Source organism: Podarcis bocagei, assembly GCF_964188305.1.
Source record: "Podarcis bocagei genome assembly, chromosome: 7".
NCBI classification, from domain to species: domain Eukaryota; kingdom Metazoa; phylum Chordata; class Lepidosauria; order Squamata; family Lacertidae; genus Podarcis; species Podarcis bocagei.
This window is the reverse complement of record NC_138132.1, coordinates 45,066,471-45,138,559: the sequence shown is the minus strand read 5'-3', so window position 1 is coordinate 45,138,559 and position 72,089 is coordinate 45,066,471. Positions and strand designations below refer to the sequence as shown.

At 41.1% G+C, this 72,089-nt stretch overlaps 1 long non-coding RNA gene across 1 annotated transcript; it reads left to right on the top strand.

The window, feature by feature from the left end:
- The first annotated feature begins 18,420 nt into the window (after positions 1-18,420).
- Positions 18,421-36,083, top strand: LOC308591461. Its single transcript, XR_014010180.1, has 3 exons — positions 18,421-18,726; positions 32,133-32,614; positions 35,228-36,083. It is a non-coding gene; the product is annotated as an uncharacterized lncRNA (long non-coding RNA).
- Positions 36,084-72,089: the final 36,006 nt, after the last annotated feature.

The following is a 72,089-nucleotide window of genomic DNA, read 5'->3' as shown; positions in this document are numbered from 1 at the left end:
CAGCCCTTGTGAGCATATAAGAGTTGACGCAGGAGTTCTGGAATCTCAAACCCTCTTAAGATTCCCATAGTACAAAGAATAATTATAAGAGAGTTAAATAACAGGAGTCTGAGGAAGAAGGGAAAGAATGCTTGATAACATTTGAAGCATAAAGACTATTTTCTGAACCTCTTAACAGCATAGCAGACACATAGATTTTATTGATTTTTTTTAAAGCCTGCTAACTAGTTGCAGTTGAGATGAAGCTGAAACTTTTGAAATACATAACGCTAAAAGAAATCAGATGTTGCTACAAAGTTCTTCACTTCATATCTCTTTGCATTCTCACCAGCACATGTTCACCTCTGCTGTCTATGCATTAGACAGAACCTCCTGCAAACTTCATTAGGATTTTCTCCTCTGTTGGTCTCACAATAAGGAGTCCTGAGTTCTCACACAGATATGATCAGAAAAAAATGTTAGCAAGGTAAGAATCTCTCTCTCTTATTTCTCTCATTGTGCATCTACAAATCCTTATACAACTCAGTGGCCCTGAAGTCAGGCAGAATTATTGCTCAGTTGGCCGCTAGCTGGCTGCCTTTGATAGGATTATGTATGTAAAATAATGATGTGCTTTACTGCCTGGGATTAAAAAAAAGTGATAATGGCTTTTCCATAAGCATAGCTAGATGGAAATATGCATGATTGCACTGGAAGTACTGTGTAGGTTTTGAATTAGAAGATGCTGAATGCACACCTGCTTACTCTTGCCTTCGACACTTGAGGTGTGTGTTTTCAGGAAACCTTCCCCTTGCACATTCATGTGACTGCAATTTGTTTTAACTGTTTTTAATGCTAATTTTTAATTCGTTGTAACCCACTGGTGACAGACAGGTAAATGATGATGAAGATCCGCATTTCCCCCATCCCTGTCACAAAGGATCAATTCACACAATGCCTTTTTAGGCATGCTGATAAAAAGGTAAGATAAGACTGCAGTTTCTTCCCTCCTCCCCTCAAAATGTCAGATACCTATCTAACATGTGTTTGCGAACTTATTGAAGAAGGACCATATATCCGCAGTGCAGCTTCTGTTTACATGCGGAAGGCTCCAGGCAGGGCTGGGAAAAACTTCAGTCTGAAACTGCAGTGAATCCCTGCCAATCAGTATAGGAAATATTGGCTAGATGGACCAATAGCCTGACTCAGTATGAGGCAGCTTCTTATGTTCAACACACCAGTAAATTGTATGGGAGCTGTGATGGGTTGTAACTCCCTGTTGCGTCTAGTAATTGGCAACTACTTCCCCTGATGTTTGGTAGGCAACTAAATGTGGCAAATCTATTTGCCTGTTGTTGTTGTTGTTTTAAGTCAGAAATAGTTCAGTTTATTCTAAGCCACTTACAAACCCAAATCAGATCCAAAACATCACCAAGAGTGCAACTGATTCTTCCAAACACCATCACCTGGCACATTCCCTTCCCTTCTGCTCTACTCTCTCCAGACAAATAACATGTATAAGGCAAGCATTATGAATCACTTAGGTTCAAATTATAAACCAAACAAGTTATCATGAACTTTGGTGGCTATTGCCAGCGGAGGGCTTACCTACACTTCACTCTTTCCAGGCATTGCCTGTGCACCCCCCCCCCCCCCGTTCTGGTGCTTTCCCTGTGAAAATCTGTTCTTTAAAGCTCAACCAGAGCAAACAGCAACCCACTTAAAACCTTTTTTGCCATTTGCTCTGATTGAGTGCTGAAGAGCAGGTTTTCACAGGGAAAGCTCCAGGGCAAAACAAAAACAAAAAAACCCTCTTGGACACTGAGCTCTTAAGCACAGACTTGTGCCTGGAAAAAGCTGGGGAAAAGTTAAATGTGCCCTGAGTTTACAACTAGTGGCAAACTTGTTTGCTTTCCTGTAGCATGAAATGGCATTTGCTTAGAAATTAATCCATACGTTCACAGGAAAGCCCCATCTGCATGATATATTTAAAGCAATATCATGCCACTTAAGACAGTCATATTTTCTCCCAAAGAATCCCGAGAACTGTAGTCCAAAGGTACTGAGAGTTCATAGCAGAACCTATTGCCCACAGAGCTACAGGAAAGAGGGATTGATCACTCTGGGAATAGTATGGGTTATAGTCTATGCTCGTCTACTCAGAGGAGAGTTAACAGACATGATTAACCTAGGTTCATTAATTTCAGTGGGTCTACTCTGAGTAGGATTTAGTTGAATCCAGCCCTATGTTTCCACTGGGCATCTATTGGAAAATGAAGGCGCCTGAGTAGGCTCCCACTACCCAAGCTGGTGACAAAGGTGTGGGTGGGTCAAAGAACCAGAGAAGAAATTGACCCTTTCCTACTTCATCTGTAAGGTAAGCCCTTTGACAAATTCTCTACATTTGGCACCCTCAAAAAATGTAAAAAGTGCTTCCCTATGGTCACAGCCAGGGTGCAATCCTAGAAGGCACTTTGAGCTTTATCTGATTCTGGTATTGAATTTTCATGTTCAGATACAAAAAATGTTATACTACAGAGAAGAAACGGGGGTGAGGAGAAAACCCTAAAAAGAACTCTCCTGTGACAATCCTAAAACACTTTAATTGCCTCTGGGCTTAGTCAGAAAGGTCTGTTATTGCAAAAAATCTGTGTAAATTTTTCCCCAAAGGAGTATGATTATCCTTAGCAACTGAAGGGTCCAAATGGTTGCCAACCCATCCATGACGGCAGCAGCTACAAAGGCTAGATTTATTAATGACTTCAAACCCAAATTACTGCATTTTGTTACACTTGATTTCAAATAGTGTGGATCATTATTTTGCAAATTATTATTAATAGAGTTCACCCTGAGTTTTGAAAGGCTGGAGCGCTACAGCAAAGTACTAATTGAAATTCGACTTGCAATTTTGCAGAAAAGAGCTGTTCAGTCTGGAGTGGCTTGTGGTCACAGAAATTCAGATGGAAGCCATCACAGCTTGTGTCTCAGTTCTACTTCATATGCTGAATGGAGATAAGTGAAGTAGTTCAGGCGCCTTTTTAATTCTTTGTTCTGGGCTCCTGGAGGACGTAACTGCAAGACATTTTTATTATTATTATTATTTTGTAGAACAGTGGTGAGCAAACGTTTGAGTGCCAAGGTTATCATTCCTTTAGGGCAGCAGTTCTCAACCTGTGGGTCCCCAGATGTTGTTGGACTACAACTTCCATCATCCCTGAGCTCTGGCCTTCCTAGCTAGGGATGATGGGAGTTGTAGTCCAACAACATCTGGGGACCCACAGGTTGAGTACTGCTGTTTTAGGGCAGGAATTGAGAATACCCTGCCTGTGGGCCTAATCAGGTCTGGCAAGAATCCCAATTTGAGCCCTTGAGGCAATTTTTCCTAAACCACATCCACTTGGACAGCCAGAAATGATGTCAGGTAGAAGGCAGGTAAAGGTAAAGGCATGGCTTCCACTCTGGAGTGCCTTTCCAGGATGATTCAATAAATGCAGACATTTGTTAAATTTGCCTTAGAGGGCTTGTAGATACAAGCTTCTGGCCTGTCAAGCTTCAAAGGTTCCCCAACCCTGTCATGGGCTACATATTAGTGACCACCAGAGACTGAAAAAAGGGGATAGGAAGATCCCTCTCTCTTCTCCTGCCTCTGCATTTATTATTCATTCATATTTCCGCTGTGCCCCCCTCCCTTTTCACACAGATGGGGAGAGGAATTTGATTCAGTTTGCATTTAGAGGTGCTACCTAATTAACACTTTCTACATGAACCAAAGGATGGGGCGTGGGTGGCGCTGTGGTCTAAACCACTGAGCCTCTTGGGCTTGCCAATCAGAAGACCGGTGATTCGAATCCCCGCAATGGGGTGAGCTCCTGTTGCTCCTGTCCTCCTCCCCTCTCTCACACACACAGTTCATCCATAATATCTGGGAAGAAGAGAAACACAGGCTAAAAAGGGACATCTCTTCCTGCTCTCATTCTGTCATGCCATTTTCTTTCACTTCCTTCTGTCTCCCTTGCCTCTTCTCTATCTTTCACAGCCACCCACATCCCCATATTCACACAGTCCTCATTCCCACAAATCCCTTCCATCAGCAGCCTCCCATTCACATACTTCCTTTCTGTAAAGTTTTACACCCACATTCTCTTTTAAGGAAAGAAGGAAGGAAGGAAGAATAGTTCTAGGGCAGGAACAGAATGATCTCCTTTTTCACTGACAGTTCACTTTTCCTTCCATGTTGGGTGGCACTTGACCCAAATTGAGGTTTAGAAGAGGTTGTGGGGTTGTCCAAAGCAATGCAGCTTGTGGGCAATAAATTACACAGATCTGTTCTAGGATAGAGAGACTTAAATGCAACAACCAATCCACATAAAATGTTGCTAGTCAAAAGAAGGTAGTTGTTAATAGATGTCAACAATAGATCTTTGGGAACCGATACTGTCTCATTCAGTATACATCAGGTCCTATATCCCTAGTGGTATTTTCAACTCTCTTAAGGCTGCAAATCCAACTCAGCCCAGTTGGGCTTATTTCTGAGTAGATAAGCACAGGATTGCTCTGTCGGACTTCCAAAAAACCCAGTCAGGAACATGGGTGTTAGTTGCTAGTTAGCAACCAAATTGAGAAGGCAAATTTGGGATTAAGGACTGGGATTAAGGAATGGACTAAAAGGGAAAGCATTAGAGGGAAAATTGTTGTGATTCTTCTGTTCAGAGCATCTATTTAACTGCCACCAAGTTTTAGAATTGCTGTGGCTAATTTCTTTGAGACACCCTGCTGATGAGACTAATCACCTTTTAAGGCAAGCTTTATGCTACTTAAAGCTGATTGCCAGCAGTTTTATTATTCATCTTCAAACTGCTTCAAAGGAGGATATAAAAATGTTGCTTGATGAAATTGATAGAGCTATTGAGTGTTGCAATTTGCTTTGCTAAACACCTTTCCGATACACGCATTCCACAATCTGCATATACAACAGCTTGGGAATGCTTTCCCACAAGTTAACAATTGGGTCAATGAGCAGAAGTACTACTATGGAAGGGGTATATTAGGCAAAATGCCCACCCTTAAAACAAATGACTGCTTCACCTGTCTCTGGCTGCTTCTTCTCCAGCTCTCACTTAAAAGGAAAGTGAATAAAACAACCAATAAATGAGAAACTGGGAACTCCTCTGTACCATGTTGCAGCATTTGCACTAGCTTTAGCTGACCTATCAGGAGCTGCAAGTGCTAGAATTTGGACCCTATTCCTCTGTGTACTCCACGAGTACCATCTTTGTGAGGGAGCACCCTATTTCAACAGAACCCAAATCACACCAGATGCCCTATGAACCATCACCAGTGGACCTCTAATCTTGGTTCCACTGACCCATGAAATGACAACTCATAAGAGTGTAAGAAGAGCCTGCTTGATCAATGGCCCATCCAGTCTAGCATCCTGTACTCACAGTAGCCAACCAGATGCCTATGTGAAGCCCGCAAGGAGTACCTGAGTACAGCATCACACTCCTCATTTGTGATTCCCATTGCCTGGCAATCAGAGGTACAGTGCCTCAAAAAGTAGACTCCAGAAACTGAGGAAAAGCCCCAAACACTCGCCTTTTTAACAATCCTGTTTTGTTTTTTCTAATTCTAGTCTGCTGACAATGTACCATTTTATGATATCCTGGAGATCCAGCACCATGTTTGTTGGTTTGTTGCTGTTTATATCCAGTCTTTTTCCTGGACTGGGACTTAGGGTGGCTTCCACAGATTAAAACATGACAGATGCAATACAAAAAGCTAAAAACATGTAAAAGATTATCATAAAAAACTGTAATATAATTAAGACAATATAAAAATTCATTCTTTCCTTTTTAAAAAAAAGTTCCTAAAGGCCTGTCAGCAGAAGGACAACAGAGAGTGAGCCAGTCTAGCTTCTCTAGAAAGAGAATTCCAGTGCAGCCACTGAGAAGGCCCTCTTCCATGTCCACACCAAGTGTGAGGGTGGTGGGACTGAGAGAAGGGTGTCTCTTGAAGATCTCAGAGCCTGGGCAGGTTCATGTGAGAGAATACAGTCTTTCAGGTAACCTAGGCCTAATCTGTATATGGTTTTTTTAAGGTCATAACATAACCAAAACTTCGAATTTTTCCTGGAAACAAACTGGTGGCCAGTGGAGCAGTTTGTAACAAGGAACCCCTGCCAGTAATATAACTTCTGCATTTTGGGCCTGTTGAATTTTCTAATTCTATCATATCCTTCACGTATGGACAGAATCTCCCCCATTCACCTCCTCCTATTTAACCTCCAACGTTGCTTTTAGGTGAGATTCTTTGACAGATCTGCTTCAGTGATTTGCACAGGAGAGCAGTCCTCTTGCTCAGAAAAAAATAATAATGCAGAGACAATTCCTTCTATGAAATAAAGAGTTGCTGATAACACCTTGCAGGACCTCATCAGTTGTTTTGCCTAATTATCATAGAATTATTAAATCGGTTGTCAGCAGCTAAAACATTGCTTTTCTTCTAGTATGGATTTTCCCCTGAAGTGCACTGAATTAGCTTTCTTGTTCTCTAATACAAAAGAACACAAAATCTATACTCTAATTTATGAGCAATGGATAACAATAATAAGACTTACTTGTTATTTATAAAGAGGCATTGTGTCTCTAGGCCAAAAAGTTCTTTTGCAGCTGTAGTCATTTTATCCCCAGAGATGTCAATTCAAGATTGCACTTAAGCATAGTTTATTAGTCCAATTCCCTACCTAAACGTCAGAGAATTTTCATGTGAAAGAGCACACCCAAGGCATGGCAATATTACCATGTGTTTCCTAACTCTTTGTTGACGCTCACAATGACAGATATTCAGCCCTCCAACCAACGCTTCCGATTCATTCATTCCTGGACATAATGGGAGTCTTCAGCAACATCAAAGACTTAATGGTATTATCCTTGTGATGCCTTTTATCACACTGCTGAGAATGACCTAATTAATTGTACTGCCTAAGAGAGTTTGAATTTGGCTAGTTTTACTAGAATCTCAGCATGCAGAACAGCAAGACAGAGAATTGTGGCTTAGCCCCACTGAATGTGGGCCAATTTACATTGGTGTGGCAGATCTCCTACCTTTCTAATATAGTACATAAATATTCCCATACAAATGCTTCTTTATGCCTTTGATTTTCTTGGTGACCTTAATATGTCTTGCTGCCATAATGTAAAGAAGCACCCAGCATAAATGCACCTATTACTTCTGTATTAACATTCGCAGAGGTATATACATTTAAATATGTTTTAATAGTGTAAACATTTATCGCGCTTATCTACGCAGACCATCAAGCTCCTGAATAGTTTGGATCCAACTCAATATAAAGTTAGGTACATTTATTTCTCTCTGAAATTCAGTTTTTCGCACCAATGGGGCTGACATCTATGGGGACTAACGATATGTTTGGTTGGATCTTGGATTGTCAGGAAGTAGCTCATACGTCTCAAGGTGGGGCTAGAGATTATTCTATATCCTAAAGAATCATCTGAAAACTGATTTCAGAAAACCACAGAAGACAGAGATCACTATGTAAACTCAAGCCCAGGTCTTGAAGCAAGGCTGGGTTCAAATTAGAAGGGATTGCCTCTCACTGGGAAATGTACAGCATAAGGGGGGGGTATCTGTTTTAAATTGATTTATACATGCAGTTTGGTTGTTCCAGTCCAAAGGCATTTGCCTACAACCAACTGCCTCTTGCATCAAGCTACAAGAGGTACACTACAGTAGTACCTCTAGATACGAACGGGATCTGTTCCGGAACCCCGTTCGCATCTAGAGGCAAATGTATCTAGCGATGGAACGTCTGCGCACACACGCGTCGCTTTTCGCCGCTTCTGCGCATACGCATGGCATCATTTTGAGCGTCTGCACATGCACAAGCGGCAAAACCCAGAAGTGACGTGCTCCGTTACTTCCGGGTTGCCGTGGAGCGCAACTCAAACGCGCTCAACTCGAAGTGTATTTAACCCGAGGTATGACTGTATCAGTTAAAAAAAGAACCACCAACTAATTATATGCATTTTTTTATTCAAAAATACACATTGCACATTATACCTATAACATGCATAAAAGCCTCAAGTTCTGTGCCGTATATTTCTGCAACATAATTTTGTAAGTATTAATCATATTTGTATTCATGAATATGTAATATTATAATATCTGTTTATGTGCTGGCTACTTTAGGAAATCTGGAGTGCATCAATGTATAACCTGGTTGGCCACGGTGAGAACAAGATGCTGGACTAGATGGGTCTTACACTCATAGAGACATAAAGGTGTAGAGTTGGAAGGGGCCCAAGAACCATCTAGTCCAGGATCCTGTTCTCATACTGGTCAACCAGATTGGGGTTGTTCCTGTGAGATTTGCAGTTTGAGTTCACTGTGAAAAGAAAAATTGCAGTTGAATATGAATATGAATATGTGACTGAAGAAGACAGATGCTCCATCTTAAATCTATGTGACACATTGCAGCCAGGTACGCAGGCCTTCAGAAGGGAAGAAGGTTCTTGATTTTCAGTAAAAGAAATAAGTACTTAGGAGCAGGAAACTAAACACTGTCCTCTCCTATCGAGTCCTGACATAGGGCAGATTTTTAGTATTGCGTACAACAGATGAGTTAACCTTTCTGTGATAAGAGTGTCAATAAGAGAAAGAGTATCAATAAGAGTATCAATAAGGCCTTCTAGTTGATCCAGGTGTTGGACTACGGTGTCCATCACCCCTGACAACTGGCCAAAGAGCGAGGATAGGTAATATAACTGTGAAGGAGGTTGCGTGCTGTGCATCTCAATCCAAAAATTAATGAAAGGGACCATCTTTCTATAATTTTATCTTAATGTTAGTTCTTAGCCAGTATATCAGGGTGGGTGATTTGTTTGTTTTCCATCCTTGTGCCCATCAGAAGAATTAATTACTGTAGATCTGTGTTCCTCACTTCAGACTAAGATACAGTGTCTGTGCATTTAGAGTTTAAATGCAATTTAATAGCTCCATCCAGTGTTTGCTAATGGCATATTCTTATCAACAAATGTAACATGAGGAAGGGTAGCGATGGGAAAATGAACTTGACCATGAAAAGAAGCAGCGTCATATATTTAGTTGCTGGGAGGTGCAGGGGACTCAAATGAAATGAGGTATCTATTGATCTGACTGCATACAAAGTCACACAGCAGAGATAGAAAATTTAATCATGGCACCATTCTTTGGAATGCGATTAAGCTCCAAATGCTTAGAAGTATCGATCTCCCTACAATATCCATATTTAAGCTGTACCAGCAAACATATAATTCCCTCTGATTTACAATCCCCTATCACATTTGCTTGAATGCACCCTCTATTCTCTAGTCATCGTGTTCAGTGCTATAAACCCTTTGCAAGGGTGTTTTGGGGTTTCTTGCATACTGAATTTTGTGCTTTCCAAGTCAAAACACAGCTGACATCTTTAAAATCATTTTATTTGGCAAATCATCAACTTCTGATCATTGAAAAGTAAATAAAACGAGCATTAACCTAATAAGACCAATAAAACAACCAAGTAATCAAATTCATATTAAGAGATGGGAATGATTCAGAATTCTGTTTACAGAGTTACCATGGCTGAAAAGACATAATTTTCACATACTATGGGACTGGTCTCTTCCCAAGGCAGGGTAGGGGAATGGGAACCCTTTTGAGCCAGAAGGCCATACTGACTTTATTGCCAATCTTCTGAGGCTGGATGCCAGGGGTAGGAGAGGTGAAATTTAAGTGGAGCAGACAAATGTTATGAGGCTTCTAAGTGCAAATTCATATAAATCTCTTGAGGAGGGTGCCAAGCAGATGGCCCCTCATTGACAAATGGAGTGTTCTGAGAGCAAAACGGAGGCTACATCAACATTCCCCCACCCCTAGGCTTCTACCATGGGCTGTGTCCCAAGCTTAACCATGCCAGATATGATTATGCACAGCTTTGTACCAGCCTAGACATGAGAACATAAGAAGAGCTCTCCTGTGTCAGGCCAAAGGCTCATCTAGTCCAATATCCTACTTTCAAAGTGGTCCTCCAGATGCTTATTGGAAGCCCATAAGCAGGATGTGAGTGTAATGGCACTCTCCTCACTTAGGATTTCCAACAACTGGTTTTCAGACAAGGGGTGGTTGGATCCATCAATTTCAGTTCTCTCAGTTTCTCATTTTTGCAATCATATATTCTGGTCTCCACAATTTTGCTGCAATTTGCAGTTTTTTTAAAAAAATAAAAAATAAAAGTGCTCATGAAAGTATGTCAGCATTTTATTGCAAATTCATACTAATAAACCCATTTTTGTATGCATTTTTGCCTAATATACATTTTTTAAAAGCGACTTTCCATACTGTAACAAGTTCTTGCATGTCATTTCCCCTTATGCAATTTTTAGGCACACTTTAGCGAGCACTTTTGTATTCATTACTTGGCTGGGGAATTGCACTACAAAATTCAGAGATGTATGAATTTTGAAGGATGACTGTGTTTTGGTTTCGTATATTGCCTTATAATGTGTAAATATGGTAGGTTCATTGTTACATGTGAACATAATCAAATTTCCCCCTCATCCCGAGTTCAGCATCATTTCCCCTCTGACAGTGGAGGTAGAATACAGCCATTGTAGCTCATATCCACTGGTAGCCTTTTCCTCCATGAATTTGTCTAAACTCCTTTTGAAGCAATCCAAGTTAGTAGCCATCACTTACTACATATTGGTGAAGTGAATTCCGTAGATTAACCGCAGCAGAGGTACTTTATTTTGTCTGTCCTGAATCTTCCAACAACTGATTCTTTACAATTCAGCCTATGATCACTGAAGTAGTCCATCTTCCTGCCACTCGAGGGCTCTAACTATTCACTTTGGAGTCAGCTTTACTATTTTCATTTTTAGGGGAGGGGTATTTGAATTCCCATGAATGGAAACAAAAATCTCAACACAAAATAAATTGCACCCATCCGCTTTAGTCTGTCTCCAGAAGTTGCCATTCTGTTAAAGATGAGTAAGAGCAAATGAAGTCATGATGAACTTTCTCAAATAGTGGAATTCTGTATAGTTGAGACTATGCTTGGGCGTGTGTGTGGAATATGAGCTTTAATTATCCAAGTATCAAATTTTAAATATCTGATTTGACCAACTATGAATATGCATTACAAGCTGTGATACTGCAAAGTTCCAATTAGTTTGTGTTTGAAATTCAAATTCTTTCAAAATAGTTTTTAACATTCTGTACTAAATAATCATAACAGAATTATCAAAGCCATCAATAGCAAATGTTAAAGGTGTTGCCAATGAATGGGAACATCAAATTATCAATGTGACATGCTTGTCACCTGAAACCAACTAGCTTTACATGGGCCTCTGAGTTATCAAAGTTATTTAAAAAATCAAATGTTATATTAAACAACAGATTAACATATCAAACAAATTTTAATACAAGAAAATAACCAGCTCTCCTCCACAAGCATGATTTAAATCATTTCTTTAAAGAAAATGAAATTATACTCAAGAAACGAAGCATACAAACTGATCTTATGCATGCATTCAGGAGTAAATCCCACAGGCTTCAATTTGGCTTCTACCCTATAGAATCATAGAACAACAGAACAATAGAGTTGGAAGAGACCCTTAGGGTTAACTAGTCCAACTCCCTGCAATGCAACACCTCAAGTTAATCATGCATAGAATTGAACGCTTTGTGCATAAGGTGTCTTGAACCATACCTGGATACAATAGTAGAGACAGGCCCAGGGCCAAATGTGCCCTCCAAGACTTTTTTGTCGGGCTCTCAGGACTCTCCCTAAGCCACATGCCCTTGCTGCTGCAGCTTCCCAGCATTTTAGACACAGAGTCTCTCCCACTTATAACTGGAGGTGCTAGGAATTCAACATGGGACCTTCCACATGCAAAGTAGATGCTATTCAACTGAACCAAAGCCCTTCCCCATAAGGATGTTGAATTTCTCAATGGATCTGAACCTGGAATTTTCTGCTTGCAAAGCAGATTCTCTTTAAGATGGGTCCATCCCTACACAGTCACCTGAACCAGTGCACAGTTTCAACATGGGACTTTCGGCATCCAATATACAGTGTACCATTAGCCTGTAAATATTCTCTATATTTCTTCAAACTAATAAAGATAGACCACATTATTCTCATCGGTGCTTTTTTTCTAGAAAAAGAGGTGCTGGAACTCACCATGAACACCTCCCTCTTTCTCTCAGAATGGCAATGGCGCCCACCTGAGAGGTGCCAGAACTGAATTCCAGTGAGTTCCAGCTGAAAAGGCTGCTGGAAAATGTACACCTTCTACATAGACCAAGTGCAGTATGTCTTGCTGAATCTGAGACTTGGTTACTGGATGTGTCTGTCATCTGTTATGACAGATGGCAATTGGATGTGACACCTTGCACAATAGGCCATCACTCAGCACAATTTAAGAAGGGAATTTCACACAAAATGTAGGCGTTCTAAGAAGCCATTTGTTCAAATGGGAACTGCCATGAGTTCTTGATCTAGTGAATTGTACTGCCCAGGCCACCGTGCGCTTGCCACACACAGCAGCTCTTTTCTGGACTTCAGAGTGGAGGTTATTTTCTGCCTTTGGGGCTGTGGATGAAACGTATGCCTTGATATAATAACCTAGGCAGCTCTCCTAAAATCCATGGTGATTGATCCTCTGAGAGATCAATACTAGTTCAACAGAACTGATGAAACTTCCAGACAGCACCTGAGCTGAGATGACTCCATTGAAATATTATTTAGAGCTGAGCTACACTCAATATTCTCTACTTTTGCTCTTTGGATAGAAACTGAAGGTGCATGCTCAATCATTTGCCCCCCCCCCAAAGCATTTAGATTGTGTAGACATTCACTTAAAAAGAAAAAATCTTCTTCAGTTTCATTCTTCTCCTGGTCCTGGATGCCTTTTCCTCCTTCCTGGATTGAATACACAGCTGATCCCACCCAGATAGGGATCACAGAAAATGTGGTGATGCTCTAACACTGGGTAGCACTGTTTAGCAGGAATGGATGCATCAGGGATGGGGAGCCCTTGAACATCAAGATGCTGCTATACTCCAGCTCCCATCATCACTGACCATTGGCTCTGGTGGATAGGGCTGATGAGAGTTGGAGTCCAGCAATATTTGGAGGGCCACAGGTTAGCCATCCCTGTCCTACCTGATAGCTCACCATAGCTGTCAACTTTCAGATTTGAAAATAAGGGATCGGCAGCATCAAAAATAAGGGATCAGCAGCCTCACCTGTCCCGGGGACAGTCTATGGGATATCTAAGAATCCGGGATAGCAATGGGAAGCAGCGGGAAGCAGCGCTGGAAAAAGGGAATTTCCCACAAAAAAAGGGAAGTTTGACAGCTATGTAGCTCACCATCTTAAAGGGAGAATTACATGAGTTAAATTTGCAGCCTCCCTAACTGGAAATACAAACAAAAGTTTGCATGGGACTGCAAGAATATCAGACCTTCTAGTATAAGGAAAAGTTTAAAAATTCCCTCCCCCATTTTGCTCCCTTTCTTCTGAAAACATTGATTCAGGACACCCTACAGGTAGAAATAATTATTTTGTTTCCTGATGACTCTTCAGGTATTCCACAACAAAAGAGATATTTTAGAAACAGCAAGACTAATGCTTTCAGATGGGAACAAGTCTATCAATAAAGGTCAGTGTGACAATGTGATTTATTGAAAGACTCTGCTGCTCCAAGCTGTTAGTATTTCAACATTCCATAATACATGGCAGGAATTTGTTTATTTGTATTTAAGTTCCCTGCTGAACCCTTGTTCAAATTCAAAAAAACATTTCATTATTTATTGCTGCCTTTTAGAGATGTGGGAGCTTTCATAACTATTCCTAACCGGTATAGAGCAGTGAGGACCTGTAAGGGGGCAGGGGGAATAAATTAGCTAATAAAATAGCTACTTGACTAAATGCTTCGTCCAACAGCCTAAGAGCAAAAGAACAGCATTTTAATCAGAAAAGCTAATCCCTCCATGAAATATTTCAATGCACAAAGGGTTGAATTGCACAAAAGGGTATGAACTGAGAGTTAAGGAGTGATGGCACATAGATCAGGGACTGGAGGCTAGTCAGGCAAGCAGGGCTGGATTTAGGTTTGATGAGGCCCTCAGCTACTGTAGGTAATGGGGCCGTTTATATGTCCAGCTGTCCTTTGTCAACAACAAATTGTCACTTTTTTGTGTTGAATATATGCTATATGGTAATTTATGGACCTAATAGGTATCTAAAGCCATTTACCACTGTTGCTGTATGTAGGTATTATTTTATTTGTTTTTTATCTTATATTTTGTAAATGTACATCCAGGTGTGGTACATCCAGGTACATCCAGAGTGGGGCCCTAAGCCATAGCTTGTTTAGTTTATATGTAAATCCAGTACTGGAGGCAAGGGATGACATCTTCTCAGTGACAAGGTGGAACATGGGTGGGCCTCTTATCCATGATGTGGTATGGCCTGTAGATAGTCTCAAGGACCACACAGAGAGGTCTAGAGGGCTACATTTTCCCCTCGGACCCAAGGTTCCCTACCTCTGATTTAATATATTAATATTTATACAATTTCAAGCATATATTTATAGGAGAGCCTCTCTGAGCAGAGATCTATATTTTGCTTCCCTTTCTAAAGTTATACGCACATTGGCACAATATATTATTTTACTATGATTTCATTGATTTTATTACATCGGTAAGAAATGTTGCTAGCAATTTAATGAATCAACTTAATAAAGGTAGCAATAAATGAATATTGTAAATTTATGATGCCAATGCACTTGAACACGTCACAGATAAAACGTCCCTGTCCAGAAGAGCTTACATTTTAAATCTATTAATATCAGGCCATCTGTGGCTTGTGCTGCCTGATGAAGAAGAAACTGCTAATTTCAACTTGTTGTGTTTGCTCTACAGAAGAAAGCAGCTTTTGAGTCCTTGGTTAGTGATTTACTCAGTCCTTCAGCAAGTGCAGCAGCATCATGATAGAGGGCAATGTGTGAAGTCCTTACATCCCTGAGTAACTCATATTGGCTTTTCTTTGACACTGAAGCAGAGGGTGCAAGGAAGGTGACTTTCATTAAAAGCCAAGTGCTGCACTGGAACTCCAAATTATGTAGGAGATAAGAGTTCGATAGAGAGGCTGCCTTGGTTTGCTGTTAATTATAGGATTGTTCAAAGTTCCAAAGCTATCTGATTACATTAATTTATCAAAATCTTTCTGCTCCCTAATTAAAACATAAACATGTAGTGTGTGTAATTCAAGTTGTGGGTTTTAAAAAAACCAAGCTGCTGAGGTCTCATTTCCCATCCATTCTGTGTTCAAACATTTGCTTCTTTCTGCAATTGCTTACATGTTGCGGTATTTATTTTGCATATTATTTAAAGCACTTCTGTGCTGCCCTTCTTGCATCATGAAACTCAATACAGTGTGCATAAGAAAAGCCTTGCTTGATCTGACGAAAGACCCATCTAGTCCAGCGTCCTGTATTTGGAAGCCGACTGTCTTGGACACTGAAGATAGCACACAAAACCATCATGGGTGGGAGCTATTAATGCTCCATTAATTTGCTTAATTTTAATAATAGCTTAATGTGGCAGAACCTATACTTTGGAACTCCCTCCCGATTGATATCAAGGCAGGTGCTTTCACTGTATTCTTTTTAGAGCCTGCTGAAAACATTCTTGTTTGGAAAAGGCTGCCCAGATGTTTAGAAATGCTGTTGTGAATTTTAATCTGTTTTGGTATTATGACTTCTTGTATGTTTTAATGTATTGGATCCCTCTGCCCCAATTTTATGCTTTTATTTTGTGTTTGTTTTTACAATCATGCAGTATATAAATTTTATGAAATAAATAAATGTGTAACATAAAAAAGTGGATTGCATGGGCTTCCCACTTCCTAGGCCAGGTGGGCAACCTCAGTCCTGGGGTCAAATGTGGTCCTCCAGGTCTCTCTAACTGGCCATTAGGACTCTATTCAGGCCATAACATCCCACCCTAGGCCAAATTCTGACTGGTCCTGCTCCACACTGTTCTGAGTGTACAAAGATAAGAATCACATCAATTGCTCTGTTCACTTTTACTTGCAGCTCTGTGCATCACTGGCACGAGACCTCCAAAATGTTGCCCATTAGGGAATGTAGGGAATGCAAAATGTTTCAGTCTTGTCACCCATCCAAGCATGAGCCAGGCTTTGACCTTCTTAACTTTAGCAAAGTGGCTGCATCACACAGCCTCCTATAAAACCCTGAAACAGATACAGGGTTGTATTGCAACCAGTAACATCTGCAGACAGTGTTAGAGTTGATGCAAGTGGAATCCTTGATTTGCAACTTGTGCAGAGTAGAAATGAATTTGCTTTCCACCACCAGAATGAGTTTCAAAGCTTTACTAGAAACAGTCTTAAAATAGTTACAAATAAACGTTACAAAATACAAAATAACACATTGCTCTTTAACAAGCAAGCAATGCAGTCCATTCCTCTTGCAAGTCCTTATGGCAGTTTCCTCTCTCTGGTCCCAGATAATGACTCTTGCTTGCCTGGATGGAGGATAATAGAGAGGGCTGTGTGAGTGTGTGCAGAGTGCTGTATAAAGATAACATTTACATGTGTTGCTCCACTGAGTTTTGTTTCTGGACCCATCCACCACTGGCACACAGCTCTCAGAAGGTTGCTGAGAAGGGAGGGCAGCCTTCAAGTTAAAAAATGTTCCCCACCTCTGCGATACAAGTGTCATAATCAAGCATACCTCCCTTGGGATGGCATTCCACTGTTGGGGTGCCACCACAGAGAAGGTCCTCTTTTTGTACATGTACAATGCACCTTGACTACCAACAGAGCATGGGAAAGGGCATCTTCTAAGGAGTGGTTCCACAGTTTCAATGGGTCTACCAACTTGGTTGAATATGCCCTGAATTTAAATCAAGAATCTTAATGCATAGGCATATCAGTTTAATGGAAAGTTACCCAATTTGCACTTCCTGAGCAGTATTTCATGAACTGAAATACTGAAATTCACACTTTTCTAAATTTTGTGTTGCAATTCTCCAAACATAGACTGCAGATAAATATGTGCATCTTAGTGAAAATAACACAAAAATGCATTCTGTTAGGAGAATATTTCTTTTTAAAATGCATATGCTAGGCAAAGTTGCTATGGAAAAAATAATTTATTAGAAGAAATGTGCACAAAATAGAATTTGAATTTTCATATAGATCTGCTCACCTCAAAAAGATTGCAAATATATGTGTAAAGTGTGTAACTTAAATACTTAAATAGGGAAGGCTGGGAAACTGAAATTGATAGATTTATCCGTACCTGCTCCACTATGGCTTACTGTTGGGCATTCATTATGTCAGGAGCATAGCGCCTCTTTTATTTCTTAAGGATTTTAACCCACTACTATATATAATAGCAGCAGCAACTGTGTTGGCAGCCTGATCACCATTTTGCATCACTTCACAATGCCTCAGAGTTGGCACAATCCTGGGGCATACAGGTAAGGTAGAAGAATGACAAGCACCACTAAAATAGTGGAGAAAATTCCACAGAGTGCTGTTCTTTTTCTCTTTTCTTTTTTGCTGGATGGGTGGGCAGCAAAGAGAAAGCAAAAAACAGAAATCAGGAAAATGTCTTCTGAGAAATTTCTGTTCAGCTTTAGTCCAAACAGTACATTCTAGCAGAGAAGGAGCATCGACAACAATAATAACTTCATGTTACACGCTGGATTAATTGTCTCAAGTGCATAGGTTTGGGATAAGCGGTGCCTGATTCCTGAAAGGCAGCAAAAGGATCAGTGGTGCTTTTTCAGTTCAGTGAGCCGCTTCTCTGATACCCCCCTTTTTTTCCCTCCCCAGCAATTCGCCTTTCAAAGCAAAAGTCTTAATCCCAGTTTCTGCAGTCTATCATCATATGTAAGCCCTCCATATGTCTAACTGGCACTACAGTGGATAATTCTCAGTGAATAATTCATCAGACAAACTCAGCTTTTGTTTTGGCTTTTTGGTTTTATTCCCCTGCTGGTAGCCTAAACCCTCCAAAAGGCCAGAGTTGCTTAACACAGTAGTGCTTGGTTTTTATTTTTGGTGGCTAGCACTTTTTCTGTGGAACTTGCAGATAAGTTAGACCAAAGTGTCTACCAATTGCTTTTTATTAATTTATTAAGAATCATTCAAAAACAATCTCAAAATTCATATAAAACATGCAATGAGCAGAGAGAAATTCATCCACACAATTTTCAAGTCCCAGTAGATAGCTTTAAGTGAAAGTACAGGCTCTTTCTAGACATGTTTACTCAGAAGTAAATTTGAATTCTTGACTTTTAGATCAGCAGAATTGTAGTGTCCAGATCATTCCATTCCATTGCAATCAGGAGAGGCTGAAGGTGTTGGACGCATATCTGGAAATAGTGATGGGCTTGATGGGGAATAATAACCTGAGGCCGAATAAGGCAGATGTGGGATGGGTGGATCCTGAGTCCTGGAATTAGTTGTTCAACTGTTATTGCAGAGGCTACACTCTCCCTGAAGGAACAGGTTCATAGTCTTGTTTCGTATAAGGCAGCTTCCTAGGTTCCTATGAAACCTTTTTAAGAAGGAGCATTTCTCCAATACATCTGCTTCAGGAGCTGGTGCAAAACAGACTATTGCAAAGTGAATATCAGGCAGAGAAAAGCCTTAAGTATTAGTAGGTAAGCTATCGACATGGCCCTAGGACTGGTTCAAGTACACAAAATTACCTTCATGTTCAGCTATCGGTGAAGTGTTAGAGGATATGCCAGCCTCATTACAGGTCAACCAACACACCTGTTCACCTTTTGTATAAAAGTATCTATCAGTCTGAAACAGCACTCAGCACGTGTATGCTACAGAGACTGAAAGTTGGACTAAAAGCTGCAAGTGCCTCTCTCACATTGTCATGTTGCAAAAACTGAAACTGATCCCACAAAACTGAACCAGATGGTGTGTTGGACCATGGTGTTCTAGTAATTGTGAAGATCAGAAATTTTATACCTTCCTATTCCATAAATAGCCCAGGGCCTCAAAAAGATTGTAAGCTGTGTCCACTGAGAGATCCCCCTGAGCATTCAGGAATACTCTGAATTCCATATGTCTCAGCATGTAGACCATATAAATGGGTTCACCACCCCATAAGAGGTGATTGACACCAGGAAATGATCTGCCCATTATAACTGAGTTATCTCAATCCCCCTCTTATATGCAAAGTATTCTTCATACACCACTGGGGCAGAGACCAAATCAAGGATGTGTCCCACTCTATGTATAGAATGGGTGTCGAACTGAGATAGCCTGATAGTTAATTTGGAGGCCAGGAAGTCCCCTTAAGAGTGATTTTGGTGTGGATGCTGAAATCCCTCTTGGGACTAACTTCATCAGGGGGGCTTTTTTTTTTTTTTTGTTCCCTAATCAAGCTTTGAATTTGCTCATTAGCAACCCAGTGGGACAGATGGTAAAGTGTGCTCAGTGATTAAAAGCCACAGATGCAATATTAATAATTCATCATAGGTCATTCATTTTAACCCAAAGCTTTGCTACCGGCTCTGATCCTCTATTAGGATACTGTGATATATATTTTGATAGCTTCATATAACTGATCGACAAATGCCATATATGCATAAGGATTCTTACCGGGTTGTCAATGCACAAATTCAAACCCTGAGTAAAGGAAACAATTAGCATTGGTCTAGGACTTGGCCAGGTAGACCAGCTGGAGCCAAATGTTAGCAGCTGCTGGGCAGCAGGGTGGGTGGTACACCAGCAGCTTCCCCAATCTGTTTCTTTGGCCCAACACCAGATGCAGACCCTCATAGCCTCCACTCCAAAGTGAGAGGTTTTCACATGAGAAAAACGGAACATTTCTGAGGTGCAGCAAGTTCAGTAACTTCCAACACTCTGGCTTGGACTGATGCTTTATGGAGTACCTGGATAGACACAGCTGGGTGAGATCCACCCCAACCAGCTTACCCACCTAGGTCTTGGTGATACACGTCAGGTTTGAACCCTCCTCCAAAATAAAATTGTGGATAAGTGAAGTGTTATATACCAACCAGGTGTTCAATAACAGCACCACCAGAGTAAAAGACTATGGGGCATATCTATCAGGCAGAGATAAGGAGAGAAGATCTGAAGAGGGGATGGTCCATAAATACCTACCCCAGTTTTCTTATCAGATGATACCCTCTGCCCTCAATGCCATATTTCCCCCTGCCAAGCACAACCAGAACACGATACACACCACCAATACAAACCATTCACTAGGAATCTGACTTACTGATTTTGCCTTATTTGAATTGTTAGGTTTTGAAATGAAGTAGGCTTATAAGTAAGTAAATAAGTAAGTAAGTAAGTAAGTAAGTAAGTGTGTTGTCATTTGATATTTGTCTGTTATTAGCTGCTTTGGGTACAATCCACCATGGAAGAAGCTAAGTTTTAGAAACTAAGCTAAAACTGAAAGCAGGAAGCAAACTACAGTACTTGTTCATTCTAGAATTGGTGCTTGAAATTTTCCTAATTAACCCAGAATTCAAGAGGAATTCAAGAGGAGCAAAATGCAGGGCAGAATGAATCAGATGAACAGTACAGGAATAAAACAAGGAAAATGGCCTCTCCCGTTAGCTGCAGGCTAAATGTGGGTACAACCTATTTTTTAAAATGCACTTCTTCAGCCCAAATACATCAATATGACTGCCTTATTTAGACCTATTTCTACTATTGGCAATATCTACAAAAATCACATTACTATTTATTTCTATTTACACAATGCTTTGCCCACAGTGTTATTGAATAATCTATCAAAGCCCCAAACAAGGTTTTCTGATCTTTGTTTTGAAATAATGCATTTTGAAATAACGAGTTTGGTGGGTGGGTGCGTATTATGAGAGAATTCTATAAAAGTGCCCTCCAGGAACTGATATGCTTAAAACAAAAACAAAAAAACAGAAAACCTAAATCATACAACTCTAATTGTAAAGCAGCTTGTTGTAGGTGGTACATAAATAATAATAAATCTTGAAAAATTCCTGTGAGCTGTGTTTCTAGTAAATGACAAGTAGCTTGACTTATGATGATTAATTTCTGCAGGACCAAAAGAGCTTGTCTACATTTTTGTTCTTGTGCATGGAAAAGGGGGATAAGCACAGGATAGATGGAAAGCAAGTTGGATGAAGAGGGGTAATGAAAATAAAACCATTCATCTGAAATGGAAAACTGTTTTCAGCTGTGCTGGAACACTGGCTGCCCCGGTTAAGAGAATTAGTTTAATAAGCAGAAAATGCAATGAAATGTCAAAAATATGCTAATACAGAGTCCATTTGTAAAAGGTCTACTTTATATCAGCTTATGAGAGGCTATTATCCTGCCTACTCTTTGTAATGATGCAAAACACTAAATCACAATATGTCTAGGCACCATTTGGAGATCTTAGTATATACAGAGGCATGATAGTATAGCTGTAACATCCCGGGGAATGGTCTAAATCGGGGGGGGGGGGAACCTGTGGCCCTCCACATGTTGTTGGACCTCAATGCCCTTCAGTCCCGGTCAACATGACTACTGTTCAGCATTGCTGGAAGTTGGAGTCCAGGAATATCCAGTGGGCCTGGTCTATTCAGTAAGACTGAACCAGCGGTTACAGCAGATTCCACAAAGAATAACCTGGTTTATGGCACAACCTGTCAGGGAACTGCCATCAGCTCAGAGGCGAGAGGGGAAAAGCCGGATGGATTACAGAGAGCCCCCAAAGATCGTGGGAAGCAGCACCTCTTCAGTGGAGGAGAGTAACCACGCCTCCAGTGGAGAGGAGCTTCAGGGCTCGGAGGAGGCGAGGCAGTGCCAGGACACCTTGCTTGGGCAAAGCGGGGAGGAGAGAGGTCCTCCATCACCCACGCCCTCCCTGTGCAGAAGGCTTCCGCGCCAAGAGGGGAGGCGCAGATTGGGTGTCAAGAAACTACTCTGCTGGGGAAGGTTTAAGAACCGCCCACACACGGATTCGGCCAGTGAATGAGCCAGCCACGGCAGAGTGGCGCTGTGCACAGAGAAAGTTATTTTGGCATCAAAAGCAAGGCTTCACAGCCGAGCAGGGAGGCATTTGCCTACTTGCTCTTTAGCAACCCCTTGGTACCTTAACACAACCCTATGCACATCTACTCAGATATGAGTTCTCTTTGGTTCAATGTATTTTATTCCTAGCTCAGTGTGTTTAGGATTGCAGTCTTATTTAATTACAAATATATGCTTTGAAATATGCATTTTATCACTCAATTTGAATGTAAATATGTATTCTAGTGATAGCATGAAACTCTTAATCTCAGGGTTATGGGTTCAAGCCCCATGTTGGGCAAAAAGATCCCTGCATCACAGGGGGTTGGACAAGATGACCCTCGTGGTCCCTCCCAACTCCAGAATTCTATTATTCTATATCACTGTATGCAGTTTTATGCATTTTGGTATATTTGAGCCAAAAAAAATGTATCATAAAATGCAGAGAAATAAGAAATAAAATTAAGTCCTGTCAATTTAAAAAACAAGGCTGAATGACCAGCTGGACTCACACTGCATACTGGGATGTAGGGTCTGGGCACCATGTTTCAAAAGATGAGGAAGAAGAGGAGGAGGGTGGTAGGGGCTTCAAATACCCTTCTGCTTGGTGAAACCAGAAATACCATCTGCCTTTCTGCTAAGCCAGGAAAATCCAGCTCTGGGAGACGAACCTGTGAGGTAGGTTAGACTGAGAAATAATGAATGTCCCAAGGTTAATTTGCAAGCTATGTGGTTGATTCAAGATTTCAGCTGGGATTTTCACAGTGTAGCAATCTGAACCAGGATGAGGAGCCTTTGCTCCTCCAGATGTTGCTGGATACCAACTCCCATTTTAACTGATCATTGCCTATACTGCTTTGGGCTTATGGAAACCCAACATCTTCTGGAGGGCCAAATGCTAGTCACCCCCCACTGTAAACCATCAGCAGACAACATGGTGCCTGCCAGATATTGCTAGAATCCAATTCTCATAGGATCCAGTCAGAATGGCCAGTGAGCAGGGATTATGGGAGCTGGAGTCCAAAATACATGGGCAGCACCACATTAGTTACTACTGTTCTAATCACTACAGCCTACTGGCTCTCAAGAAAAGAATAGAGATCATTGTTACATCTGTGTTGCATTATACTGTGTGCTGTATTCCTTTGGTGTCTTCTGGTTAGGAACATAAGAGGCTCATGTGAATTCACTCTTCACATAGCAGATTGTTCTTAATGATACAATTAACTTGTTTATTATTGTTGTTTATTAAATTTGTATACTGCTTTTCATCCAAATATCACAAGGCAATAACAACATAAACCAGGTTTAAATCACACTATGGTTAAGGATATACAGAAACAGCTGGATATTTTTTGGCATGTTCTGGCAGTTTGCCTTGTAATTTTGTAGATGTTTTGCCTGTATAAGTACCTCCAGATTTGTTTTGCAGTTCTGCTTTAGTCAAAACCTAGATAAAATTTTGATGCAGGAATTTTAAAACTCCAGATATTTTCTTATACAGTACTGGTTGGAACATTTTTGGCTTCCTTCAAAATTTATCAGCTGTTTCACCAGGGAAGAACCCCCCCAAATTTGCTTTGAATTATCTGTTAGGGAAAATGTTGGTGGTAACTCACTTGGTGATTAAATGATTAGTGGAGAGGGAAAGTTAATTAACCACTGTATCTTAGGAGCATGTAACTTGATACACAGTTGCTTAAGTAATAACCTTGATAGGTATCCTTCACGGAAGCATCATCCTTGTGTTTGGTTTTGTAGAGCGACTTCCTTGCTACATCCTCTTAAACTTCTCAATCCCATGAGATTGCTTACACAGTGTCCTTTAAATTAATGTGATGCTGCACTGCATGACATTATAGCTGAAGTGGATGAATGAGTATGTTGGATTTTTATTTGGAAGTGAACAGAAAAATCAATCTACAGTACAAACAGGGAGGCATTATCTCCCTCTCAGAACAAACCTAGCCTTAACTGCCTGTGGTTGAAGGATGTGCCACCAGTCTTTGTCGGCTAGATGAATGCCGGCTCTCCTATCATTTGCAAACACCCCATTCAACAAAGCAGTCAGTCCCAAACTCTTAGATTTAAACAGGTTGAAGGTGCTTCTGTAGGCTGCTTCTACAAGTGATTCATTTTGTTCCATTTATACCCCAGTCTTTGTATAAATCCCAGGACAGGTAACAACAATATCAATGCTGTCAAAATAAAATTGAACATCTAAGAAAACCAATAAAACACCCAATAATAAGGATAGATAAGCAACAGTAAACCATATTCTTCTGTTGTAGCAGCAAGCAGCTAATCATTCATAAATGTGCAGGCAAACTGGTGGTCTTACCCTGGTGTCAGAATGTCAACAAAGTTGGTGCCAGATGCATATTTTGGGACAGGGCACTCCAACATCAAAGGGCCACAACAGAGTAGGTCCTTTGTCCTGGCTTCACTGATGTGCTTCCCTTGGAGTTGAAACAAGACAGAATTCTCCCATAGGATTAAGGGCACAGGCAATCTAGTACAGAGGGAAAAAGCACTCCTTCGGGGTCACAAGTCATGTTGTTGTTGTTACATTTTTCTACCGGCCTTCACTTAAAGACCACAGGGCAGTTCACAACATAAAAATACAAAATGAGAATACAAAATAATTTTTTTAAAAAAAAAAAATCAAACCAATAAACTCCCTCCCACAAAAACATTTAAGAGGCCAACGTTTCCCTCAGCCAGCTCCCTTTTTGTGGGCAAGGGAGAAAATGTATGACAAAGCCTCATGCCTAGTGACTAGAAAAAGCCTCCCCTCAGCCTCCCCAACATTGAGTTCAGTCTGGAGTTACTTTTATATTCATCCACCAACTCATCCATCCATTCAGTTAATATCCCACCTGCCTTCCATCAAGAAACTCAAGGCAGTGTACATGGGATTGCCTTGTGGTGTCCTATTCAGTCACCAAACTGACCCAAAGTTGCTTAGTTTCAGAAAGGGAGCTGCCATCAGACCATGCCTTTGGACCAGGTTAGGCATAGGCCTAGACTTATATAGAGGGAGGGAAAACTGAACTTCTGGATCTACACACTGGATGTATTAATGCCACATGGCCTCATGATGGATGACAGTGAAAATATCACAAGGCATTAGCAAATGAAGCCCTTCTCAAAACATTAACAGCAACAGAAGTTTAAACATTTTGCCATATAAATGAGATCTGTTTTGTTAATCACAGTCACACACACACATTTTTTTAGTGATTATCAGAATCCCCCCAAAAATCCAAATGCTTTTATATATGGATGAGACAAGGATACAATTATTAATCCACCAAATGAATATCAGGGTTCACATTCAGTTGTTTAGCAACTGATTTAGTCTTTGCACTTCCCATGTTTCCATCCATTTTGTAGCTCCTTTCCTATTTTCATAGAAATGCAGTACATTTGAGCTTCTTCTTAGACCTACAATGAGTGATGTGGATATTCACATACCTTTGTTGTTATACCAGGGTTGCTTTGATCTGTTGCACATTTGGTTCTCTACTGCCATGCTGAGTCATTAGGAAAGTAATGGCCAGGACTTTAGGCAAGAAGTCCAGGGAGCTGATCAACTGAATAAACAGGAGCTCCAATGCAGCAGTGTGGCTTACATTAGCATCTAGAGTGGACAAGCTATAGCTCAGTGGCAGAGCCTTGTATGCAGAGGGCCCCAACTTCAGTCCCTGTTACTTCCAGATAGGGCTGGTAGTATGTCATGCCTGAAACCCTGGAGAGATGCTGCCAGTCAGTGTAGAGAATCCAGAGCTGGATGGATAAATGGCCCGACTCAGTATTAGGCAGCATATGACCATTAAGTCTAATGATATGATAATTTGGAATCTAGAATTACCTAACTGCCTCACTGCCCTCCAGAAAAAAAATGACCTCTTGATCCTGACAATTGATATAAAATGGCTCTGTGAGCAGCTAGCCCAACTTCTCATGGTAACAACATGCATGAGGTTTCATACTGTTGTATTCTTGAGGAGAATACTGTAGAAAGAATTTTATAAAGATCATTGTCATTTTGTCCTCTGCATTGGCAGGCATCCCACCCATTATGTTAAGTCTCCTAGTTATCTCTCATGCTAAATTCATAAACAACATAGCAAAGAAAGTCAGCTGAAATAAATGGGTTTGGGTGTGATCCTGCGCCTAATGACGTTGATGGCAACAGTCCCATTGATTATAATAGAGGGGCTTGCAATCTTTTGCCAACCACCAAACTTGAAGTAAGCTTAATGTTCTTTGCTGCCATTGGTATTCACTGTCGCCAGATATTTTACCCTGAATAATCACTGATGGACATTGATTTTTGTCTGTGCTCTTCACAGCACAGCAAAATTAATGTGAAAGTCAGAGTCAAATGAGTCCCAGCGGTGTCCTCCACTCTCTGCTGAGAAGCGCATTTTCAAATACTAAAGGACTGGCATCCAATGCAAAGCCCACAGTAGCTTGTATTGCAACAATTAATAGGCATGAATAGTTCTCTCCAGGGGATTCAGGTTACCTTGATATCATCTTTAGAGGTTAGAATCTTGAAACAGTTGAATGAGGTTAATATATATGGTAGTTTATGAACCGCTTAATTCTTTGCCTTCGAATTCAATTACATCATATGGCTTCTTTTTATCGTCTTCTTTTAAAGCAGTAATTCCTCAGAGGCATTTGTACGTTGTCAAGTATCAACAAGGGGGACGTAATCATTATAAGGTTTAGTGGGAGGAAAACATTATTGTACAGTAAACAGCCTAGCCCAAAATTCATGATCTGGTGGTAAACACATGTACCCTGATAATTTGGAAGATTCCTGATATTTCCATTACATAGTTTTGGTTGAAATTTCATAAACAATGCAGTTTGGTTTATTTACAGCAGGAGTGGGAAAACTATGGCTCTCCTGATACTGTTGGACTCCTATCAGATTCAGCCAGCATGGTCAGTGAACAGGGATGGTGGGAAATGTCAGTGTTCAATAATTGCAGTTCAGTGTCTGGAGGGACACAGGTACCCAATCCTTGTTTAGTGAATGCGGCTTTATCAATCCAGTCTCAACTCATGCTGCCTGTACCAACTGCTTGCAAACAACAGTTGAAGAGGCTAGTACCCTTATGACCTGCTTGTGGGCATTTGGATGGCAATAGTGGAAGCATGTGGCATCATTTGATGTGATGCATTAATGTTCTTGAATCCTTATGGTCATTTTGATATGGGAAGCCTTGTCCCATATCACATATCACAAAATGTGAAATGAAACTAGTTCATCTGTTACAAGCTACTCCAAAGTGAAACTCATGTCGCTGCAGACAGTATGTTTTGAAGACAGATTGATTAATTATGACAGGAAGTCTAATTCACAGAACTCACAGCTGTTTCTGAAGCATGACAACTTGGCAAAGATACCTTGGATGTGACATTCATTTATTTCACTTGTCAAGCTCCCCAATAAGCAAGTCCTTGGAAAGTAAACAAGACGTGTGAAAATACCTATTCTTCCACCACATACCTCCATTAGTACACCTTCCTTATATACTGCAACAGTTTTCTCTGGTGTATGCGCCAAATAAACTGAAAATGGCTTAGAGAGGGAAGGAGAGTCCTCTGTGATAGCATAAGTACATGGATCTACTTCTTGAGCTTTTCCATGTCTGTCCCACGTGGAGCCCAGTCACCAATGCCTGTGTCTTCTTCCCTAAACCCTGATGTGATATATCTGCTACCAGACTCTAATGACTGGGCCACAGACTCCTCAAAGGTTAAAGTCAGCTTTGAGGAAATATTTTCAGAATTTGAAACCCCAGGGCCTCAGAAAGCATCAATGGCTGCAGAGGAAGGCAACATACCTTTTACTCACTTGATGCAGCATTCAGAGGATGGGGACTCCAGTCAATGAATACCTACTCTAGGTGATAGATAGATAGATGATAGATAGATAGATGATAGATAGATAGATGATAGAGATAGATGATAGAGATAAATGATGATAGATGATAGATAGATGATAGATAGATGATAGATAGATGATAGATAGATAGATAGATAATAATGATGACAGATAGAGAGATGATAGAGTCTTTCAGTTGATCCATAGCACTGCTGACACAACTTGTAAGTTCTGCCTTAACTGCATGATCACTAACTGTGGCCCACAAACTCACACCTCCAAGGTGCTGCTGCTATCATCTCATCTCACCCCATCTTGCCTTCCTGTTTACCTGAAACCCTGGGATGTCTGACCCTCACCCATGCTTGGGCCACCAGTATCTGAGGTGGTGGGTATTACCATGGGTCACAAGCATTGGGATTGGGATTGGTGCTTTTTATCTTGTTCATAAATGATCTGGAGTTAGGGATGAGCTGTGAGGTGGCCAGGTTTGTTGGTGACATCAACAGAAACGAAAAAGAGTTATGAGGATTATGAGGATCTCCAAAAGGATATTTTCAAAGTAAGGCAAAGGACATTAAGCAGTGTAAAAAAAATTGTGTGTGTGTGTTTTTCAAGGTGTTAATAAGATATATAGCTCTTTTAAGATTTTATTTTGGCAGCTGAGCCAATGCACAGCTGCTGATTGGAGCTGGAAATGTTGGTAGATGAGAAGGCAGTGTCCTTCAAGAGATAAAAGGTCAGTGTCAGAGAGCAAGGATGAGGGGGACTGGAGTGATGGAGTGGAAATACCAGGGTGGAGAGAGACCTTTGAGGGAAAAAGGAGTTGCCTGAGCAAGGACAAGGAAGAGCAGAAAGGTGAAGAGGGGTTAGAGAGAAGTGTCTAGGGGTGCCATCCCTACTGGCAAGTAAGAAAGAGGGAAGGGGTGGAAAAACTGGCAGGGCACCATGCAAGGGCTGGATAAGGGAAGGCAGAAGAGAAGACAGTGTATGTAGAAACAAAACAGAGTGAAGTCATGTGGTGAAGGGGGACAATGAAATTCTTAGTGTATGTTTCCCACTAGGGGGTGCTCTGAGTACAACAGGCAACCTGTGCTTCTTATGACTCCTTTGGCCAGAGGCAGGGACAGAGCTCACACCCAGAGCCCTAACCGCAGACAATGATTCTACATCACCTCAGATGTAACATTTCTAACACGGTCGTGTGATTTCTTATGTTGCCTGCCAACTGGTGTAATTGATTATTTATTGCATAGATGTGTAAGTTTACTCTTGCTAGAATCCATTTTGCATTCTCCAGCTTGACCCCACAGGAGTCCAGACAGATTTTAAAATAAAGCGTGTTCTCCTTCATGGAGAGCACGTGTTGTGGTGGGGGCCGCCAGGACACTCCAAAGTTGGGGGGGCGGGCTAATTGATTGTCGGCCACTGATGCGATTGGGACTTCCCTTGTTGTTTGGAAGAAGTTAATGTTGCCATTTATTGATTGACAGCCAGAAATACTAAAACTCCTTGCACGAGGCTAGGACTTCCTCTTTTCGCCCGTGCATCGGATTGCCCATCCCTCCCTTCCTAGAATAGGGTTGTTCGCTTTGACCTTGCTATGCCTGTCATGGGGTCGTCTGCTTTGGAGTGGGGGCCTGGTAGGAATTTTTTCCATCTGGCTGATTGGCTGGGGCCATTTGGTTTTTGCCTACTGCGTAGCAAATCGTCACAACTTGTAAGGTTCGCGGTTAGGCATTGGTTTATGGTTTGGTTGGTTGAGGGGCATGGATTGGCTGTGCCTGCCCCTCTAATGCTGCTGCTGCAAGGGATTCCGTTAAAGGAATTGGGGGCTAACTATTGCTTGTCCACTCTTTCAAAGGGGCTCGGGCCATAGCAATGAGCTTCTGGTTGCATTTGGGGTGAGGGCAGGTTCCCTGCTCCGTTGTTACCCCCAAGTGTATTCCCCTATTCTGACTTCTGCATCGTGCGGAATGTCAGTCTGTCCCCCATGGTGGGGGCAGATAGTCGCAACCAATGCCTATGCAACCACTTCCAAATTTGTATTTTAATAAAGTTGTGGCCAAAATTATGCCAAAATTCTTAAACAAAAATTTCTGTGTGATGTGTGAGTTATTGGGGTGGACCTGGGGACCTCGACACGCAATAGAAAAGAAAATAAGAATGAGAACGAGAGGGGTATGGGAATTCTTCAGAGACACTGATGTGGCAGGAAATGATACTTAAAAAAACTAACAATCATCATGTCATTGATATGAAATATACAAAGGAGTTTTTCAAATATTCTCATTTGCCTCCTGGGATCTGTCCAACCACTAAAATAGCCTGAAACTAAGGACAAACTGAGGCAATTACATTCCAGGAATAAAATCTTCATTGTTCAAAGTACTGGGGCGATATGTACAGGAACACTGAACATGTTCCTTTGCATCAAGATTTCAAAGACTCCTTCCATAACAATAAGCTTACCCTGCAACCCAAACAAAAGAGTGTTAAAAGATAAAAATAGCAACATGCCTCTTGATAGGTGAGCAATGTGGGTGTTTTTGTGTGTGTGAATATTGGAAGCAATAACAAAATATTTCCCCAAAGCATAGGCAGCTCTCATATATTGAGATCATTGGTCCATCTAGAGCAGTAGTGACCATACTGGCTAGCAATGACTCTCTTGGGTTTTCCCAGACCTACATGGAGATTCTAAGAACTGAACCTGGGAACACTTGCATACAAAGCATGCATGCAAAACTTGCGCACATGTACCACTGACCTGCAGCCCATTCGCATAAGAGAAAGAGTGTCAGCCTTTGCAAGGCAAGACTATTAAGATTCCTTTTCCTTTTCAAGGCAAGACTATTAAAATTCCATTTTTTATATAATTATTTTTGCATTTTCAATACGTACAATAAGCAAAAGAAAAATAAACTAACACAATAAAAACATGGAATCCACTTTGACTTCCCTCCCTCCCCCATTTGTGGATCATCATATAATGATTTTCCCTCTGCATCTGTTCCGTAACTCTATTGTTATAAATCCTTTGTCAATCCATAGTTCAAATTTTTCCTATTAATATTCTTGCTGCCCATCTATAGAGTCCATGTCATATGATGAGATAGAAACAGATTTAATAAAGGTTTATCTCTTTTCTTTTTCTTCTAAACGATGCTTGCTGATGATTACAAAACACGATGCACAAATAACAAGAAGTTTATGTATGATTGTGTTTATTTAGTACTTCAGAGTATTAGTGTTCTACTATGAGTTCAGTATGTCTTAACACAACTTTACTTTGCCCTGGGTTTTAAGCTGCATGTGCTTTGTAATAACACTGTGAGTAGACTGCTTGCTGTATTCTTCTGAAAAAATTCAAAATCATTAAAAAAAAAAAAAGGTTCCAAAGTGGCTTTCCATATTCAACTAGTATAAAGGCAACAAAGCAATTCCAATATCAAGTTTAAGTGTTGTCATGTTAAGGGACAATAGGTGCATATGGCAATACATTGTCATAAAGCTGATCATTTATGATCACTTTAACAGCATAAAGTGAACATGCCCATCTTAGAATATATTAATGATTATTAGCAGTCTTCTTGTTATTATTATGTTTATGTGGCTGCTGGCTAAACACAATAAATCAAACTGAATGGACTGAATGGATGATTTTCCTAATTAAGTGGCTCCTTGTTTGTGGAATGCTCTTTCCAGGGAGGTTTGTCTGGTACCCTCATTACATATCTTTAGGCGTGAGGCAAAAACATTCCTTTTCTCCCAGGCCTTTGGCTTGTTAAACAGTCTATGGCCTTTTAAACTGTGGGTGGGCGGGTGGGGTGGGGTATTGCTTTTGTTACTACGGTAGGTATTTCTCTGTTTTTATATTACATTTTATATTACATTATATTTGATTCTCGGATGAAAGGTGGTATAGTAAATCAATCAACCTTAGGATTCTACTTTGTAGAACACATAGTTGTTTCTTGATGCTGCAGTGACAGTAAGAATAATAGTGACACTTTGTAGAGTGTAATTTCTGATTTTTGCTGTAGCTTGTTAGCTTAAAACATAAATGGAATCCAGTTCCAGGGACTAGGCTCAAAATTTTAATTATGTTTTAATTTATGTTTTCTGTAGGCTACTTCGGATAAAATCAATCAACATTGAAAAAGGAAAGAAAACTCAAGTTGAGAAATAAGTAAGGGGAAAGGGAAATGACTCTCCTGCCTCTCCATCAGTGAGAAGAAGCTGTAACAGAGAGGGAATGGGGAGGGGAGGAAAAAATGGGAAATGTTGAGACAGGTTGATGTTTCTATTGCTATGATTACTAAAAAGGATGCACCGTTACTACTTAGTCCTTGCTTATGATCTCTTGCCAAAACCAGCTGATTTTGGGGAAATGGAGGATAAGAGAGAGTGGCAGCTGTGCCCTGTATGGAAACCACCAAACTGCTTCACATCTTGTCAGCTTGCCATGTGGCTTGAGGCCAAGCAGGCTATCAGTGACACGTATAATGAGACACTGACAGAACAAGTGGGTATTGTGGATCCAAAGGAGAGCCGGCAGAGTAGCAGAGATGGTCACGTGCTCCTGGCAAGCACTACCTGGCAATAAAAAGGTGTGTGGTGGTTGTTATTTAAAACATTATAGCTATTTACATGTGAAGACAAAGCATTATTCGCCCAGAGTCTTGTTTGCTTATTTATTTCCAATTGTAAGGCGGGGGTGGGAAGAGAAGGTATATAAAAAGAAATAACAATGATACCACCGCCAGCTGACATTGTGTGATCAGCAAACTTTTTCAGCAGGGGGCCGGTCCACTGTCCCTCAGACCTTGTGAGGGGCCAGACTATATTTTTTGGGGGAAATGAATGAATCCCTATGACCCACAAATAACCCAGAGATGCATTTTAAATAAAAGCACACATCCTACTCATGTAAAAACACCAGGCAGGCCCCACAAATAACCCAGAGATGAATTTTAATTAAAAGGACACATTCTACTCATGTAAAAACACGCTGATTCCCGGACCATCCGTGGGCCGGATTTAGAAGTTGATTGGGCCAGATCCAGCCCCCGGGCCTTCGTTTACCTACCCATGAGCCATACCTTCAAACACAGAAAGGGCACTGAACTCTCCCAACCACTGGGTGATAGTTGGTAGGTGTTTGTCCTTCTAACTTTGCAGTGTAAGTCTCTTAGTTCCAAAAACAGTACTTCTGTCTAAAAATCTTTATCCACTTTCTCCATGCCATACATAGTTTTATATCATGTTACCTCTTACTCACCTTTTCTCTAAACTAAAAAATCTGAAATGCTGCAACCTTTCTTCATAAAGGCTTCTCCCCTGGAATACTTTGGTTGCCCCTTTCTGAAGCTTTGCGTGTCGAGGTCCCCAATCCACCCCCCAAAATAACTCACAACGGACACGTAATTTTTTGTTTAAGATTTTTGGCATGATTTTGGCCACAACTTTATTAAAATACAAACCGTGAGTGGTTGTTTAGGCATTGGTTAAGACTATCTGTCCCCCCGTCTGGGGACAGAACTGACTTCCGGGCACCACCGAAAGACAGTGCGGGGGAAAGCAAGTCGGGGAAGAATTGGAGCTGAGTCACAGACCCTCAATTCTCATCTGCATGCTCCTCGAAGGCTTGCCGGCCCTAGTCCCATTCCAGGGATTGGACGAAAAGATGGCAAGCCCCAGGATTCCTTTAATGGAATTCCCTTTCCGCAGCAACCATGGAGGGGCAGGCCCAGCCTATCCTAACCCCTCCTCCACCAGATTTATAACCAATGCCTAACCACAACCTTACAAGTTGTGACGATTTGCTACGCAGTAGGCAAAAACCACCCAGCCAGCCAATTTGCCAGGTGGAAAAAATCCTACCAGGCCCCTGCTCAAAGGCAGACGACCCCACGACAGGCATAGCAAGGTCAACGCAACAACCCCTTACTTTAGGGCGGGTGGGCGGGTGATCCGTTGCACACAGCAAAAGAGAAAGTACAAGGCTGCGTGCAGAGTATTTAAACCTTTTACCCCTCCCACCAAAATTGCAACATAACTTTCCCCCCAGCAACTCAGCAATCCAATCACTGCCCCCTGGCCATCTTGGAGAACCCAGCAACAAAGGGGGTGGCTCAGTAGACCCCACCGCAACACGTGCTCTCCCTGAAGGAGAAGACGCTTTTCCAAATCTACAATATTCTTTTTAGGGGCTTTGGCAACCAGAACTGTACACAATATTCCAAGAGCTCTCACCCCAATAGCATTATAACAGCAATGTCTGCATGGGCCTGGCTGCGTCTATAAGTAACCAGTAATGTATGGGGGCTCTAGTAAAACCCTGCACTAAAAGAATCTTGCTGTAACCATAGGTACAAGTAGGGCACAACATTTTACAGGGTTAAACTTGTTTCTTGCAATTCCTTCAGTAAGGGGTCCTAAAAATATGGTTTTGTATGTGAGAAATTTAGGTCTGCTAACATTTTGGACAAGATTTATCTTGGTAAGTCTATGTTTGTTGAAGAAGCACATCAAATGCTTTTGGAAAAACCAAAGAATTTAAATTTTACCTTCTGAAAAATTCAGGTAATTCGAAACAACAACAATTGCAAGTACTTTTTGCAAGTCATTTTTAAAAGCTTCTGTGCAATTTAGCACACATTTTACTTACTGAGCAAAACAAAATTATATTAATTTAAACAATATATTTTGAATGCCCAAGTCATGTTACAACTTTTTAGCATTTCTCATTTTTAGAATTTGAAAAGTTGAAAAGTTCAGCATACTCTGAAGTACAAGTGCACAAAGGTTGCCTTTTCGGCTTTGTTTTGTCAATGCACAAGTTCACATCAGTAAAAGAATGCTAAAAGTGTAAATGATTAGAAGATACTGAACACTGCAACAACCAATTATGAAATTTCAGAAATTCTCCTGATTAAATGAGATTTCAGGAGAGTTGAATGCATGACAGAGTGAATCCATGGAACAATTAAAAAGAAAAGATCAGAATAACTTAAGTCCATAATTCCTACTTCTCTGCTTCCAACCGCAGCATGCTCTTCAGGCCCATTTCATGAGACAGGAACACTTACAGTTTGAAACCTTTGGGGAATAGAAAAAGAGTGTTGCTTTTCCTCCTCCCAGAAAAACAGTACAGTCCCAGGGCTTTAATCTGCCTCTTTGAAGGAAGTACTAAATGACCCCCCCCCCATGTACATACACAGGTGCAATGAACATTTTGAGATGGATCTTGAACCCCACTGACAACTGGATGAAATTAAATGAAGTTAACATTGCCAAACAGATGGCAATTAACAGCAGAACTGGACAACTGAGCCAAAACAAATTATAAACGTACTCCAGAAGCTGGGATTGATTCACACTGGATCCACACAGAGACTTCCCCAGCCATAAGGCATATTCACATTAGCAAGGAGTGCTGTGGCTGCATTTTGTGTCAGATGATGCAATTATCCCTCCCCTTGGAGACTCACCAAAGCCTGAACATATTTTGGAAATGCCACAATACCTTTCTAGTGAGGTTAGTTTCGGGAGACTAGATTAAAATGGACAGAGGGCTGCAGGTTATAACTAGTCCTGGGGCTTTTGTACTTTGCCCTTGGGTCTGTAAGGTTCACAGATGTCAGGTCTCTCCCCTGTTCTACATAAATATGGATTGAAGGAAGGCAACATAATGCTGTGCTGAAAGAATGGTTCAGCTATTTATGTAATAATCCTGTTTGGAACAGGCACACAGCTCAGTGGCAAAGCATATGCTTTGTGTGGGAAAACATGCAAGGTTCAATCCTTGGCACCCGCAGGTATCAGGGCAGAGAAAGAGTGAAAATGGAGAGAAGCTGCCAGTCAGTGCAGACAATATTGAGCCACATTTTGTGGCTTTCTTGGTACAAGACTCCTTCATATGTTTCTAAGTCACCATGCACTAAAGGTGAAATGTGAATTCCAGGAGCATTTCTTTGACCTCTCACGGATGTTGGAGGAATGTGAGGCAATCAGTGCACATAACTATGCAGATGGGTGATTAATAGGCACTCATATTATATATCTTTGTTGCAAGAAGCACTGATGCAATAATGGTACACCATTGGCAAACCAGATTATTGTTTCAGTTACAGATAGGTAGCCGTGTTGGTCTGCCATAGTCAAAATAAAAAAATTCCTTCCAGTAGCACCTTAAAGACCAACTAAGTTAGTTCTTGGTATGAGCTTTCGTGTGCATGCACAAAATGTGTATCTGAAGTATCTGAAGAAGTGTGCATGCACACGAAAGCTCATACCAAGAACTAACTTAGTTGGTCTTTAAGGTGCTACTGGAAGGAATTTTTTTATTCAGATTATTGTTTGTAACATGTAGAGCTGCTCACATTCCAAATGAAGTGGAGGGCTGTGGCTCAGTGGTAGAGCATGGTTTGGATGCAAAGAGTCCCAGGATCAATGCCTGGCATCACCAGGGAGGGCTGGGGGAGACCCCCAAACACACCTGAAAACCCGGAGAGCCATCACCAGTCGGTGAAGACAGACCGATGAACCAACAGCCTGACTTGTTATAAGGCAGCTTAGTATCAGAGTTAAAGATGTGAGCAGTCCAGTTACTGAAAGTAACAGCAGGAAGACTTCAGGATTGACTGACATGAGAAGTGAACATGGTCTGGTCAAGCTACCTCCAAGGACACTTTTGAGTGTCTCTTTGGCCTACTATGAATCTTCCTCATTAGCAGTGAATATAGGAGCAATGGCTACTGCCGACCCCTTATTTGCTGGATTTGCTTGGCAAGTGGACAGGTGATAGCAACAGTAGGAACTAGGGTGGCTATGTGTCTTACTTTACACACCCCTGTTTGAAGAACTGCCTAACCCAAGTGCAATTTAAAATTAAAGAGCCATAAGAAGGGAAAACAGGTGTGTTGAAATGGCCTCTCAACAGTGAGCAGCTGGAGAACAGAGTGAGCAGGAACACAGATCACCTGGTTCCTACTATAGTAATATGTAATGCACATCTGTTTAAATTTTAGTCATTATTTCAAAATATATAGTCTAAAAATATATATTAAGGTTGTATACTAGATCTAGCCAGATCTTGGATTCCAAACCAAATCAGGCTGCTTCAGGTCAACCTGGGATTTCAATAAATAAATAATATTGTAACTAGTGTTTGATGGGTGAGTCTTGTTTATGGTCAGTGTCATTTTCACATATGTTATTGCATAAATCCATCCCATGTCCACATTGATCTGCCTTTCTTCTTTTTCTACAACAGCAACAATTCCCCTAAAATAATCACAAATTCCTCTTCTAAACATTTTGGTATATTTTCTGAGCAGAGAACTGTGTTGCAAAATTCGAAAAGGGAAAATCTGAAATGCAATTGTGTTCCAATCTGCACACTAGCTTTGGAGGTATGGGAAGGGTCAGTTGACACTGAGGTGCACAGGAGCGAAATTTCTCAAACATCTCTGGGTGAGAGGGGCACTGCTCTAACTGCCCAGTGAATGGGTGGATGTTCCTTACTGGGAGAGGAAGGAGCATTGCATTGACCCTTACCTTATCCCCCTTGGTAAAAAATGGCAACTCACCTGGCAAGATGCTAGCATAGTGATTCTGCACCACCCAATGAGCCACTTCTGCCTGTGTCTTTTGCTATATTGTAAGCTAAGTCTTAAGAACGGGATCTATCAAATTTGTTTTATACAGAGCATTACAACCTCCCTCTTATCTTTCTGCTGTTATGGGTGGTGCTCTGAAATAAATTTATCAGTCAGTCAATGAAGGACATTAAAGAATTCAGTCTGAAATTGCTACAGAAGTATATTGGAAATGGTGCCAACCTTGAAGTTTTCTCCACTCATTCTGAAAAACGGATAAAAGTTAGCTACGCTGATCAAGTATAGATGTCATGGCAGAGATCTTGGCATTTGTGCACAGAGACCTTCATTTTAATCTGTTCACAGCCTGAACATGGTAATAAGGTAGCTTGATAAGGTGGCAAAGGTTAGCTGCAATGTGCTGCTTCTCAGGGATTTTTTTTTATAAAAAGAGCATTGAAGTGTCTGACCGACCCATCGTGTGCCGCCAACAGAGATGGCAATGTGGGAGTCATCGCTGAACAGGTGGTGAGAGCTAAGCAGAAAGACCTCTGACTTACGAGAATTAAATCTGTGAAAGTTAGAGGACACCTATAATTGAACCTTCCATAGTCATTTACCTGCTCAGAGAATAGTCTCCTTAAGGCCAGCTGCTGCCAGGGAGCTTAACATGTGTGCAATTTCCCACTGTAATTAATGTTCTGATTAAAATATGAATAGAAAGAAAGTCATGGCAGTTAGTGTGTCTTGGAGATGTGAAACAAAGCCAATGTCAATTTGTGGTTGACGAATTTTTGGGTTTGCATGCCACATATTCAGTTGAAATTATTCTTTGAATTACTTATCAAGTATTAATATATCTGAGACTAAAATTATGCTTATCATGTGGGGGGACGGTACAAATACAGCACAGATCTGACATTTTAAAACTTTGAAGTCTCTCTTCTGACAGGCAAGGAGAACCTGAAAGACTCATAGGAGCCAGCTCCTAGGCACCCACGAAAAATATTTGAGGGTGCTGGGCCTCCCTCAAGTTGATGGGCATTACCATTCAAATGGGGTGTGTGCACTGTGTCTTGTGATTGATTATATGGGGCAGGGCTTACCTGCCCCCTCCAATATTTTATTAAAGTTGGCACTCCTGGAAGGGCTTAATGGGATATTGTCAGGGAAAGATTAGCTGGTGGTGGTGCTGGACAGAACTTTCAACATGGTGAGAGGCTGGCCAAAACAACAACAACAACAACAACAACAACAACAACAACAACAACAACAACAACAACAATAAAGGGAAGGGGTGGTGCAGTAGCAGTCAGAGGGGCAGGGCAGCATTGTTCACTGGCCTTCCTAATGCTGAGTTTTTCTGCCAGTTCCCAAGTGGGTGACAGATGAGGGGCAGGGAGTTCAGTATAATGCAAATGTGGAGGCAGGGGTGTCAGACTGGTTTCACTCCTCACCTGCAGCCTGCACCTCACTGCTATCCCTCTCAGGAACTGCCGGCGATGCTCAGCATTGGGAAGGCAGGTGAGCAATGCATCCCTGTCTGTGCCACCACACCAAATGCTACTGGTGGGTGGCAAAACTGCTATGTTTGTAGGATGCAAAAGCTGCAAGCTTACTTTCCCAGCCTAAATTGGTTCACCTGTTCCACACCAGCATATTTCTTTTGTTTTTGACCTTCAAATGCCTTTCTTTACCTATTTTAAGTGAGTTCTCAGTGACAATTATGCAGTTCAAAGCATTTATGAAAGTATTTATTACTACAGGTAATTCTCCTTTTGGAGGGATGCTGTTAGTTTTTCTCAGTGCTGGGCAGATTGTTACAATAAGATTTTGAAAAATAAAACATCCATCTTGTTCTGTTTCGTTTTGCAACCGGAAATATACTGCCAACTGCCAAAGAAGGACTTATAATTGACATACCATTCCTTTTACTCTAGCAGAGGCAACAGGTGATATAAAAGGAAAACGGAACACAAAATTTATCATTTTGCTATAAAACAGCCAGAATAATAGATAAGATCATTTGTGGTCCTATTTTAAACACTTAGTGCACGCGAGCTTTTTTCTTCTTTCTCTTCCTGGCTGCTTTCATCCTAATAGCATTCCCAGTGGGGTAAAGGTGTATTTTTCATCATTGGACTGCTTTAAGGAAAAATGAAAAGTCATTGTTTATAAGTAAGAGCTGCCATATCTTTCAATTTTAAATGCAATGGATAGAATTGATAAACATCAAATGAAAATAAGGGCCTCGTCTTCTTTCAGCTCAAGCTGGATAGTAGATTTCTGACTGAATTCAAAGGGTTTCAAAGATTTCTGGCTTCCCACAATTCCTATCGCATTTCCCAAGGTTAAATGTTTTGCCTGAAGGCAGCTGCTTAGAATGATAAAAGGGGCACTCTACGAGAGTGGTGCTCTTTGTAATGTTAATAAATCTTGATTTTGATATTAGATGCAACCAAGGGAAAACCTGCCAGTTTTTTACTTAAAAAATAAAAAAAACACTAGGTGTTGTTTTTTTTAGTAAAAGTTAGGGAGAAAGTATTAGTTTGGGAGTGATGCAAAGCAAAGTTGAGTGACATATTAAAGAGATTCAGGAAGTCTCTTGCGTTGCTCATCTAGTCTTACTGCTGTCTAAGAAGAACAAAAGGAATTGCTTGATCGTTTAATTAAGTGGAGTTCCCAATTAAAATGCATTGTGGCATGTCTTACATTAGAGGAAGCTGGAGGGTTGAATTTCTTCTAGATACTTTGGAGAAACATTGTACATCCTATGGAAGACAGCCTGGAAGTCAGTGGTCAACTCAGGAGCTTCATCTGACACTGACACTCCCCCCCCCAAAAAAAAATAGTTTTCTCCCACTTCTTGTGGGACAGTGAATGAACTTGTAATATGTATCTCCCACCTTTCATTTGTATTCACAGAGATGAGGGCAGCTAACTATTTAAAACAAAAAATACAAAAAAGTTTAAAAATTCAGTTAAACAACCCAAGAAATAATAACAATGGGAAGAAATATAACAGCTTAAAACAATTTAAAAACAAGAGGACCAGTCAGTGGTGTAGAGAGCCAGTGTGGTGTAGTGGTTAAGAGCGGTTGTCTCGTAATCTGGGGAACCAGGTTCGTGTCTCCGCTCCTCCACATGCAGCTGCTGGGTGACCTTGGGCCAGTCACACTTCTTTGAAGCCTCTCAGCCCCACTCACCTCACAGAGTGTTTGTTGTGGGGGAGGAAGGGAAAGGAGAATGTTAGCCGCTTTGAGACTCCTTAAAGGGAGTGAAAGGCGGGATATCAAATCCAAACTCTTCTTCTTCTTCTTCACTAAAAACACTTTCAGTCTCAAAGATCAAATGCCTGCCAAAATAACCAGAGCTTTCTTCTTCCTAGCTGGGACTCACCAGAACTCAGTTCCGGCACCTCTCAGTTGGGCGCCATTGCCATTCTAAGAGGGAGTTGTTCATAGTGAGTTCCAGCACCTCTTTTTCTAGAAAAATAGCACTGCAGAATACTAATAATGGCTTGGTTGGGCACAGAAGCCAAGAAGAGAGGGGGCATAGGAAGATGCCTTATAATAAACCAGACCATTGGTTCATCTGGCTTAGTATTATCTACAGTAATTAGCAGAGGCTCTCCAGAATTTGGGATAGAATGAATCATAGAACTGTAGAGTTAGCCTAGTCCCCTGCAATGCAGGAATCTTTTGTCTAACGTGGGGCTCGAACCCACAGCCCTGAGATCAAGATTTTCCTGCTCTTCTGACTGAGCTATCCCAGGCCTACCTGGAGCTGTTAGGCACTGAATCTTCTGCACACAAAGTGTGCTCCACTACTAAAGTATGACCCTTCTTCCCAACCACCATCTTGAATAATCCAGGCATCCACAAAATGAAACAAACAAATGCATCCTAGTTAGTCACGCTTCCAGGACTCAGGACTTCTACCACTGAAGTTGAAATGCATTTTTCTTTTCTTTTCAATTTTGCTGGTGCCCAGGGCAAAAGAAGCTAAGTGCTCTTTTTTTTCTTTTTTGGATGAATTGTGTGAATTGACCTTTATAATATTTGAAAGGAAGGTCAACAGGAAACCCAAATTGTACTTTGAATGGAACTTCAGAGGAGGAAAACTGCACTCCAATATAGCTGGCCTTCTCAAAATATATTTGCTTATCCAAATAAACCCTCCTCTAATGAATCTGCTTCAACCAAAGCTTAGAAGATAGTTCTATTTATGCTGAAAGCTGACCATGTGTTGCCCTTATTAGAAATATGATGAACATCTTTTGTACAACTGTGCTTTATGAAATGACCTTTGAAGTATCCATGGCATTATTACAAAGGGTAATAGCCTTCGCTCTATGCAGGCAATTCTGAAAAATAAAGCAAAAGGTCAAGACAATTATCTGCAACTCAACAATCATTATCCATCTGCAAATACAAAACAGGGGAAAGCAATCATTATGCATGCTGGTGATATACAGGCATCAGGGTCAACAAAAAAAGAACTCATATTGGGTGGCTGGGGGGATTTAAGGCACGAGAGGCTCAGAAGGCTGCATGTGACTAAGTCCTACTTAGAGAAGACCCACTGAAGCTGATGGGAGATAAATTAGTTGTGGCTAACTTAAGTCCATTGGTTTTAATGGACCTACTCTGATTTAGTCAGATACAATGCAGAACAATTTATGTCCAGCTTAGTTTGTAATATCAAACATCAAATAAAATCCAAGTCAAATAAGGATTCCTGCCTTACCTCCTTGGACTTCCTGAGCTCCAAACATGCAACCTACCATCTCCGTCCCCTACAGCACCTCTCCCACCCTTTGGGAAGAGCAGGAATGAGGGAGTTGACCAATGGGTAGGGATGGTAGAGAAAATTGATTCAGAGCTCACCCACCCTTCAAAATTTGCAATTATCCAAATTTTGTGGTGCAGTTCTCTAACCAAACAGTGTTTAGAAAAGTGCAAATATTAGGGGAAAGTGAGCACAGCAAATGAATATAACATATAAAAAGTATTATATTAGGAGACATTGCTTGCAAAACTGTGTACGTTATTTAATACTGCATACCAACATTTGTTTTAATTCAGAAGTGTGGATAACTGGATTTAGGATTGAAAAAATGAGCAATCAGGAGAAACAAAATTGATGGAGCCTCCCATCTCTCTGAGAGTTATGGCCCTTGAAATGTGCAGCCTTCCTAGAAGTTCCTCCAATGCAGAAGTCCATTGTAATAGTGCATTACAAGTGTGCTGTTTAGATGAGCAAATCACTCAATCATGCAACTGATGGCTATCAGCTATATTGCACTGTGACATCACTTTGTGATTCCTGATTGGGTGGAATCATCCAATTAATAATCCAGGAAGAAAGAAACAACAGCATCCAGGGTAAATAGTAGAGATATAACCATGGAACATAATGTTGTTGAACTGGAAAAGGGGGAAAAAACAATTTTCTGGATTTGTTCTGGATTTTCACATTACCTATTATTCCAGACACAAGCAAAAACTACCTCAAAATGGAAAGAGGAAAATATCTGGCCCCACACTGTTTTATATATTTTATTCTTTGTCCCTCTTTCTTGGCATGGCAACAACCAGCTTATCAGCAAGACAGGCTCAACTGTCAAAGGAGGCATATTGTATAGGATAAGCCACATAATTTTAATGCTAATTAAACCCTTGCAGAGGAGATAAGAGTTCCTGCTCTGTGTGCAAAACGCAGACTATAAGCAAGTGTGTGATGCCCAAATGCAGAGCCTTTAAGACACAACTGCAAGCTGTAGAGATGTGTATCTTTCAGCCTCAAGGGTTTAGGCTGATCTCTTATAATGAGCATCACACTAACATCTAAGAGGGGGGAAGTAAAAGAAGAGTTAATCCTCTAATGCTTGGTGATGCCCCAGGACACTCCATTATTAGGAGAAGTGCAGACTAATTGAAAAGCTAGAAAATCTGCAGTTTGAGCACATGACAAGGTAAGCAGCAATAACTGGAGGCTAACCGTCTCAAGCTAGGAAATGGCCACTGGGTGTTGTGAGATAAATAAGAGAGGAAATCTGGTGAAGCGCCCAAGGCTGTTCTGCTTTGGGAGTTGGCAGAAGGTAAAGTGACAAAGAGCTAGGAAAAACACTCTTGATTGTTGTTATGGGTATTGTTCTAATTTAACTGTATATGTTGTCCATTTCCCAGGTGTGTTGGAAATAGGCTCCCCCTCCCTCTGAAAAAGTGCTCTTTGCAGAAATGACTTCAGTTCTCTTCCAACAGTATACATACAGTATCTCCATCAGGAGTGGAGAACCTGTGTTTAAACCCAAGGGCCACACACTCTTCTTGGCAGCAGCCACAAGCCAGTCACACAAAAGCAGGTGGAGAATTGGATGCAAATTTGTAACCCACCCTAGGTCCTTATGGGAAAAGATGGGTAATGATTCTAATAAAGCAAATAAAATACACCGTTGTGTGTTGTGAACCACAAAAATACCACATTGCGTTTAGAAAGGTTCTGTATCCATCTATTGTCTCATGTGACAACAGTTAACATACAATACAGTGTAAAACAAACAATGGAACGTCAAAACATTAGCAAAATACTAACAATTCAAAAAAACACCACAATCTACAAGAAAATGCAAGTATCAACACTGGCACTATCACTGCATGCTACATTTAGGAGTGTTGTCCATCACAATGCTTAACTGCTGCATTTTCCTTTATTATTTTGCTTGAATGTTTTAGAAACAGGTTTCTCACTAACATGTGGTGCTGTAAGGGCAAACGGATGCCTCCTTCTGGTGATGCTCTGCTCCCAAGACAGTAATTTTTTTCTCCGTATTTATTTAATTACCCAGAGCCATAGAGAACACCATAGCATACTGATTGTGCTGGTCCATTGAAACGTGTTGTTTCCCTTGTAAACCATTACAGGGTCTCTCTCTTATTGATTTTTAATGCTTATCATTTAACTTTATACCCTAATGAGTAGTACAAAAATAAAAGCAGGGGTCTTGGGGGTTAACAGAATCCAATCCACATTACTTCCCCCCTCTGTCCTGCTGCCGCCTCATGCCTACTTGCTTGTGAGGCACTAGATGTGTGGCGTAACATGTAGAGTCACCACTTCTGGCCCTAAGGTATTTTGGAAAATGTTACTTTGACTTTCCTTACATTATTCTTTGCTTATGGATTTTCATGGCCATATCGACACCATGCCGCTAAAACACCTTCTAGGCACATGGCTACCCCCAACTGGGAACAATAGTTTACCCCCTCATAGAGACAGTTCCCAGCATTCTTAGCAAACTACAGTTCCCAGCAATGGGGAAAGCCATGATCTTTAAAAGTATGTTGTGAATGTGACCCATGGCGACCATCCATTTGCTATTACTGCTGTTCTTGCTGCGGGTGGCTTTCATCCCACAGAACTGGTCAGGACTCTTTCACTTTATCCTCTTTCATTTCATCTTTAATATTGAGCAAGTGAGAGTGAATAAGTGAAAATGACATTTTATCCTCCTGACTAAACATCAGAACTCTTACTGTCAGAACTTTCTGACAGTATGAGCTGTTCAACAGTGGAACGGACTCCCTCAGGAGGTTGTGGACTCTCCTTCCTTGGAGGTGTTTAAGCAGAGGCTGGATGGCCATCTGTCATGGGTGCTTTAGCTGAGATTCCTGCATTGCAGGGGGTTGGACTAGATGACCCTTGGCTGTACCTTCCAAACCTATGATTCTATGATTGCCCCCCACAGGAGGCTGAGGAAAATATCATCCACTCAAATACAAACAGCGCAGGAGCTTGAGATAATGAGGTCCTCCTCTTTAAAAGATAAGACATTGCTCACTCCATTACGCTGCATTAACTGTCCGTGCAGCTACTGAGGTGAGAAAGTGTGCACGCTTTTACCTGAATATGGAAAAGGTGACCTTTCAGGCATCATAAACTTCTCATGTTGTGTGGCTAAAAACCCTCTCACTTTTTATTTCACTTGCACAGTGACATGTAGCACAGAATGGTGGTATCAGTGATGGCTGGTGCCCACTGGGACCAAGAGAGTAGAAGACAGAGTGACCAAAAGTAGGTGGAGCCAGAACCAATGATGGACAGAGCACACACACACACACACACAATTCTTGATTATAAACAGGAAGGCAAGCAGGTGGGGGCAGACTAAGATTGGCATGTCAATGCCCCATTCACCCGAATGGAGCAGCCAGCATTGGGTGTTGTGAATGAGGAAAGTAGCACAATTGTGTTTTCATAAAGTGTGCTCCACTAGTGAGCAGCAATGTTTTCAGTGAAAAATGCCAGCAATGTGATGCCTGGACTATGAAAAAGGTTTCAGTGCGGATTGCAACCAGGAAAATAACAGCAAGGGAGCTGCAACAATCTTAACCTGAAATGTGCTGGGAGGGTTATCTCCTCTTTTGCTTTTAGCATTCCATTTTATTATATGTCCACCCACCACCTTTCTGTTTTACCCTGCAAATATAAGTGATATTTATTTAATTAATTTTAAAAGTGTGCAAGAGAGAGAGAGGGGGGAGGGAGGGAGGGAGAAATACTGAGCAGCATTCCATCTCAAACTGGAAACAAACATCCAAGACAACTGTTTGTTTCCTGCATTGTGCAGATAAAGGCTTAGACGAGTGGCAATGTCTTTTGGGAGACACACCTGAAAAGATTATAAATTAGCTTCTACAGAGCAAATGCACTTTAGAAAGAGATTTGTTTGCCAACAACACAACTGGCAAACAGTGAAGCATGGAGATTTCCAGAGTTCATTTTAACAGTTGCTACTGCTCTAATGTCTTATTTTAACACACTAGAATATGTTTGTGTGTGGAAATAGTGGCATTTTAAAAAATACAGTCATGTGGGGAAAGTTTGCAAAAATGTGCATGTTGCTACCAATAACACACAAAAATGTATTCGGTGTGGCAAAACTGCTTGCAGAAATGTATATATTGTGCAATGGGGAGCACCATAGCCCATATGAAATGCACACTAGAAAGCTGACCATGCAAACTGATACTCAAATGTCGAGAACTGAACTTTCAGAATCTGAAATTTGCAATGCAGTTCTCCAGCCAGGCAATGGGTACAAAACCCCCAAAACTATGATAAAGTGTACATATAAAAACATATATTGATAAAAAGAACATACTATACAAAAATGCATTATATATGGGGAAACTGCAGTCTATGCAACAGGGAAGGAGGAATCTTAGGAAACCTTGCTGTGTGCAATCGGTGTGTGGCTGTTAATTTGCCCAGGTGATGGAGTTAACAAACACCTCCCTGGACTTAATTTTATTTGGTTACTGTACATTGGTTAAATCTGACTAATAGTTTGCTTTGCAGATCCTCAAGTTGTTATATTTAATTAAGATAATCTATGTATCCACATTTAGTTATCTTGACTCCTCTTTCTAGTGTGCTGGCAAATGGACTCCTATCAATGTTATTCAATCTGAAATGATTTCTTCTTTAGTATTCCATCTGGAATGGCCACTCCACACATGCAAGCCATCATTTGATGGGGCCAATATCAAGGGATGAACATGCATGCATGAATCAGGCCTTAGATCCCATCAGCCTCTTTTTGTCTTATCCATAAAAGTGTTGCTTAAATGAATAATGCACATAATGACCAGCTCTCAAGAGCAGTTCTTGGCTTGCTTCTCTATTAATCATCCTTAAGAGATGTCTTTTGTGAATTATTTATCTATTCCTAAAAGACTCCTTGGTACAAACTGTGGTTTGTGCATGTTCCCCCTTAAAACTATTTGCTGACGGTTGAACATTTCTTTTGGACCATTTGACTATTTTCTCAGGGAGGATAATCGACCTTGTTGTAGCTGTTGCTTTCTTTAGCAGTTTTTATTGTTTGCCACAAGGAAACCTTGGGATCCAGTCCTAAATTCTGGGGGAGTCAATATGCTCATTCACCTTGAAGGGTTTACAAAAAGAGTCTCGTTCTTAGTCATCAAAGAACCACAGGCTGTCCAACATCTACACAAATAAAATACAATCATCAGACACAATCCACTAATCAATTCTAGAAAAGTACCTTTCTCTTGGTTCATAGTGAACAGCAAGGTGTACTTCTACTGAGGAGTTATACAGGCCTTCATTTTAGCTTTATAATTTGCTGCAGACTTAACCTGTTGGTTGTAGCAAACATTGCTCCTAACTTCAGAGAAAATTATAGAACATTTTTACTAGCTTATTCATACTGGTGTTTATTTATGTCTCATCTAGGCGCATGGTCCCAAAAACATGCTGCCAAAATTCAGCCCATACAAATTTCTCCCTGGATTGTGGAGTTGCAGATTACTTCATTTACAAAGTGTAACATATTCATTTAAAATCCCCAGTGTCAGTGATCAATATCTCTGGGCAACTGTTGAGAGCCACACCCTAGTAAAGAGGTGCACAGCCAATTAGGGACAGGCAATTCTGCCAATTTTGGTGTCTTGCAGTTTCTCATTTTCTAATATTAAATTCACTTCTCCATATTCCCACATCTGTTGGTGGATTTATTTTTTAGAAAGTCCCCACGGAAATTCATCAGCATCTTAGTGTGAATTTTCTCCCAATATACACATTTTAGTATACAATTTTTCCTATTATACACATTTTCATAATATATACAAGTTTATATACCATATATTAATCTTTTCATAAATTACTCAGCTGGAGAGCTGCATTGCAAAATGCTGAAAAGTGAAAATTTTGAAGCATAGCCATGTTTCATTTTGCATATTTTTTTCAGAAAGTGTGAATTCAGTAGAGTCACCTTTAAATGCATACTTGATTGAATCTGTCCCTCTACCACCAATCCCTGAAACATGCTGACCCTGCTGCTCCTTCTCCTTGTTGTCGCTACCTGTTCACCTTTGAGCTAATGAGTAGTAAAAGAGTCATGGAAAAGGAACAGGACATTCTGCCTACTTTGCCCCCCTCTCACACATGGGAGGTCTTCTACATAGACATTATCTTATGTACACAATCCAAAAGGATCGTATTTCTTCATTGGAAGGCAAAAATTACAATTCCTTTCCATATACCAGTGGTCTTTGTATTCAGCAGTTTGTTAATGCAGTCTTGACATGGTTCACAGGAGATTCATATATTGTTAATGTTTGTCCTCCTGACATCACTAAGAGCTATGGTAATGTTTAGTAGAAAACATCAGTGTTGCAAGCTTTACTTTGCCTGAGCTAAAATATGACATTTCTCTGGAAATTAGGTTTATTCTGCCTGCTGTGCTCATTCTAGGCACAGGTCGGCTCCATGTCTGAGTGCCAGTTTTGTTTTCTTTTTGCTCTGGTGCTTCCCCTGTGAAAACTAGTGCTTTAAAGTGGAATCAGAACAAACAGCAATTTCGGTTCTCGGCAAATTGCTGTTTGCTCCAATTCAGCTTCAAAGAGCGGGTTTTCATGGGCAAAGTTCTGGAACAAAAGAAACGGATGCTCAGACAGAGTTTTCAAGTGCGGACAGTGCCTGGAAAGTGGAGGGAAGATAAGTGTGGATAAGCTCCAAGTTTCTTTTAAATCCCTTCAAATCAAGCCTTTTTCAAAATAAACATGATATTGCTGGAGAATTTCACTGACAGTTGGATACCCACTTCGAGATCAATCACCTGTTCTCATTCTGTATTCAAGCTGTATTCTGATCATCTCTGCAGCTTGCCTCTTTCACTATAGCTAGGGTTTTAAAACACAGACCAAGGGAACAGAAATGAAGTTTGGAGGCTTTGGTGTGTGGTTTTTTGTTGTTGTTTTTTTTTTACTTCTTCAACAGCTAGACAATGGATTTCTGTATAAATGATATTGCATTGGTTCATTCTCCCCTAAAGTAGTAGGAAATAAGATTTAACATAATCAGAGAGAGAAAATTGAAGGTATACAGTGCTTTAAGAGGGCCATATATTATCCCCCCCAATATATAAGCTGGAAAAACTGGAAAGCAAGCACAACACAGGATCCCAGTAAATATCAGTCCACCTCCCCAATATTTTGCAAGGTTTTCTTTTGCCTTGGCTGAGGGAGAGAGACATACCAGTAGTGGAATATAGGACCATAGGTAGGTGTCTTATATTTAGTCAGACTATTGGGCCAATCTAGCTCAGTACTATCCATACTGGGTGCTTTCTGGAGATGCCAGTATTAAACATGGGACCTTCTACATGCAAGGCAAAAAAACCCCACTGAACTACAGTACTTCTCCCAAAGGGAAAGAAATGGGTGGGGTGACCCATTCTCTGTCTCTTTATCACCCATACACTCCCTTTCTCTTGCTATTTCTGCAACCTCATTTTTTATTTCCTCTTGCCTCCCTGCGCAGCTGGCTGTGGGATGAGGAGCTGACTGTTCTTGCCAAAGGTCAGAACTGTTTGCTTGGGGAAGGCTTTTGAAAGTAGGCTGAGAGCTGTAGGTTGTCCTGCACTAGACCAGTCCCTGCTATCTCCCTCAGGCCTATTTACATACCCAGCAACCAACAGTTAATGAAACATTTATTGTGCAAGACAATGCACAAATCAATAAATGAAAGTGTGATTGCCATAACTTGGATGACTTCAACAGACTTATGTCTGTTGAGAAATTGGACTCTTAAGAAATATTGTTTCCCCATTCTATTACTGCAGTATAAATGTAATTAAACAGCATGGTGTGGTGCCTAACATTTGAACCATGAACAAGCAATTATTACAAATTATTTTTGGGTTCACTATCAAATATTTATTTATTTCATATAAATCCACTTCTGGGACAGGCTGTAAAAATGATAAATTATCCCTATGAAGTATGACCAAAAATCCAGTAAGTTAATTAAAATCCCTTTGTTCTAATAGTGCCTATAATGAGAAAGAAGTTTGCTAAATTAACCATAGTAAAAGGGTTTTTTGACACCAATTTGAGGCACTTTGGTTCCAAGCATTTAATAAGCTGAAAAATTCACCTCTGTGGCTTTTAGGATCTGCACGTCTGAACCTGAATATATGACAAACTTACCAATTAAACTCCTAAGATGCTAGAACTGTGCTGTACACAGCCAGCAGCAGTTACCCAAATAATTTGTCATCAGCTTTTTTCAAATATTTGATTACAAATTTACATAGGAAAAGCAACAGCCTGTAATTTTTTTTTTTGGGGGGGGGATACATTTGGTGCAGAAAGTTAAATGAGAATAAACATGAGCACAATTTTGCAGTCAACACGACACCTTTGCCAGTTCTCTTAATTCCAGTACTGCCAATGTCCAGCTACCCAACCATTCTGATTCAAATGTCATCCAGCCAGATTTATTGGGAAATTCAGAAACAGGACATGAAAGCAAACAGATCGCCCATGTTCACTCATTATTTGCATACTCTCTCTATATATAATAAAAATGTAAGAATGTCATGTATCTCTGTAATCAATTGGATGATTTTTATGAAGTCACAATGCAGTCCCTAATGGAGAGTTTGGCAGAGTAGGGGACCAAAGGGAAGGAAAGTGAACAACAGCAGTGTCCATGGCATGGAAATCTGAATGTGGGGGAACTGAGAGCTGAGAGTTACAACGGTAGAAGTTTGAGTAATGCAGGGAACTGAGAGGAAAAGTGAAGTTTTAAACAATGGCAGTGTCCCTCCCTTCTCACTCTGCTCAAACTTCTCTCTCTCCTCATGATATGAGAGATGTGGAACCCTCATAATTTCCATAGTGCATTTGCTGTGTTTTCTTCAGATTCAGCATGGTGATTTAGAACATCTTCACCTTTAACAAGCAAATGCCCACATAACATTCATCAAATGAACTGAACTTTCTCTGACTGAACAAGCTAACTGCCCGGCTTGCTCTTATGAGTCTATTCATCTTAAATATACAGTAACATGTGGGGGGGTGCATGCACACACACCAAATATGGTGCAGAATAGAAAGAGAGGAGAAGTAATGGAAATCAGGGTGATCTGAGCACAGGGGACAGTTGAAAAGGGGGGGTGATAGTGATAATAGACTGCATGTGCAAAGTAGGCTACAGAATTGGAGAGAGGAGGAGGCATGGAAATGAGGGTGATCTGTGTTCAAGAGAGGGTTAAGAAATGCAAGGAGAGGGAGGGGAAAGGGAGTGAAGAGGGAAATTGGGGCTGCAAAAAAGGAGGGAGTAGGGGGCATGGGAACAGGGTTGAAGATGGACATGAATGACATGAAGGACATGAAAGGGTCTGAAAAATAGGAGCAAGTGGTGGTTCCATAGTTGTACAGATGGTGAAAATGGTGCTTAGTAGTTGCAATGCATGGGGTATGGAATATGTGAGTTAGCATGGAGGTAACTTAACAGTTAAATAAAAGTGGTCTTTTATACCAGTTCATATCTCCTGAGTGTGTGGGCAATGAAAATTAGGGAATAGAGTCCTAGCCTCACTTTCTACTTGGCATACTAGTTTTCTGTATGCAAAGAATCTTCAAACATGCCACTCTCCTCCCCTGTAACTCCTGTCTCAGACATGGCTTCTCGTTACAACTCTCCCAATTATAAGAGTTTCAGCATGCTGATCCCCTCTGCCCAAATCACATAAAGTGGCACAATCTGCTCGCTCTCTGTGTTAATTTTTTTTTAAAAAAAATCTATTTCTTCATTTCCTTTAAAGAAACAGTGATTATGTGAGATTGTGCCAGTCCTCCTCTTCTAATACATTTATGCAGAAAGTCTTACATGTGTGACCTTTTGCATCATAATTAGTTCCAAATGAAATTAGATGTAGTGAAAGCTTCCATTCAATTAAGGAGAAAGCAGAATAAAGTGGATTCCATCCCAAATCTCTGATACATATTACACTTTAACAGAAAATCATCATGTCTTTGCACTGTTCTTCAAAAAAGTTTTGAAGCATTTCTGTCTTGCTAGGCTTAAACTTTTAGCTGACTCATCTCCATGGGGCCCAATCCAACTCCAAACAACAGTTAGTTTAAAAAATGATTGGTTCAATGGGTCTGCTCTGAGTAGGCATGGTATTGGATATAACCCTAAGACTCAGTTGAACATTCTCAACACCATGTATTTTTGGTTCATTTTGGGTGTTTAAAATTTGCCAAAGGACCTTCAAAGCTCACATTTTTGTGTGCTGATTTACCCCTGCTTTCATCCTTAATTGTCACAATTTTTCATTTGAAAGGTAGCCCTTCAGATTTGCCAATATGATAACTATGTCACTGAGGGCAAACGAAGCCAATTAAGAGTGAGGACAGTACTAGTAATAATAATAATCATGGAGAACAGGATTGGGTGCAATGAAAGGGTGCTAGAAAAATAACCATTCATCTTTCATTTTCCCCATACTCAAGAATAAAGGGCATGAAACCAGCTAAGTGGACAGAGAAAAATGTTTCATCCCTAGCCTGCTTAGAGACTTGACATTTCAGATATGATTTATCTAGAAATATGGGTGAGTTATTTTGAAGTTGTTATATGAAGATATCAGCTGAGAAGATTCCCCCTTCCCCACTTTCTGCACCATGGACTTTAAAATGAGAGAGAGAGAGAGAGAGAGAGAGAGAGAGAGAGAGAGAGAGAGAGAGAGAGAGAGATATTCTGGAAATAATGTGTGATTTGTTTAATTAGCTGCTTTCCTTTGTTAGGGATGGTTGTTTGCAAGGCTGTTCTGCTTTTTAAAAAAAATATCAGTGATTGTTTGCATTATTAATGATTCAAGAAGGAGCTCCTCACCTATCAAGAGCCAGTTTTTACAAAGCAGATAAAGGAATCACACAAGAGGGTTTTTTGTTTTTTTCTTGCATTCAATTCTCTCTCTTTTTTCCAAAATAATTTTTGTGGTGCTTTTCTCCCTGGGTTACTGTGATTGCTTTTGTGTTCAAAACAGCATTTCTTGTTGTGCATTCAAAACTTTTGATGTTTTGTATTACAAGAACCAGTTGTGGAACTCACCCCACCCCATAAAGCATTAAACTGTCATTTGCTGTGAATTTATTAGAAAGTGGCTTTCTTAATTCTCAGTGTTCACAAAGAAGCAGAGAATGAGAGGCTTATAGCTCAATTTAGCAAATGGTCTGTGCAAATGCAACTCTGGCAATTAAAGAAAGGCGGTCATATGTTCTATAAATTCTCCATCCCTTCCGCTTAAACCTCAGTTTCCCAGTAATCAAACTATTTAACCAAGAGTTACCCTGCCCCTCAAGGTCTCAACACCGGATGAATTTGGGCTGCTATTAGGAATTAGAGAAGCTGAGTATTTTGGTTTCTCTCAGTTTCTCATCCCCCCCCCCAGTCGTAAGTTCTCTTCTCTCCATTTCTACATCAGTTTGCAAGTCCCTGTGAAGATTCATCAGTTTTAGTGCACATTTCCCTTAAAGCACATTTTTGCATTCCTCAAAATGTGCATAGAACTTGAGGCAAAAACACTTTTCAATGGCAAGAAATTAGGTGGTTAGTGGAGCACTGAGAATACTGCTCTAAAATATACAAAGCTTTGGGCTTTGTTTGAGCTGTTATGCTGGCATTTCCAAGTTTGTACATGGTCAAAGTTGGATTCAGTCATGTTAGTGTTCTTTTGAACAAATACAGAAACCTCAGAGTGCTGTGACTTAAGATTCAAACTCACAAGCCTACAGCCCAAGATTCATCTGCTTCTACAGCCCAAGATTCATCCACCAGACCCAGTCATCTCATTAGAAAATATTAAAAGTATGCTATCATCTTTAACTTCACTCATTTTACTTCCTTATTTTTTCATGTTAACAATTCCTAGTAAAAGCTTTTTGGTTAAAATGTCATGAAAAACATCTAAAGTAGTCAGCATTTTAAAAATAAATGCAAACAGAACAGAGGGGGAAATGCTTGACATGATACATTTTTGTTCAGAAACAAGTAATTCAGTGTTCAATGGCTCTTATATATGTTTACTCAGAAATAAACCCAACTATGTGCAATGAGGCTTACTCCTCAGTGAGTGGTATGTGATTACAGTTGTGCAGCCTCATCCTCTGTATGTTTACTAGAAGGTAAATGAAGCAAATATATACTCAAATTCCAGAATTTCACTTTCTCCTGTTTGGGGAGGATCTGGAAAACAGTGTGTGGAAACCTCGGTTCCAACAACAACAACAGTGGTTGGAATATAATTATTCTTGATATTCTTCAGTAATTTCAGTATCTTGTATATATTTTATGTTGCATTCTGCATTTTATTATTGATGCATATTGTATCTTTTTTTATTTTGTAAGATGGTTTGAGCAGTATTTGTCGGCATCTGGGGGTCAATAGGCAGCTGGCTCGGCCCCAGCTAGAACGTCTCTCTCTCAGCCTTGCCGTTGCGGAGATTCATCAACCTCTGGCTCCAACATACATCAGCAACTCAAGCTTGCAGACTTGAGCACACTTTACTCAGCAGTGTATACTGCCCAACAGAAGAGGCTTGAGGCTGTAGATACATACTAAGCTATGCATTTATTAAACAAATCAGGACAAAGAAACATGTCATCTCTCCTTGCCGTCTTCTCAGAGAGAGCTAAAAACAACAGCTATACAGAGCAGAAGTTCCACTTACGCCAGCAATCTGTGTTGGAATGTAAACAGACATATGAAACACAACAATCCCATGTCTGCAACAAAAGGTGGAATGGAATCCTCAACAGAATTGTCATAGAAAAGTGGGGTGTGGATATTAAATCTAATCTGTCGGGGCTCAGTAGGAATTTTTGGAGAGCACTGCACTTGTCCTTGGGCGGACCTTTCTCCCCTTACTTCACACCAGTGCTTTTTCTTCTGGGTGTACTAAAGGGTACAGAGTGTGGGCACCCATTTCTTCTAGAAGAAAAGCACAGCTTCACACTGTTCTTATCTTGATTGGCTTGTGGTGGGTTTGGGCTTTTGAGTTGGCTGTTTTGTTTCTGTTGTCTTTTAGTGCAGGCAGGTAAGGAGTTTGCAGGTTTGGTAGGCACCCCACAGCATGTCGGGGTGAGCAGGGCACTTCACTGATGATCTCCTATTGTCTACTAGCTTGGGGCAGGGTGCTTCATGTGGTGCTCTTGGGACCTGGTGTGTACCACCCACTGAGCAGTAGGCGGGGTGCCTGGGACTAGTCAGGCATGCACAACCAAGGCTTCTATTTAAGAGGTGATGGAAACTTAGCTTTCCATTGTCCCACATCAGGCAATGGAGGTAAACTGGGTGTGATGGCCTGGGATTCCGAGTCTGAGAGTGAACCGGAGGAATCCCAGCCGGCACAGGAGTCCCCGCCTCCAGGGCCGGCTGAACTGGGGCAAGGCCTAGATGCTGAGGAGCCTGCACCTGTGCCAGATCCTCAGGGGCAGGCACCAGGTGAAACCATTCTGGCACCCAGAGGTGCTGGAGGACTCAGTGTCTACAGGTGAGCCTCCCCCGGGCCCAGTAACCCTTCGGCCTCTCCTGAACTGCAGAGGCTTAGAGCAGAGAGGCGAAGGGAACTGGTCTCTCCCAGGAGGAGTGCTCGCCTTAAGGCCAGGAGAGGCGGGGCTCCTGGGGGCCGGGACCGCCCCCGGCCTTAGAAGAAGATAAAGGTCAGGCAGCCCGGTCCCAGGTTGCGGGAGCAACGTCGTTGTGGAGTACCTGCTTTTACCCAGACCTAGATCTGCACTCCCGGTGTGCCTGTTCCTCGCCCGGCTTCCTGCTTCTGACTCTCCGGTGTTCCTGTTCCTCGCCCGGCTGCCCGCTTCTGCCCTACCAGTGTTCCTGTTCCCCGCCTGGCTTCCTGCTGCTGCCCTACCAGCGTTCCTGTTCCCCCGCCCGGCTCCCTGTTTCGGACCTCGCGTCTCATCTAGTGATCGTCTACCCTGCTAGTGACTCTGGACTGAACCTCGGCTACGGTATTAGTACCTTTCCCCCCCAGGACCAGCACACTGGGGTTGTTTTGCAGCAAGCAAGAGATTTTTCCTCCTTGTCTGTGCAGGTTACACTGTCTGCACTTCTTTGAGTAGACTGGCACAAGTTCTTTATGCTTTTTCTTTCATAAATGTAAGCTTTATATCAACTCCTGTCTCATCGAGGCTTCGTTCCATATGTGGGGCAAAGTAATGGCACCTACTTCAAAACTAAAGCCATCATTTCTATGAACTCTGCTTCCAACAAAATATGTGTAGAATTGGGAGCTATGGGAAAATGCATCCTAAATTGTATAATTAGATAATTTCATGGACTTGCATTCTAAAAAGGAGCCTGCACTAAAAAAACAGAGGGCAATGGGGGGGGGGGATTTTTCGGTTCATAATTACACTGTTGCTTGTTGATCACCTTTACTTTATGACTCAGTCAATCATACTTTGTGAAACAATATGACTCATAAATATCAGCCATTTGGTAAACAAACATGTGAGAAATATAAAAAAGTTTATGCAAATCCATGAAGTTATCATAAAATTCTGTGCAATTATTATCTCTGCCTTGCCTCTAAGAATGATTATTCTCCTGGTAGACGTCAGTGTAGTAGAGATTTAAAATGTAGGAGCGGCGCAGTAAATTGCATTTTTGAAATACGCATTGGAATCAATTATGGCGCTATCATAATGGCTATAAATATCAGGCAGAATTGCCAGATGTGTAATTCTTTCTTCTTCTTCTTCTTCTGATACGCTGGAGCATTTGCTGTTTTTAGAATGGCTAAGTAAGGACCTTGGGTTAATCAATGAATTTCATGGATTCATGTGACAAGAGAAGAGGAGCTGGGGGGGGGAATTGTAGTGATTTTGTCACAAGGAGAATTTTTGCAACGACAAGTTCATCTCAAGGACATATCAAATAATGATGCTGCATTCAAGTTACCTTCAATAATCAACTTATATAAAGGTAGTGGGCAAGCTAGATGGGCCATGTTCCAACCTTCCTTCCACAACACTGTGAATCACATCATGTGTAAAGGAGGGTAATCCTCTAATGTTTTTGTTGGTGGCACCAGTGTTGCGTGTCGAGGTCCCCAATACACCCCAAAGGAAAACACAATTGACACTTAATTTTTGTTTAATTTTTTTGGCATAATTTTGGCCACAACTTTATTCAAATACAGCAATGTGAGTGGTTGCTTAGGCATTGGTAGCACTAACTGCCCCCGCACGGGGACAGCTCTGACATTTGCACCCCCCGAGAAGTCAGGAAGGGTAGGTCACCTGGGGAGAGAGACGGGACTGGGAACCATGCCTCACCTCTCCCCAGCATGCTCCCAGGGGCTTGCATGGCCCTAGCCCCTTGCCAGGGGGTTTCGGACAAAAGCATGGGGGAGCCCCTGGGTTCCTTTAACGGTAAAACCCTTCAGCAGCAGCAGCAGCATTTTGGAGGGGCAGGCACAGCCGAATCCATACCCCTCCACCAGCAGCAGCATTTTGGGGGGCAGGCACAGCCGAATCCATACCCCCCCCAGCAACCAATTCCAGACCAATGCCTAACCGCAAACCTTACAAGTTGTGACGATTTGCTACGTGGTAGGCGAAAACCAAGTGGCACACACTAATCAGCCAAATGGCAAAATTCCTACTGGGCCCCTGCCCCAAAGCAGATGACCCCATGACAGGCAATAGCAAGGTCAAGCAAACAGCCTAACATTAGGGAAGGGAGGGAGGGTGATCCGAAGCACACACCGAAAGAGGATGCCCGTTGCTGCATGCCTTGTATTTAACAAATAGGGCTGTCAATCACTAAATGGCAACATGTAATTTCCCCCAGTAACAGCCCGCCCCTGCTTACGAGTTGGCCAAACCATCTGCCCAGAAACACCAAGGTGTCTTGTAATCCCCAACCGCAACACGTGCTCTCCGTGATGGACAACGCGCTTTGTGAAATGCCCTCGCCGTGAGATAGGAAAGAGCCCATCTGCATTAACATTCCTCCAGCTCTTGAAGATATACCTGTGGTGGTAAACTTGAATTTTCTGATGCACTGTTTTTAATTATTATTTTAACTGTTTTAAAAGTAATGCTTTTAATGGATTTGCTTTATTTTGTATCTTAAATATGGGTACTTTTGATGTTTAGATGAAATTGTTTTATTGTGTGTTTTAATTATCTATGGATTTTATACTTTCAAATTGCTGAGAAGCCATTCTGGCATATAAGCACAATATAAATTAAATAATAAAAACAACCCAGGGTTGAATGTGATTGATCTCCTGGGAGAGTAGTATTGTATTCCAGGAGAGACTGAGCTGGATGTATTGTGTTCACCAGTGATTCTGGAAGCAGCAGATTAGCTTCTTCCTCTGCACAGGAATGTACTTTTGGGGACTGTATACACCAGTAGGGACTTCACACTGTGTATGCCCTGGGTTTCAGGACACTTTGGTGCAGTTAACACAGCAAAAACAATGCTGGAGGCAGCAGTTATGAGTTACCGGTCTCTGCAGCCACAGCTGACTCGGTGATGCTTCAACAGTTTGACTTCACCCCTGAGGTGCACTCCATTGTCTCTTGAAAAGACAGATGTCAGCAAGAAGGGGGGTGGGATCATCTGTTTTAACAAATCCACTTTGAGCTGTCTTTCCTCTTTCCTAACAGCCAAATGTTGGCCCTGGCAAGGAGAGCACCAAGGAGGACATCAGTGCAGACAGTAAAATGACATGGGGCTGGCACCAAGAGAGGACAGCAATGCTGACACCCTCACTTTCTCTACTCCATCTCTCACACTGTATACATGCTCACTGACTGGAGAACAAAGGGAAGGGATTGAAAATCAAGGAAGGATTAAGCTGCACTGCATTTGAAAAGGGAAGGAGCTTAACTGCTGGAAGGTAGGGATGGGACCGAATATAGTAGTCTACCTAGGCCTATGGAGGAAGGCTTACTGTCTCACCTCTCCCTCTGAAGCAACCAGGTGGAAAGGATGCTAATAGGGATGGAAATTATTTGGGGCTTCTGTGAGAGCCAATTTAGGGCTATTGATGAGACCAAGGAAAGATGGGTTCAGATTCCACCATATACGCTGGGTTGCTTTGGCCACAATGTTGTCTCTCTCTTCCTGGCCTACCTCACAGGGTTACTATCATGATGAAGTGAGAAAACCCTATTGCCCTGACCCCGGTCTCTTTAGAAGAAGAATGAGGACTTAAATGTGATAAATGACTGATTTAGATAATAAAGTCGTCAGCTCTTGCCGATGGCCAAATTGCAACAAAGTTAAAAGTGTGACAAATTCATTTGCTTAAATAGATTTTTAATGCTTTTTGTTAGTAACTCAAGCCCTGCCTGCTGAAATGTTAAAATTGTAATTTGGCAGACTTTGTTGAATTATTACTTACTCACATTGTCAGAGAAGCTTGCTCATGCCTAGTATATATCACCCTAATAGCAAGACAGCACTGCCTGTCATATTAAAACAAGACCTTTAATATTCACACTCGTGCTATCAGTACTATTATCCCTTGTGTAAAAAGGCTTATAAAGTCTTCCCCCCCAAAAAAAATCTTTTGATTAAAGCAAAAGCTAGAAGAAAAGTGTCAAGCTTTCTCAACCATCTATGATCTTGACGCACATCACATCACATGCACGCACAGCCCTTAATACATTCAAAGCTCTTCCAATGTACCTGCCAGACAGCCTCCCTGTCTGGTTGACAAACATATTTTGTGAAGTTTGCCTTTGCAAAAAGAATGCTGAAATTAAACAATTTGCTTACCTTGCTCAGGATATACAAAACTGAGATCTTTAAATATTAGGGGGTTGACCAGTCTCACAGTTCTTGATATTATCTCATGCTGTGGCTCAGTGGCAAAGCATACGTCTTGCATGCAGAATGTCTCATGTTTAATGTCTTGGTTTGTCTCCAACCAAATTATGCTCAGAGTAGACTCACTAAAATTGATTGACTTAAGTTAGTCATGTTCAATTATTTGAATGGATCTACTCAGGTTGCAACCTCTGTTGTTTCCAGGTAGGGTTGGACAAAAGAGCTGCCTGAAATGCTGGAGAGCCACTGCCAGTTAGAATGGACAATGCTAAGTTAGATGGACCAATGGTCTGCCTCAGTACAAGATGTATTTCCATATCCCTATATACTGGTAATGCAATTAGCCACTACAATCTCAGGATGTTGTTGTTTAGACGTTTAGTCGTGTCCGACCAGAGCACTCCAGGCACTCCTGTCTTCCACTGCCTCCCGCAGTTTGGTCAGACTCATGTTTGTAGCTTTGAGAACAGTGTCCAAACATCTTGTCCTCTGTCGTCCCCTTCTCCTTGTGCCCTCCATCTTTCCCAACATCAGGGTCTTTTCCAGGGAGTCTTCTCTTCTCATGAGGTGGCCAAAGTATTGGAGCCTCAGCTTCACGATCTGTCCTTCCAGTGAGCACTCAGGGCTGATTTCCTTAAGAATGGATAGGTTTGATCTTCTTGCAGTCCATGGGACTCTCAAGAGTCTCCTCCAGCACCATAATTCAAAAGCATCAATTCTCAGGATAGCTATGCACAAATAATAAAGACATTTCTGAGGCAGGGATCGTATAAAACATCCTCTGAAAAGTGAATTTAAGGCCATTTTTTAAATCAGAAATGTCTCTCCACCCCGTCCAGAGGTTGCAAGCTTATGGAGAAGATTTTGGAAATTTTGAGGATAAGGGTTGTAGTTTAATAGTTAGAGCAGCTGCTTTGCATACAGAAGGTCCCAGGTTCAACCCCAGTATCGCCACATACGACAGGGAGACACCCCACCCTAGAGAGCTTCTTTCAGTCAAAGTAGACATTAAGTTAGAATAATATAGACCAGTAGTCTCAGTATCAGGCAGGTTCCTAATTTCAAATAGGAGCAAAGTATGGTGGAAACATGAGGCAGCATAAAACCTACACTTTCCCCATTTCTAGAAATATGTGTGCATACTAGGTCTATCCTTGTGTGGAATTAGCATTTTAAATAAAACTGACCATTTAAAACATTTCAGACCTTTAAAATTCCCTGTCAGCCTTTCTTTTGAAATCAAGACTTTATCATTGGTTCCTGATGGAGTCTTTATCAAGGATATTGAGGAATAACAATGGCAAAGTCAAATCTTGTAATCATCAAGAGGTACTTCATCATGTGCTCCCCTATCAGCAATGATTTATTTAGGCTGGGCCAAGACATCTTCTCCATCAGCATCTGATGATGCTTAAATTAGCACAAATGTAAATGTCCAGGGCAAGAGTTGCAATACTCATGAGATACATCATGTTATCCCCTACAAAGATCAGAGTATGAAAATTAATAGTGGGAATCTGGCATTAGTAAACCTAGCTGTGGAAAGAGTTATGTCCTTGGGACATTTGCACATATAAACCTATGGCTATATTAGAAGTGATGTTATATGCCTCACTCATACAAGCATCATTTCATTTTTGTCCTTTACACTTGATTAATGAACACAATAATTTGCAACTGATGATGTGTGAAGTAACTGCTGAAAGGAATTGTGTTGGATCTAGGCTAAGTTAGCTGAACACAGGAAAGGATACAAATAATGAGTCCCATCTGCTGAAGCCCTGCACAAGTACTCCCTTTCCTACCTCCAGGTGCCACTGCACCCCCAACATTGGCTTAGGGTATGTATGAGAGAGAACCCCCAGAGCAGCACATGGGGAAAAGAGAGGAAGGAATTCTATTTGGCAAGCCAAAATGTTTGCCCTGATGGAATGATCACCTTAGCATGTTGTTGAATTCTTCCCTAAGTTGCCATTGAAATCAATGGGAGTTGAGTCACAACTACCTTCATTGGAGTGGGCCACAAGTTTAACTAGCTTAGTCTGAATCCAAAACATTGTGTTTCAGGTAGTTTGTGCTCATTACCCCATTCTTCTGGGGCTTGGGGCTGAGAGTGGAAGTGGAAACAGATAGTCCCTTCTAGGCAAGTTGAGTCAAGAAGAGGTCAAGTCAATATCGGGACAGGTCTTGTCTGATTAAGGCAAGGCAGAAGTCAGTAGTGTCAACAGCTCCCAGTGGTTGTACTATGGAGAAATTTTACCTCAGCTAGGAGTTGAATCCATCTTATGTAGGCTTACTGTCTCTGTAGTGTAGTCGGCTGCACCTCCCAGGAGCAGTTTGCTGTGATTTTTAAAGTGCTTTTCCTGATTCTTTATCTGTTTGCTTTTTCAAGATCGCATAGATAGTGGTGTTATTAGTGACTCTTCTTTAAGTATGGAGGACATGGGAGGATATGTGTATGAAAATGTATCTGGGATGTGTGTGTGCCAAACTGAGTCTTTGACATGGGAGACAGAAAGCCTAGTTTTGCCCTGAGTGCTGTCAAAGTCAAGTGGGGTGGAATCTTCTCTGTTGTCTCACATGTGGTCAGAGCTCAATCTCATATGCTTCAGTTACAGCAGGGTAGATTTTAGCTCAACACCCAGAGAAACTTTTTAATGAAAGACCAGCTGAGCAATGGAACCAATCACATGAAAGAGAGGTAGACTCTCCGTCAGTCAAGTACAGGCTGGATAGCAGTTTACTTGGAGTTGCTCAGGATTTCCAGCATCATGGTGGATTGGGTTGCAGTTGTGCCCGGTGTGGTGGAGCAGAGCTGTGGAGTGACAGACCCCTATACTGGCTATGCTACAGTTTACCTGGATGTTGCTGGGACAGGGTGACAGCTAGGTAGGGGCTGCACAGACACAATGGAGAGAGGACACCCACCCAAGCACCATCTAGGTAAGCTGCAGCAATGTTGAGGGTGGAAGGTGTGAAAAACACCTTGCATACTTGCAAGTAGGGGTGGAGGAGAAATCTGTTTCAGTTCACATTTAAAGCTGAATCTATTGAATTCCCACTTTCCTAAACAATATGCAACCCGAAACAAAAAATCACACTTACAGTATTCTAATTTGATCATGCAATTCTCCAACCAATGTTTACAAAAATGCATATATTAGGGGGAAGTGTGCATAAAATGAAAATACTAGTGAACATAATGTAAAAAATGCATCATATTTGCGGAAATTGCTTCCAACTATGCACACATTAGTCAAAACTGCCTGCAGAAATGTGCTACCTAGGAGAATTTCTCACTAAAATGCTGTCAATTTTTCCTGAGGACTTGTTTGTTTGTTTTTTTTTTTAAAAAGAAGCACAACTTGCTGCAAAACATGGGGAACTGAGTTTAAGATAAGGGAAAAAACCAGTGAGAGAACTGAAGTCAACTGAACTTTGCATTCCTAATTGCAAATATCTGAGATAAAAGGGAAAGGATTATACTACATATGCACACAAATAAATATATTGCACACATACGCACAAACTTGTACAAAAACTTCTGTTTCTACACTATCAAATTTAGTATTGCCTCCAGAGCATTTTAGAGCCAGTTCTTCTGTTTATGAATGAAGGAAACAGGAATACATAGTTCTTCTTATTCGGATCATCACAAATTAGAAATGCAATTATCCTAAAGCAGCAATTTAGCTTTGGAATGATAAGCACATTGATTCAAATGAAAAATCCAGGTTACACACACACACACACACACACACACGCACGCACGCACACACACACACACACACACACACACTTTTAGAAACAATAGAATCAAGTGAATAATGAAATATTACAGTTTGTTACAGTGTTCTATAGAATATTACAGGGGGACTTCAGAAGTCATTAGGAATGCTTTTAAACTGTAATTTCTATGGAGCAGTAATTGGCATAATTGAAATGAGTGGGTTTGGGGCCCAGCAGAACCCTTTGAAGATTAGAAAATTAATCTCTAATGAGTCTTGTTAGCTTAATTCTTCTCATGCGCCTTGGGAGAAAACACTGACTGCACCTTGAAAAAGTTGTGTTTTTTTAAATAGAGTACTACATCATTTTTAGAAAATCATAATAGCACACTACTGATTATATTATTGATGGCCACACTTCTAAAATAGCCAAAGTTCCAATGATACAGCCACCTTGTGCCTTGTACACACTTTGTCATTTCCTGATGCCATTTGGATACAGCCCATAGCCTTCTCTCTCTTGTAAACCCTGAGAAATAGGAAGCTGCCTTATACTAAGTTAAACCATTGATCCATCAAGTTCAGGATTGTCTACAGTGGTGTTGGCAATGTAGGATCTGTGGGTTCCAGGGTGCTTGCCAGTACCACCTATGGTGCCCACAAAAAGGTTTCAGTAAATATCCACTGAAAAATTGACAATGCATGATAATTATATTCCCGTCTTCCTCAGGGGGGAATTTGCCTCACCCCACTCTGCCTTGGAAGGGACGGGCTGCCTCACCTCTAATCTTGTGATATTTTAATAAATATAAGTCTTGCCCCTCCAATAGGGTGTGGTGTGCCAAGTCTTCTTCTGGGGTGTGTTTGCAAACGGTTTGTTTTTCCTGCTCCTGTTGGTATTGACTCATTCTCTCCTGCACTGAACATGCCCCTTAATATTTCATCAAATGCCAGAACTGGAAACCCATCCTCCTTCCACTCTGAACAGAGGAGAGGTGCAAAGAGCTTTCGTCTGTGAATGTGTGCAGTGGTGTCTGATGTGGGTATCTTTTTCCTTGATGAGGGAGCCTGCTTTCACCACTTTGTGGTCCCACCTTTCCCCCCCTGCTCTTTTACATTTGGTAACCATTTTTTAAAAAATATTTTTTTATTAACAGGCCAATCACATCACATTATCCATATCACATTGATTCCAAATTATACAGCCAAATTTTAAATTTTGTTGGGGGTACCCATACATCAAGCTCAGCTCGAGTCCAAAACAGCATCACTTATCTTACTGCATTAATTAGACAGTTCTCTCCAGTTTGATCCGGAGAGTCCTTTATTACTTCCTTTCTCTTCTTGTTGTTATCATAAATTCCTTTCTTTGCGATCTCTGATGATTTTCACAAGCAGGTTAAAAACTGGCATTCTATGTGGATTTTGTACTCTTCCAAAAATCATATTGATCCGGGACAGCCTCTGTACAATGCTTCCATAAACAAAATTAATCTCCGATCTGTCCTTTATTTTTCTCAGGCTTACCAAATAAATCAAATAAGTCTGGGGGTTCTGTCAGGACATTTGGTAACTATTTAGGCCTATGCCACACACTCAAGACAACCATTTTGTGTTATGCCACACCCCCTAATCCAGCACCCATTTTGTGACTGGAGCCCACAATTCTCAAATTTCCAATATTGACTTACTCACCCAGAAAAGTTAGCAACTTCTGGCTGCCAGAAGCTCTTCAGGATACTGGCCAGACAGAGTTCTTTCCCATAAGTTGTTCCCTGGTCCTTCATTAACTAGATATACCAGGGTTTGAACCTGGGTCCTTTGGCAGGCAAAAGTAGATGATTTAGGAACATAGGAAGCTACCTTTACCAAGTCAAACCATTGGTCCATCTTGCTCAGAATTACCTGCACTGACACGTGACTTTTTCCAATCCTATCTGGAGATGTCAGGGATCAAAACTCAGTTCTTCTGCATGTAATGCATGCACTCTACCACTGGAACAGACCCATTCCACACATGTAAGAGCTAATCTATGCTGGATCCAGATTTTCATTTAAAGATAAGGTCAAGGTTCTCACCTTTATAGGTGCAAGTATATTATTGTCCATATGTAGAATACTGGTCTTCAACTGATGGGTTGGAATCCAGTACTGGATCCCTGCCTGATTGAAGGTGGTGGACAATAGCAGCACTACCAGTATCCGGACATTGGGAAAACCTTTAAGGGCCAGCAAATGCATTTTTTGTTAAATTTAGGTTCTAGATCTGAAAAAGTTGAAGATTGTTAATGTAGACCATAGGAAGTTGCCTTATGCCAAGGCAGAACATTAGTCATCTAGCTCAGAATTATCAATATTAGTTAGCTATGGCTCTCTAGGACTTAAAGGTCTAGGACTCTCTAGACCTAAAGAGGCCATGTACTGAATTGAGACCTTTTATGCAAAACCCTGCTACTGAAGGGACTAATACTGTGGAGAACTTTCAAACTGGCCCTGATCTTGAGAGTTGTGTCAGCCTGAATTGAAATGAGCCCCAGGTGTGTGCATCAAACCTTGAAGAATCTGCTATTCAAACTGCCCACCCTGCTCCCACCACTGCTTTCAAAACTCAGCAGCATCACCACAAAATTGGAAGCTACGAATATGGGAGAAGACTGAATAGCAGTTCTTTCTGATTCTGCACTGCTATTCTTTTCTTTTTTTGCTCTTTCTCTGGCATTTGAACGGTGATGATGATTCCTCAGCGCCTAGTTGCAAAAGGAATTGTCAAGCAGGAGCATCTGGCTGCTTGGCAGATGTAGTCATGATAGCAGCTTTGAAGCTGCCTCTGGATCTGTCACAGGCTTTTGTTACCAAGAGACTGAGCTGGCTCTCGCATCCTTAGAGCTGCCATTTCCTATTAAACCCTCTTTGATTCACAGGCGCTTGTGTGTTGTGCTAAAGCTTAACTTCACACATAAGAACTTGCCCATCTCATTCTTCATGCTGCGAGGAGACTTTTTGTCTTTAAACGTCTCCGACAACTGATAATAACTTCTGCAAGACTGTGAGCATGAAAGGTGGCAAGAAATATATGGATGGGAAGCTGGGGGTTACAAATAACTGCAAAGACATGTGATGCCATCGCAATTTAATGTTAATTTAGTGACAATATCATGCCAGATCCTGCTGGACTGATCAATGAAATATGGCAACCCTTTCCTAGAGAGTTAAAAACAAATCTTGATTTCAAAAATAGTACTTAATTTGGACAAAGTCTTAACCAAGGAACTAGTTCCAGTAGCTTCCCTTGCTCTCCAAGACAAGACTGGGGGTGGGGGAGAAATTCTGCATTTAAAGGCAAACCTACCCAATTCACACTTTCTGAAACATGCAGACCAAAACACAGACATTCTTTTAAATTCATATTTCTCCAAATTTCGTAGTGCAATTCTCCAGCTGAGGAATGTGTACAAAATGCTTATACCATGTTGACAAGTACAAGAAAATGCATATATTAGTTCAAAGAAGTTACAAAAATGCAGGACTTGCAAACAGTTATGAAAATTGGGGAGAAATTAACTTAAAATTTGAAGAAGAAGTATAGAGAAACTGAGAGAAACTGAAATTGAAACGTCCTTCCATCTCTAGGAAAGAGTCAAGAAACATGGAAGAATACAGAGTAGTGAAGTGCAGAGCTGGAATGATACAGTGGTTGAAACTTGTGCTCCAGAAAGATGAAACCTATCTCAGAGGAAACTACAAGAAGATACAACAGAGAACATAGGATTACTGGTCCTGGGCTTCCACTCCAGCCTCAGAAAGGCAGAAGAATATGAGATGATACCTAGCTTTCCTTTCCCTGGGTACACAGCTTGGGATACTTCTGGATCCATTGCTCTCTCGGGCTCAGGAGGCTTCAGTGGTGCAGAGTGCCTTCCATCAGATTTGGTTTGAGGCCCAGTTGCACCCTATCTGGACAGGGATAGCCTAACTTCTGTTGCCTATGGTCTGTTAACTGCTAGGTTAGTTTACTGCAACATGCTATACAGTGGACTGCCTCTGAATATGGTTCGGAAATTCGGAAATTTCAGCTGGTGCAGTTTCTCACCAGAGCAAGACAGTTTGAACGTATTACATCAATTCTAACCCAACTGCACTGGGTGCCAGTTAGTTTCTGTGATCAATTCAATGTGCTGGTTTAGACCTGTAAAGGTTTAAATGACTCAGGACCACAATACCTCAAGAACCACTTCTCCCCATATGAAGTGACCCAGATCCTCACTATTGATCTGGGTCAGGGCTTCTAGACTTTTAGAAGACATCTGAAGGCAGCCCTGTATAGGGAAGATTTTAATGTTTGGTGTTTTATTGTGTTCTTAATATTTTTCTGGGAGCTGCCCAGAATGGCTGGGGCAACTCAGTCTGATGGGTGGCATATAAATAATAAAATTATTAGTATTAGTATTAGTATTAGTATTAGTATTAGTATTAGTATTAGTATTAGTATTAGTATTAGCATTAGTAGTCCACTTTGGAATCTGAGTAGAACAGATTTCTTCTCTAGCACTAGTCTTAAATTATTCATTTTTGTTTATTTCCTAAGGCTTTCTTCTTCACTCACTTATTGGTGAAAAGTAGCAAGATCTTCAGATTTTAGCTTTACTTGGGAACATTCATATCCCCTGCATTTGTATTGTTTTGATTTCTTAGAAATAACTTTGAGGTGCATTATTCACTAAAGGTTTTGCGTTTTAAATAGTTCTCAACAGAAACATTGTATTCTTTTATGTATAAATCTTTTATCAAATGTACTATTCTGATCAGGTTTACAAAATGAATTCTCCTGAAGGACATTTTTTTTATGTTTCATATCTTTTTTGTTATTCTGCCTGCCAATCCTTCTGTCTGTAAACTGTGCCTACAATAAAATGTTCCTGTTAAGATTTCCCAAGTGGAAACATCTGAGAATTGTTTGCATTGTTCAACTAAATATATATAAGACAGCTTGAATTTTATTATTTTCCTGATTTTAAATTATTTTTCCTACAGCTTATCAAACGAACAAACAACAATTTGTGTTCCTGAGATGTTTAACATATTCCCCAGAAAGTAAATGTTATTTTCTCTCTCTCTCTCTCTCTCTCTCTCTCTCTCTCTCTCTCTCTCTCTGTTTGTCTCTGCCTCTCATGCAAAACACAATGGTCAAAGACAGCAGATAGAAACAATTCCAAATGACCCCTTTTACACCTTATTTTTTATTATTATTATTATTATTATTATTATTATTATTATTATTATTATTATTATTATTTGTACCCACAACCATATGGTTCCCCCAGCCACTCTGGGCAGCTTTCAACAAAGTATTAAAATACAGTGGTTTGTTAAACATTAAAAGCTTCCCTAAAGAGGGCTGCCTTCAGATGTCTTCTAAAAGTAGTTGTTCTTCTCTTTGACATGTGGTGGGAGGGCTTTCCACAGGCTGGGTGTCTCTACTGAGAAGGCCCTCTGTCTGGTTCCCTGTAACTTGGCTTTTCGCAGTGAGGGAACCGCCAGAAGGCCCTTGGACAAAATGGATAAGTTTCATATTTCATCAAAAGGAAATAATGTCTGAAATCTTTTCCTTAAATGCCTCAAAAGTATTCTGGAAATGTTCAGTTTTGACAGTAATGCATATTTGGAACTGAGAATTGATACAGAACCCTGTTGGATCAGGCTAAAGGCCCACCTAATAAAACAGCTTGCTTTCACAGTGACCGACTAGATACCTTTGGGAAGCCTGGAAGTGAGCCCTGACTCACAAAAACCAGCAATTGGTATTCAGAGATATTTCACCAAGTCCAGCCTACTTCACCTTCCCAGCTACCAGAATTTTTGCACTCAAAAGATGGCAGCCTTGAAAACTTTTGCACTCTTAACGTGTTCAGAGCAGGAGGCAGAGTGGAGAAGGGGCAGGGGCAAATCAGCAACCAGAGCAGATCGCTTAGCATGAGTGTCGTATGCTGAGAAAGTCTTGCTTCTGTCAGAAGTCAAAAGGCAGCATTCTACACCAACTGCAGCTTCCGGATTAAGCACAAGGGAAGCCCCACATAGACAGCGTTGCAGTAATCTAGTCCTGAAGTAACCAATATTTCATATATGTCACATGGGTTGCTGAGGTCTACCTTAATGCATCGGTAAGGCACAGGTTGCATCCTTTTTACAGTGTCTGTAAAGCTAGAATTAAGACCATCCATCAGAAGTGTGCCATTGTTTCCCTCCCTACCCCTCTCAGTAATCATATCCTGTTTGGCTTTAAACCAAGGTGACCCTCTGTGACAATTGTTGGGGGAAATGCCAGTTTCAAGATTTCTTTCCTCATCTCCATTCCTCTTGAGCGGCTTTCTTTGGAGGTGTTCCAGAGGAGGAAAGCGTTATGAAAAATAATGTGTTGTGAATTCAGAGGGAGCTGCTTTCTAAGCCTCAAATCCCACTGGAGAGGCTGAGAAAGTGAAGTCTGAGGCACTGACAGTTGGAAAATTAAAATGTTTTGTAATTATTTACATTTCACATAAACTTGAACAGAAGAGAAGGCACCTACTTGAAAGGGGGAGGATTGAAAACCAAATTCCTTTCAGATGAACGGGTCACATACTGTGAGATTTCACTTCTGTTGCTTCTGCGGCTTCTTATGCTAATCTGGAGATCTTGAAGCACTAAGCTAAGCGCATTCACTCAAAAGGGACCAGATTTAAGAATTGCAATAGAATATATTAAATATTAGGCCAAAACTTTATCACCCATTATGTAAACAATTATCTAGGCTTTGCAGGAATTATCTATATATTATTGGCACAACCAAAATGAACCATTACTGTTTCTCGAATTTATGAGTTGACCAAATATGTGCACGTTTACTCAGAAGAAGGCACAGCTAATTGCAGTGACACTTACTCCTCAGCAAATGTGTATAGGACTTTAATCTTGTTTTACTAAATACTACATTTGTGTTCCTCAAAGGTACATTGACCTCACATTGTCCATACTGGGGAAGACTGTGACGCTGTCTCCTGTCCAGATGCTGTTGATTGGCAACTTCAAGGCACCCTGTGAGGAGAAGGAAAAGAGGGGGGGGGGTGGCAGCAAGGAGAAAAGAAGGATGGAGCCAGCAATACAAAGAGGGGCTGGGGGCAGCAGGAAGAGAAGGGTTGTTGGGGTGTTATTCTTTGCACCAGCCGTAGTACTGTCAAAGTTCAGGGAATCCTATCCCTCCGCCAGTGGCAGCCAAAAAAGCAGATAAACGCAAAGAGTCCTTACCATGTAATTTATTCAGTATTCACACAGAGAGACAAAGGAATGTAGTCCTTATTTCAGTGATGGCATTGCTCCTAGTAAAGCCCAAGCCCCCTTCGTCTCTCTTATCCTACATCATCCCTGTGCTTTCTGTCGCTGAGCTTTCTGTTTGGCTACTCGCACTGCACGCTTAGTCCTGGGGGAGGGGTGCTCAGGAATGCTCTCCAAAGACATTGAGTCTGTCAGCTGCCTCTCTCCAGTGTTTCTTCTTTCTGCTGTTCCTCTCCCAATATTTCCCAGCTTTTGCCGTCTGCAGTCTCTGAACTATTCCTTCTGCAAACCACTGTTCTAAATCTATACTGTCCTCTTGTTCTCAGGAAGGTTCAGGAGAGGGGTGTGTGTGGCCCCCACCATTCCTCCTCAGTCCAGCCTCTGACAAGTACTAATATAAAGAAATGATGGCTCCAGCAAACAGTATGATATGGAAGCATATGAGGTCACCATCTTGCTGAAGCTAAGAAGATATAGGGCTGGTCAGTGCTTGAATGAGAGACCACCTGAGAAGCACATGTACATCTTATTGGATTCCAGGACAGAAAAAAAGGCAGGATACGAATGCACGTAAATAAAGAAGTACAACAGATACCAATCTAGTTATTGTTTATTTTATATCCGGCCTTTCTGCCATGATGGAACAGTATTCCAGAATTAGAATGGGAGATTCAAATGACAGCTGTGCTTTCATCTGCATATTGGCCCATGAAGTGCAAATCAGGTAGGTTTAAATTTTCTCTCCATCCCTAATGGG